A 72,089-nucleotide genomic window follows, 5' to 3' on the forward strand; every position below is an offset into this window, starting at 1 on the left:
ACCCCCAATTACCTCAAAACCTATATCCCCACCTCCCTCACACAAATCTGACACTGTTCTTGGAAGAGCAGAATTGGAATGTGATTCTGTCTATTTTAGCCCATATCGAGTACAAAGCGATGATGATGGTGATGACGCTCCTGTCACGAAGAAGCATTTAAAGGATCTGAATGACAAGCTTGACCAATTGCTTTCTTCTTCCTCTTCTACTCCAAGTAATGCATACTCTGAAGCAGCAATCAAGGCTCTGTTGGCAACTTTTGTTAAGGATCATGACACTTCCATTTCCAATGTTGTCAAAGCTATAGATGCTTCCACTTCCTCATGCCTGAAAGCTTCTATTGCAGTTAAAGAATCCACCAAAGATTGCAAGCAAGCGACCGCAAACGTCGAAAAACTAATTTCTGATGCTCAAGTTTTTCTTGATTCTCTTCAGGCTGCAGCTCAGAAGAATGCTCAAATGGTGAATGATTATGTTGATAATCTTACCACCTCTCTTCAAGCTGAAAAGAGGAGACACGCCAAGCTATCAAGTCTGCCAACACCAAGCTTCACACATCAGTTGATGCCCGTCTTACTCAACTCGAAGCCGAACTAGCTGTGGAAAACAAGATAATGGATGAGCTGGATCGTCGAACTGCTCAGCTTAAAACTCAGAACTTGAAGCTCAAGATGGAGACCAAGGAAGTTGAAGAACTTAAGTCTGAGCGAGCAGTCATCAAAAGCTCTATTGGTGATGTGCATTCCATTCTTTTACATCTTTTGGACGCACATGACTCGGTTCTTACTATCTCAGTTCGACGCCACTTGGCTGAGAAATTGAGACTTGCTCTAGATATTATAAGCAGAATTGAAGGTGTTCTAGAGCCCGTTGTCCCTCCGAAACAAGGGGGAGAAAATGTTACCCAGAGTCAATCACAACAACCTCCAAAAAGCAAACCCATCACCCAACCAAAAGTCACTGCTGAACCGAAGGGTAATGAAGCTTCGGGCAGTATGAAGGACAAACGAAAGAAGAACATTGGTGATGATGATGAGGTTGAAATCGAAGATGTGGCTAAAACAAGAGAAAAAGATTCCAAATTCAAAGACCTCAAAATCAAGCGAACCGATCGAGAGCTTGAGGAAAAGCTTCGTAAAGAAAATGAAGAAGCTGAAAGGGAGAGGAAACAAAAAGAAGCGAATGATGCATTAGAACGAAGGAAATCTATGTTCCCTCTATGGACAATGGAAAAGCTTCTGAAGGAGGTAATTGAATCTCCAAGCACACATTGGCTTGAACCGGTCCTTTCATTCGATCTTGAGAATTCCAAGGATTCTCAATTTGATATGCCAATCACCCGAAAGGCATTCATCTTTCATTGTTTTGAGTCAACAGTTGCCATCCCCTCTCCTGACCCGAAGGTTGATCGAGACCTAATCGAATACTATCTTACGTTGTCTCAACCGCAATACCTGACTTGGAGTAAACAGAAGATCACAACAGCCAAGGTGTTGAAACCCACTTCGGCATGGAAGTTTATCAATATCAAAATCAAAGTGATCCGAGGCTCAGACAGTTCGGTTCATATGATCTCCCTAGCTGATCTGCCAAATTTGAATCCTCATGACTGGATTCTCCTGAACAATATTTTGTTGACTAATCAACAAGAGTATGAGCCTATCATTGATCACATCAAGCGAATGCTGGTGTGTTATATTCTTGAAGTCGCAAAGATGGTTCAGGAAATCGCCTCTGCCTTAAGAAGGAAGCCCACTATCAAGCCAATAGGGAAGGCAAGCGACATCGATGTGATCATGAAGGGAATAATCGACCCACAGTTTCATACAGTCATGTTCATCAGGGGCGAAGGTCAAAAATGCATGTTCGCTCTTGTTGACAAACACCTGTTCTCCACTTCCTGCTTGGATCATATTCTCGATATCATACATAGGTGCAATCAGAACAGTGAAGCTGATAAGAAGATGTTTTCAGATATGCTTCGGTGGTATATTAACTTTCGTCAAACTCTTCTTGCCATCATACCAAAGTTGTTCAAGACTGTGAATAAAATCATTGTTACTCAACCAAAGTGATCTCTCGCCTCAATTGGCACAAAGGGGGAGATTGTTGAGCCTATGGGTTGCGCCATTCGGCTTCATTAGTTTAGTCTAATGTATTCACGGTTTGGGCCTGTGCAACCGTTTTTTGTTTTTAGAGTTTAGTATTTATGGTGCATGCATGCATCACATTAGATACGCTTCTTGAATATTTTCTTTAACAAGTACTGTAACCCTAGCACGCCTCTAAAGTAGAAGTTCTTCATCGAGCTCTTCTAAGGTGTTGCTGTTTTAATCATTCGACATCTGTTTGATTTATTGTGTGTTTGTCCTTTACAGTTGTTTTATTTGTAAGTTCTAAAATAGTTTAGACACACATGTGAGCTATCTGAGGAAAGGTGTATGAGTTTAAGAAGCCTAGATAAAGTCTTATCGAAGCATCTCATATCAGAAATCTGAACTTTGGTAAGAAAGTCAACAAGTATTGATTTCTAGAAGTCCAGTTTATTTCTGGAGACATGTCAAAGCTAGTGGGAGCATAAGTGTAATGCTAAGAATGTAATTATTATGCTAGTGGGAGCACAATTATTATGTTAGGTGTTGCAAGTTAGCAATGTTAATTATAGAAAACAAAAGTTTCAATTCACAAAGTTGCAGGGTTTGAAAAGTTGTTTTGCTATAATTAAGGGAGAGGAAATTATACTTCATTTCAAATCTAAAAGCTTAGATTGAGATTTTAATTAAATTTAGTCAAGGATATATATATATATATATATATATATATATATATATATATATATATATATATATATATATATATGTATATATATATGAAGGCCATGTTGAAATGCTTCAACATTGGAAATTCTATATATGGAATATCTATAGCAAGAGACTGATCAAGCATCATGTCTTTATGTAAGACATTATGAATCGTGTCCCATATGCTTCGGATATAGGATCGATTGCATATGCTATAATATTCATATGTTCTAATTTTCCAAATGCCTAGGGCATTAAGAGGGAAAAAGGACTAGAACCGGGTATGACTAAAGTAGTTACACAACTGTAAAGGACGATCTAAAGTTCACTGAGGATTGGTTGCTTTAGAATAGTTGGAAGTATAGTAACGGATGGACCATATAGACATTATTGTGAATAGACAGGATTCTATTAATAATGAGTTGTCATATGGAAAATATGGAAATGTTTCCATAATGGGGGTTAGATATTAAGAATCTTTGTGTAGGTTAGAAACTTTTATGCAAGAAGGATGTTCAAAGGAATGTACTTTGAATTTGAGACTTCGCTTCCTTGGAATTGTTTTGTTATCAATCTCCAGTGGAATACTTTCTAATTTCATTGTCCAAGTCTTTCTGACTTTCGTGCATTGACATTACAAAAGGATCATTGCATAAAGGTTAATAATCTGACACATTCTAATAGTGACAAGAATTTGGTATTCTTACAGTGGGGATAAAGATTTGGAATTGTAAAATGAGTTTCATTGAAGATGTGTTTAATTGATCTATTTCAAAAAGAAAGGACCATAGGTAAACATAGTGTGCATGCTTAGAGCATGGGATAACTATTGTTTTAATTCGAGTATAAAGTTGATAAATCGAAACATTATACAATGAATAATGTGTAATCAATATGGTGACTTAATAAAAGGTGTCTTTATTTATATTCAGAAGTTTTGAGACCATATTGGATTCGATTATTTTTGTGTTTCACTTTGCTTGTTTTGACTTCTAGAATAATAAGATTATTCAAACTATCCACAGTCGATCATACTTTGGAAGTAGGTTATGAAAGTAGACTGTCATGAATGGGTCTGTAGGATTGTCTAAGGTGTTAGACATAGCACAAGTTTGCTGCAGTATTCATGAGTACTCTTGTAATAAGATTTGAGTATTGGATCAAACCCACACTCATTTGAATCACTTCATGGATTTTATCATGAGTGATCATGAGACTATAATATCTTATATTCTTGAAACCAAGACATGTGAGTTGTATTTTACAAGTCGGTAGCACATTGATGATGCGTAAACGCAATAGTAACTCGGTGTTATAAAACGTATTGTCGTGTGTGATTGGGTGAGTGAGTAAAGCAAGCATATGAGTTGAAGTTTATCCGTTCCTTTTATCCAATGTGGGATAAAAGCGATATATGTGGGCCCCTCGATGATTTAGTGATGACAATGTTGGATTAGTGTCTAAGTCCATAACTATAATTGGTATGTACTTGACCCGACTCGGCATGGTCCATTTGGGTTGCATTGCATCGGAACATTTGGATAAACCTTTTGTGAGGAGAAGACATTTTGTGACATATTAATATATTATAAGTTCTAATATATTAATATGAAATCATGTTATTTAATTAGTATTGATCAAGAATTAATTTGGACTTAATTTAGTGATCAAAAAGAGACTAATTAAATATATGGGGATTAATTGTGTAAATCATTCATTCTTATATATGTAGGCTTATGATCCAAGATTCCTTATGTTGGGTTTAACCCATGTGGTGATCCATGGATACTCTATGGAGGTTAAAACCCATGGAGCATAAGGAATGGGTAAAGTCATGGGTTACATGGTGTAACCCTAATGTGCACACCATATAAGGACCCCTTTAGCTCAAGAAATTGGGACAAGTGATACATATGTGAGGGCTAGTCAATTTGAGCTTGGAGTGTCTTCTTCTCATGGTTATTCCATGTGTTCATGATGTTGTCTGAACCATTTGAGGTGTCACACTTGGGGCACTAGGCTCTCAAGCTTCATAGAGTCAAGCAACAACAACAAGGTATGTATTCTATCTATTTGATTACCCTAGTATCAATGTTTTGGTATGCTAGTTAGGATAATACCTTGGATATTCATATTTGTATGTATAATAGAGAAAACATAGATCCAAGGTATTTAGGGTTGCATGTACACTTAGGAGTGTTAGAATGCTCAAAACCCAATAGTGGTATCAGAGTCAAGGCTTGTTTTCAATTATACTTGATGCAAAGTGCTGAAAAATGCTGAAAAAATCATTTTTCTGCTGTTCTGGGCACTGGAATCGCTGAGTCCATGAAGAAAATCATCCTACTCGTCGAGTAGGTTTATACACTTGACGAGTAGGAGCCCCTGACAGCATATCTTCGAGTTTTTTGGCTAGAAATGGACTAAGAACATTACCATAAGCTGTTTTTGAACCTATAAACCTGTTTTTGATGTGGTGATGTTCATGCTAATCCAATTTCAAAGATAATTATCAATAGATTCATGTTTTGTATTAGTTTAATGATTAGGCTAATTACATGAAAGAAGTTTGAATGAATTATCTTGTTCTTATGAGTTGCTTAGATTAATAGGAATGTTATGTGAAATTGTGGTTTTCAATCCAAATTAATCTAAGAGTTGATTCTAAAATGTGTTTTTGTAACTCGTCCTCAAGTTAGATGAAAAGTCACATTTAAGATTCATAAAACTCATAAAGTTTTTCAAAAGTTATGAATGAGGAAGAGTCACATTCTTTAATGGTTTAAAGTCTTCCATAACTTGTCCTCAAGTTATGGAACTTGAAGAGTTTGTTTAATTAAAACTACTTTAAACACATAAGTTATGGAATTGAAAAGTTTTTGAATAGTTCAAAACTTGCCCTCAAGTTTTGGAATTTGAAAAGTTTTCTTTCATGAATACTTTAATTCCAAATTAAGCCCTTAGGATTTTAAAAGTTAAAATTCAACCCTTATACTTTATAGTATTATAAGTTAATAATAATATATATATATATATATATATATATATATATATATATATATATATATATATATATATATATATATATATATATATATATATAAGAGAAAGTCAATCTTACCGTTAGTAGGCCTCATTCACGAAGCCAGTCTATAAGGGGAGTATAAGGTTACTGCCTATAAAATGGCAGTTTAATGAGTGTCCACTCTCACCCACCGCTTCCTTGACTGGTGGAGGATCGTTAGCCGAACGGGTAGGGCAAGGACTATAATTCTCCCTTTATTAAAAGTATTAATGATAAATACTAAGTAACTAAACACTTATAAATTCCCAATCTTAGTTACTTAGGAAAAAGTGAATAAGGTGCTAACCCATGAAATTACACTTTGCACTTTGCTTAAGTCGGTTAGTTGAGCGCGTGTGGTTAACCGGCACACTAGCTTGATTTAACAAGGTAGTCAAAGGGTTTCTTAAAGTCTATCATAGGCCGGTGGAGCGTGTGTGGTTAACCGGCACATCGGTTGAGTGATAAACATTTAAAAGTACCAAGTAATTTGCATGGTTACTTCACACCTTGTTTTGTGATCCTCGGCATCCCAGTCACAAAACCTGAAATGCACACTCGAGATTGAAACATGCCATTGAAAAGTTCAATGAATCTCAAAAGAATCTAGGAGTTTCAAAAACCAATTAAAACCTAATAATTTATTTCGTTTTTCATGGTGGAAATTGGTGAATCGTCATTCACCTACCTTCAAATATTCTATAGCTTGGATTACGGCATCCCTCTTCCGAGTTATAAAAGTATTGTGTTGGGTCCTAGCCTTAATATTTCATATTGGGTGTTATATTAAGGACTTTAGATCAACTATCTTGAATATCTCCCAAAAGATGTCTAGTTCAGACATTTATGATCTTCCCAAATCTCTTGGAACTTCACTTCCTCCACCTCCTCCAATTATTCTCCCTAACCTACAAGTTCTTGAAAAGTTTAAGGTCACTCAAGCCCTATTGGCAAGCAAAGTCTATGTGTGCTCACGTCTTGGAGATGAAGTCACATATTGACAAGCCGGTAGAGTTGGGTGTCAATGTCTTAAAAAAGTTGGATGCTCCATCACTTTCTAAGTCACATAGTGATTTCCTTTGGGACTACTATGAAATAGACTATGACATGACGCTTAATGATATTATCTATTTGTTAGGTGCTGCTGAATCAGAAATGATTTAAGGACTAGTAAAGCAAATTTGATTAGAAGATCAACTTCCCAAACCTTCAATGGACATTCACAATGGTAACATTGGATACCATGTAAAAGCTTTCTCCTCCCAATGGAAAGGGATCGGCCATAGTCAACTCGGTTGACCAAATGGAAAAGAGAATGGCTAAGTCTGAGATAGTCTTACCAAAGGGTCCATATGTGTCTATTGCCAAAGGAAGGGGCATTGATAGCGAAGCTGCCTATTTACCTGAAAGATCATAAGGTTGATCAAGTCAAGAAGTTTGACTCTATTTTAGGTAAAGTCCACTATCTAACTCTATTAAGTTTCTATTCTGAGATTCTTATTACATGATGTGACTAGGTTACATGTTGATGTTTTAAGGATCAAAGAAAAGTGAAGAAACTTAAAGGAAGCATATGCCGATTCTGATCGCGAAGATGGATCACGATCGCATGGTTCAGTGATCAGAATTTTGAGCTGTTGTATCACAACCAGGAATTCTGATGCCTTGTAAAACACTTAACAAAGAATGACATTGTGGCTAAAACTAGAAAACATGTATGGTGTTTATTCAATGACAACAAAAATCCCATCAAATACCCTATACAAACTTTCAAATAGTCAACAAAAGTTGGAAACCCTAAAAATGCCGGTTCAAGTCCATTTTGGACTAGGATTTTCTTATTGGGCCTAATGGACCAATAAGCTTCCAATTTGACTATTTTGGGCTTAGAACTCTTAAATGGGCTCTAATTGGACCCACTTTCATTGATTTTAACATTTTGGGCCATAATGGGCCTAGAATGAAATAAAATACTCTTATTGGGCCATAACAAATTTAATTAGCCCTTTTGGGCCATAAAACTCGTACTTAGATTTTTTTGGGCCGTGAACCATCTCCAAAGGCCTATTGGGCCGAAAAATCATCAAAATGGGCCATAATATGGATTTAAGCACAAAAAGGCCCCAAATTCTTTCTTTCTTCTTCCTCTCTCGGCCGAACTACAAAAATGGGGGGGGGGGAAAGAGTTGACTTTTATATGCCACCTCATATTTGTCCATTGGAAACCCATGCACAAATCTCATACTTCCATGCATGTCAACTTAATTCACACTCTCTTCTCTCCCCTCCTGTTAATTCGGCCGAAACACACACACACCCCATCACCACTTCAAAGTTTCTTCAAAACTCACTCTAGAACTCCTTCACTTTTCCTCCAAAATTTCGACATTCACAAGGGGCTACAAGAAGATCTTTTCCTAATATCACTAATCCTTGGTAAGTTGTTGTTTGATCCATACTTTAACTTCTTCATTACCTCAAAAATCTCCCTTAACTCATACAAAATTCGTGATCTTGCTTCTTAGAACACATCTAAGCCAAAGATCTTCCAAGAAGCTTAGTAGGCCGAAAAATCTCACCAATTTCTTTCATTTCTTCTTCAAAACCGAGATCCACAAGAAAAAGGTGAGTTCATACCCCTCTCTTTTTTGTTTTCACAAGTTTTATGGGGGAGAATACAAGTAAAATGTGTAGATCTATGTGTATGTGTATGTTATGTATGATTTCATGTATGTATGTGTGGTTTTATGTGTTTATGTGGTAAATATGTAACAAAAAGGGAAGAAATCTCGAGATCTATGACAAAAAAGAGGAAACAAACATGATCTAATATACTTTTATTGAACAAATCAAGAAAAGTTCCTAGCTTAAGTCATAATAAACAAAATGCAACATAAAACTCATTTTTGGGCTAAATTTGTCAAACAATTAAAAGTTGAGTTGAGAGTTGCCATCCACGGTTTTCTTAAGGACTAAAAGAGTCAAAACAGTAAAAATAAATGTTTTTATGAATATCATACTCTTTAAAGGGCTAGAAATGTAATTTGTAGCTTGATGGGCCAAATTTTTGGGTTTTTCGGCCCATTGAGCCCAAAATTGCGAAAAACATAATTTTCAAGGGATTGAAATGATAAACTTCTCAAAATAGGGGGTAAAAAGGGTAAACAAAACTAATTCAGGGGTTAAAATGATTTATTTTCCAAACAAGGATAAAAAATGTAAACTTTTTGGATTTTGGGCCAAAATTGTAAAAGTTGCGAAAGGTTTGGGTTTTAACTGAAAAATTCCTTACTAGAAGGGCTGAAACTGCGAAAGAGTAAATTCTGAACTAAAATCATCATTTAAACAAGTCTATGGGTCAAAAATGTCAAGAAAATGGTTTAAAGGCCTAAAATGTTTCTTTTTCAAAATAAGGGACTAAAATTGTTATTTTTATTAAAGAAGGGCTGAAAAGGTCAAACGAACATTTTGAACCAATTATTTTGTTTTTAAGATATTTGAGTCAAAAATACCAAACTACAACTCATGAAAATAGAAAGATGAATATACGTATAATTTCAAATATCGTTATAAACAACCGACCGGCCTCATGCCGATACGAAGATAACAATCGTTCAATCAAACTTTCCAACAATTATACTATACCTAAAACAAGTAAATATCCAAATAGTTGGGCTTGAAAGATCCTAATCATGCTTATTGGGCCTTCGTGGCCCATTGACATGACTTTTGGGCCTAACACTAATAATAAATGTTTATTGGGTCTCCGGTGACCCAATTACATGTTTAAGGGACCCTCAATGGCATATATAAGCTATTGGGCCTTGGTGGCCCATTAGCATTGCTAGTAAGGTCCAAATTAAATCAAATATGAAATGGGCCAATGCGTTCTTCGTATAACCAATAGCCGTAAATAACACACGTAATGAGCAAGACCTTGTAATCCTCTTCTCCTCGTTTGTTAGGCTTACCTTCAATTCAAGTAAACAAATACAGGTCGTTAATCAATAGTAATCAACTCCATTTGGATTAAGTGAGTAATAACGGGCGACACCTCTAAGGGTCGTTCGTAGTCTGTAGTTATAATCAAAGACTCCTGGAGGGAGAGCGAGAGTTTGTGTATAGATCTATACGGGGGTGACTCCCCCACACCTCAGCTGTTCGCTACAGTTAGACTCGGCCAGTCTAGGGTGACAAAATCTTAAGATCAATTCTGGCGTTCATTAGGATGCCAAGACAGACGAACTAGTCATTATTATGCATGGTTATAATGACTCACGAAATTAAATAAATCCAGTACTATCCGAGTAATGAAGGAAAAGTAATCAAAATCATTCGTGTAGCGGTATAACAATTTGAAAACAATTATATTTTATGTTATCAGAAAACATCGGATTTTTCGAGGAAATCAGCACCACTCGCTTGTATTTTTCTATAACTACAATACAAAACTTCCCATTTATACACATTTTGAAATCATTCATGCACCAACTTATGGATCTTCACCCTTTGGTAAACAATTGTCTTTTCAGAAAATATCGGATTTTCTGGGTTTTATAAACTACGCAAATCATTTTTTTATCACAACCCTGCTTATGAACTCACCAACATTTCATATGTTGACGTTTTTCAAAATAACTTGTAATCTCAGGTAACAGGTAAGCTGAAGGGTAATATCAAGTATGTTAGGATGTTATGTTTTGAAAACAATCGAACAATTGATGCTATGGACATGTAATATTTAAACAATGTACTGGATGTGAACAATGCCAATCGTTATGTATTAATGCATGGTGAAGTTTATGTTGTGTTTCATATATAACCATTGTGATGATATTCAATTTAAGTCACGCGAGCCCTCGGACGTTTCCGCCGTCTAGTTCGGGGGTGTGACAGGTTGGTATCAGAGCTCTGTTTATAGTGAACTGTCATATCTAACCACACATTGATATGCAACTATAAACCAAAGAGGGACAAAAACAACTCTGAACAAAACAAATAAAACACAACGATAAAACACCTCCACTTGTACGATATAGGAAAAAGAACATAATACCAAATCAAATAAGATAATACTGACATCTCGGTTAAGTCGGGACTGTTCTTAGTTGTATTAAGGGGTGAATGTAGCCTGATCAACTACATTTTCTCCGAAGTACAACTATTACATGCCCCGGGAAAACCTCGATGGTCGGTAAACCTAAAAACATACCCCTTTGTTACCAAGAAGAGAACATCAACTCAATTTACATAATAATTAAAACATCTTAGGAATAATATTAGTACATTTATACACTCTCACAGACAGTATGGCCGGCTTCCATCACCCCGGAGATCCGTATTTCCCTAATCAGAGGAATAACGGATGGTTGGAGAATGAACCTGAAGAAGACCCTGAGGAGGGATCTGAAGAGGAACCTGAGGTGGAAGTCGAGGGCGGACCTGCTGAGCCAGTGGAGGGCCTGGAAGAAGAAGAAGCCGAAGAGGACTTTGAGGAGGAACCTAGCGATGATGGTGATTCGGACGCGGAGTCCGAAGTCATCAACCCCCTTTACCCGACTAGGGTGCCCGCTCATCGGATGGGCCCGACTGGCCCTACACCCCCTTGGGGTATCGATCTTTGGAGATGGAGCAGACAGCAGGGACATCGACCTCCGTTTGGCATGGCACGCGAGTTCTACGACTTGAGGGAGGGAGGACCAGCTGATCGTGCGCTTCTGGTCATGGTGAGACGATTGCGGAACACTAGCGACCTAGCTCAGAGCACCGCCGATCAGATGCACCAGATGCGGACTAGAGTCGAGCGTGCAGAACAGGAGATGCGAGAGGTTATCCGAGAGTTCCACATGAGGCAGGTGAGATGGGAGACTCTCCTCCGAGATGCGGAACGACAGGTGGCTCGCCTTCAGGGAGCGTCCACTTCCTCAGCACCACCCCCTGGCGCATCCCACCATGACTAGGGCTAGTCATATCTATATTTAGTATTATGCTTATATGATCTATGCTATGTACCATTGACTCGATGTTTAAGTGATTACACTACTCATAGAGTCGTTACACTGCCGAACTTGCACCACTTATGTATGCTCCTTCGAGCAAATTTTCATGTATCAAAGTACGGATATTATAAATGGAAAATTTTATGTGCTCTATTGTGATGTTGTGATCTTCTATGTGTTATGTATCCATGATTGTATGCTAATTTGTGAAACCACTTAAGTCCATGCAATACACCTAGTTTATAGGACCACAATATCACAAAAATCATAGGCACTCAACATCTTTCTGTTCCATGACAGAAAGATGCCTCAACGACCAACCCGTGGAAACCCTGGACCAACCCCACCCGAAGTCAACTCAGCTGCATTCCAAGCAGCTGTATCTGCTGCGGTCACCGCAGCCATGGCGCAAATCCACCAAGGGAACAATGGTGGAGGCAATGGACAAGGGGCTGGAAGTTCGAACAACGGAATAAATCAAGGACCTACCAAGACATGCTCTTACAAAGATTTCACCAATGCCAAGCCACGAACCTTTAATGGCACGGGCGGAATGATAACCACAAAAAGATGGATCGAAAAAGTGGAATCGGTATTTGAGATATGCGAATGCCCCGAGGAGGTGAAAGTGAAGTTTGCCGCATGCACATTTGTTGACCAGGCTCTCACCTGGTGGAATGGACATGTAGAGGCCATGACTCTCCCCGTAGCCAATGCCATGCCATGGGCGGAGTTGAAAGAAATGCTGATGGCTGAGTACTGCCCGCGAGGCGAAATCCAGAAAATAGAGCAAGAGTTATGGAATCTCACCGTCCGAAACTCCGACATAGATGCATACATATCAAGGTTTAGCGAACTGTCGTTGTTGTGCCCTGGCATGATTACTTCAGAGGGAAAGAAAATCGAACGATTCATCTGGGGATTAACCTCCCTAATTCAAGGAAATGTGATAGCTGCAAATCCTGAAACCTTCGAAAGTGCCAAGAGGTTGGCTAAGAAACTGTACGACCACAACAACGAGAAGGGCGAGAAGCTAGTGGAAACTGAGGGCAAGAAGGAGAGTGACAACAAGAAAGGAAAGAACAACAAGAGAAAGGGGCGACAAGGCTCAGAGTCGTCAAAGAAGCAACAAACAGTGACAGTCAATGCTGCAACCACCCAAGTACCCTCCACACCACATGCTCCAGTCTCACCTAATCCAAGTGCCCCTAGGCAGTATTCCGAGAATCTCCCAAAGTGCAACAAGTGCAGTCTCCATCATAATGGCGAATGCAGGGAGATGCATTGTACCAGTTGCAATCAGAAGGGTCACACGGCAAAATATTGCAGGACCCATCCTCCCCAGAACCATCAACAAGGAAACAACAACCACAACAACAACCGCAACAACAACAACAACACCAACAACAGCGGCAATAATGCAGGATCAAGCCCCACCTGCTATGGATGTTGAAAGACTGGGCATATCCGTCGAAACTGCCCCAAACATCAACAACCCTGGGAAAGGAGGAGCAGGAAGAGTGCTGACCATGGGACAGGGAGAAGCGGTTTAGGATCCCGTTGTTGTCACCGGTACGTTTCTCCTAAACCACACTTATGCATGCATCCTATTTGATACCGGGGCAGAACCAAGCTTTGTGAGTAATAAATTCAAACTCTTGTTAAAACAACAACCCCAGAAGCTTGATGAAACCTTTACGGTGGAAATGGCTAATGGGAAAACAGAATCCACTGGGGAAATCTACATCGGATGTACCCTGACCTTAAATCATCACGTCTTTCAAATAAACTTAATGCCTGTTTCCATTAGGAGTTTTGATGTGATTATCGGCATGGACTGGCTAAGCCCCCACCATGCTGAAATTATGTGTCACGCGAAGGCCGTTCGCCTTCACCTCCCAAATCATGAAACCCTAACTATATACGGAGACAAACCCAGCACGAACCTTCGTCTTATCTCATGCATTAAGGCACGGAAGTATCTATGAAAGAAGGACTTGACGTTTCTGGATCATATTGTGGATAAGTCCAAGGAAGAGGTCAAAATTCGAGACATCCCAGTGGCTTGCGATTTCCCGGATGTCTTTCCTGAAGATCTTCCGGGGATACCCCCAGAAAGACAGGTCGAGTTCCGAATTGACCTCGTGCAAGGAGCTGCACCCATCGCCAAATCGCCCTACAGATTGGCTCCTGTGGAAATGCAAGAGTTGTCCAGTCAACTCAGCGAACTTTTAGACAAAGGATTCATCCGACCCAGTTTCTCACCTTGGGGAGCTCCGGTTCTCTTTGTTAAGAAGAAAGACGGTTCCTTTAGGATGTGTATTGACTACAGGGAACTTAATAAGCTCACTATCAAAAATCGCTATCCACTTCCGAGAATCGACGATTTATTTGACCAACTCCAAGGAGCAAGTTACTTCTCTAAGATAGATCTGCGATCCGGATACCACCAACTCAAAGTCCGAGAGGAGGATATCCCCAAAACCGCCTTCCGAACTCGTTATGGACATTATGAATTTGTCGTAATGCCCTTCGGTCTAACGAATGCCCCTGCCGCATTCATGGACCTAAGGAATTGAATCTGCCGACCATTCCTTGACAACTCTGTCATCGTTTTCATCAACGATATCCTAGTCTATTCTCGAAGCGAGGAGGAACACGGCCGACACCTCCGACAAATCCTAGAAACCCTACGAACCGAAAAGTTATACACAAAACTCTCTAAGTGTGAGTTTTGGCTCCGTAGTGTGAACTTTTTAGGTCATGTTGTTAGTCAAGAAGGGATACATGTGGATCCTTCTAAAGTCAAAGCCATCGAAGGATGGGCGATCCCAACGACACCCACAGAAATTTGCCAATTTTTAGGCCTCGCAGGCTACTACAAGAGATTCATTCAGAACTTTTCCAAAACAGCCAAGCCACTTACCTCGCTTACGCAAAAGGGCGTACCCTTTGAATGGACGGATAAGCAAGAAGCTGCATTCCGAACTCTGAAGCAAGCACTCTGCAGTGCACCGGTACTATCACTACCAGAGGGAACATAGGACTTTGTAGTTTACTGTGATGCTTCGAATCAAGGTTTAGGTTGTGTACTCATGCAGCGTGGGAAGGTGATAGCTTATGTGTCCCGACAATTAAAGACACATGAGGTGAATTATACCACCCATGATCTCGAATTGGGAGTTGTGGTCTTCGCCGTGAAGATTTGGAGGCACTACCTTTATGGTACCAAGTGCACCATTTTCACCAACCACAAGAGTCTCCAGCACATTTTAAATCAAAAGGAGTTAAACATGAGGAAACGAAGATGGGTTGAGCTGCTAAACGATTATGAGTGCGAAATCAAGTACCACCCAGGTAAGGCTAACGTATTAACTGATGCCTTGAGTTGAAAGGATTACTCTCTCCATAACCATCCAATCCCACCTGACCTCGCAAATCAGAGCAGCCCAGTTGAATGCCATTAAGACAGAAAACAAAACAAGCGAAGCGTTACGTGGAATGGAAAAGAATTTCGAAGTGAAGGAGGACGGAACATATTACCTCATGAACCGCATTTGGGTCCCTAAACTTGGGGGATTCAGAGAAGTAGTCATGAATGAAGCCCACAAGAAGTGATACTCCATCCATCTGGGTTCAGATAAAATGTACTTGGATGTCAAGCAACATTATTGGTGGCCTAACATGAAGGCAGAAATTGCCACTTACGTTAGCAAGTGCCTCACATGTGCTAAAGTAAAGGTGGAATATCAGAAGCCTTCGGGATTCCTACAACAACCAATGATTCCCGAATGGAAGTGGGAAAGTATTACTATGGACTTTGTGACCAAACTACCCAAGACGAACGATGGTTTGGATACCATATGGGTAATAGTTGACAGGTTGAAAAAATCCGCCCATTTCCTGCCGATAAAAGAATCATACAAGATGGAACGACTGACAAGGATCTATATCAAGGAAATCGTGAGACTCCACGGAGTTCCCTTATCTATCATCTCGGATAGAGATAGTAGGTTTACTTCACGCTTTTGGCAATCGCTTCAGAAAGTTATGGGAACACAACTTGACATGAGCACTTCCTACCACCCACAAACAGATGGTCAAAGCGAGCGAACCATTCAAACGCTAGATGATATGCTTCGCGCATGTGTGATAGACTTTGGAAGGTCGTGGGATACCCACTTTCCTTTGATCGAATTCTTGTACAACAACAGTTATCACTCAAGCATCAAAGTTGCTCCTTTCGAGGCATTGTATGGGCGTAAATGTAGATCACCGTTGTGTTGGGCTGAGGTAGGTGACACTCAGCTAGCAAGAGGACAGACACCAGGCAATGCATTCACAGGACCAGAAATCATACGCAAAACGACCGAGAAGATAATTCAGATCAGAGCCCGACTGCAATCATCACGAGACAGATAGAAGAGCTACGCTGATAAACGGCGAAAGCCCTTGGAATTCAGAGTCGGGGATCGGGTGTTGTTAAAGGTCTCTCCTTGGAAAGGGGTGATTCGTTTTGGGAAACGGGGAAAACTAAACCCTCGATACATTGGACCCTTCGAGATTCTTGCCCAAATAGGTCCAGTGGCTTATAGACTACAGCTACCCGTTGAGCTCAGCAGTGTACACCCCGTGTTCCATGTTTCCAATTTAAACAAGTGCTTATCCGACGAGACTCTCGTCATTCCATTAGAAGAAATCGAAATCAATGAGAATCTCCTGTTCATCGAAAAACCAGTCGAAATCATGGACAGGGAAGTGAAGCGTACTAAGCAAAGTCGCATTCCGATTGTGAAAGTTCGGTGGAACGCGAAACGTGGACCAGAATTCATATGGGAACGTGAAGAAAAAATGAAGCAGAAGTACCCTCATCTATTCTCACATTCTCGAATCTAGCTTTAAAAAGAATTTCGGGACGAAATTCCCTCTAACGGGGGGATGATGTCACAACCAGGAATTCTGATACCTTGTAAAACACTTAACAAATAATGACATTGTGGCTAAAACTAGAAAACATGTATGGTGTTTATTCAATGACAACAAAAATCCCATCAAATACCCTATACAAACTTTCAAATAGTCAACAAAAGTTGGAAACCCTAAAAATCCCGGTTCAAGTCCATTTTGGACTAGGATTTTCTTATTGGGCCTAATGGACCAATAAGCTTCCAATTTGACTATTTTGGGCTTAGAACTCTTAAATGGGCTCTAATTGGACCCACTTTCATTGATTTTAACATTTTGGGCCATAATGGGCCTAGAATGAAATAAAATACTCTTATTGGGCCATAACAAATTTAATTAGCCCTTTTGGGCCATAAAACTCGTACTTTGATTGTTTTGGGCCGTGAACCATCTCCAAAGACCTATTGGGCCGAAAAATCATCAAAATGGGCCATAATATGGATTTAAGCACAAAACGGCCCCAAATTCTTTCTTTCTTTTTCCTCTCTCGGTCCAACTTCAAAAATGGGGGGAATGAGTTGACTTTTATATGCCACCTCATATTTGTCCATTGGAAACCCATGCACAAATCTCATACTTCCATGCATGTCAACTTAATTCACACTCTCTTCTCTCCCCTCCTCTTAATTCGGCCGAAACACACACACACCCCATCACCACTTCGAAGTTTTTTCAAAACTCACTCTAGAACTCCTTCACTTTTCCTCCAAAATTTCAAGATTCACAAGGGGCTACAAGAAGATATTTTCCTAATATCACTAATCATTGGTAAGTTGTTGTTTGATCCATACTTTAACTTCTTGATTACCTCAAAAATCTCCCTTAACTCATACAAAATTCGTGATCTTGCTTCTTAGAACACATCTAAGCCAAAGATCTTCCAAGAAGCTTACTAGGCCGAAAAATCTCACCAATTTCTTTCATTTCTTCTTCAAAACTGAGATCCACAAGAAAAAGGTGAGTTCATACCCCTCTCTTTTCGGTTTTAACACGTTTTATGGGGGAGAATACAAGTAAAATGTGTATATCTATATGTATTTGTATGTTATGTATGATTTCATGTATGTATGTGTGGTTTTATGTGTTTATGTGGTAAATATGTAACAAAAAGGGAAGAAATCTCGACATCTATGACACAAAAGAGGAAACAAAGATGGTCTAATATACTTTTATTGAACAAATCAAGAAAAGTTCCTAGCATAAGTCAAAATAAACAAAATGCAACATAAAACTCATTTTTGGGCTAAATTTGTCAAACAATTAAAAGTTGAGTTGAGAGTTGCCATCCACGGTTTTCTTAAGGACTAAAAGAGTCAAAACAGTAAAAATAAATGTTTTTATGAATATCATAATCTTTAAAGGACTAGAAATGTAATTTGTAGCTTAATGGGCCAAATTTTTGAGTTTTTCGGCCCATTGAGCCCAAAATTGCGAAAAACATAATTTTGAAGGGATTGAAATGATAAACTTCTCAAAACAGGGGGTAAAAAGGGTAAACAAAACCAATTCAGGGCTTAAAATGATTTATTTTCCAAACAAGGATAAAAAATGTAAACTTTTTGGATTTTGGGCCAAAATTGTAAAAGTTGCGAAAGGTTTGGGTTTTAACTGAAAAATTCCTTACTGGAAGGGCTGAAACTGTCAAAGAGTAAATTTTGAACTAAAATCATCATTTAAACAAGTCTATGGGTCAAAAATGTCAAGAAAATGGTTTAACGGCCTAAAATGTTTCTTTTTCAAAATAAGGGACTAAAATTGTTATTTTTATTAAAGAAGGGCTGAAAAGGTCAAACCAACATTTTGAACCAATTATTTTGTTTTTAAGATATTTGAGTCAAAAATACCAAACTACAACTCATGAAAATAGAAAGATGAATATACGTATAATTCCAAATATCGTTATAAACAACCGACCGGCCTCGTGCCGATACGAAGATAACAATCGTTCAATCAAACTTTCCAACAATTATACTATACCTAAAAAAAGTAAATATCCAAATAGTTGGGCTTGAAAGATCCTAATCATGCTTATTGGGCCTTCGTGGCCCATTGACATGACTTTTGGGCCTAACACTAATAAAAAAATGTTTATTGGGTCTCCGGTGACCCAATTACATGTTTAAGGGACCCTCAATGACATATATAAGCTATTGGGCCTTGGTGGCCCATTAGCATTGCTAGTAAGCTCCAAATTAAATCAAATATGAAATGGGCCAATGCGTCCTTCGTATAACCAAGAACCTTAAATAACACACGTAATGAGCAGGACCTTGTAATCGTCTTCTCCTCGTTTGTTTGGATTACCTTCAATTCAAGTAAACAAATACAGCTCGTTAATCAATAGTAATCAACTCTGTTTGGATTAAGTGAGTAATAACGGGCGACACCTCTAAGGGTCGTTCGTAGTCTGTAGTTATAATCAAAGTCTCCTGGAGGGAGAGCGAGAGTTTGTGTATAGATCTATACGGGAGTGACTCCCCCACACCTCATCTGTTCGCTACAGTTAGACTCGGCCAGTCTAGGGTGACAAAATCTTAAGATCAATTCCGGCGTTCATTAGGATGCCAAGACAGACGAACTAGTCATTATTATGCATGGTTATAACGACTCACGAAATTAAATAAATCCAATACTATCCGAGTAATCAAGGAAAAGTAATCAAAATCATTCGTGTAGAGGTATAACAATTTGAAAACAATTATATTTTATGTTATCGGAAAACATCTGGTTTTTCGAGGAAATCAGCACCACTCGCTTGTATTTTTCTATAACTATAATACAAAACTTCCCATTTATACACATTTTGAAATCATTCATGCACCAACTTATGGATCTTCACCTTTGGTAAACAATTGTCTTTTCAGAAAATATCGGATTTTCTGGGTTTTATAAACTACGCAAATCATTTTTTTATCACAACCCTGCTTACGAACTCACCAACATTTCATATGTTGATGTTTTTCAAAATAACTTGGATTCTCAGGTAACAGGTAAGCTAAAGGGTAATATCAAGTATGTTAGGATGTTATGTTTTGAAAACACTCGATCAATTGATGCTATGGACATGTAATATTTAAACAATGTACTGGATGTGAATAATGTCAATCGTTATGTATTAATGCATGGTGAAGTTTATGTTGTGTTTCATATATAACCATTGTGATGATATTCAATTTAATTCACGCGAGCCCTCGGACGTTTCCGCCGTCTGGTTCGGGGGTGTGACATGTTGCTTAGGAGTTATGATATATTGCTTAGGAATAGATAACAACAAGTTTTTCATATGCTTTTGCAATTTAAGGATAAGTTTTTTCCGCAAAGTTTTTAAAAATAAAAGGAAATTTTTGATTTCATTTATTCTAAGTATCCTTACAATGGCAATTGTGCAAAATTGTTGTTTATATGATTCTATTAATAGCAATATTGGAAAATGACTTTGATTCTGTCGTTTGTGGTAGTGTCATAATTTACCAAATAAGGAAAGATTCTCATCAACCAAGTTTCAGTTTGATAGAAACTTGGAATCATGCAAATCGTATAGTATGCTGAATGAGTATTTTCATGTTTGGAAAATTAAGACTAATACATTGTTCACATGTATATGTGGGTCAAGTGAAGGACTAAGGGATCGAGTACACATTCTGGTGTACTGATTAAGTCCACCACAAAAGATCGATAAGACTATTCGTCATGATTTACTAAAGTTTAGTAAATATGATTATACTTACAAGTTTAAGTATAATTCTGAAACATTGGAAAAGTTTCGATATATGGCAGAACGAATGAGAAGAATCAAATTACGCAGAAGGATAAAAGTTTCTCAAATCTAAAAATATGGGAGAGTACTTTAGTATCATGTTCTGTGATCATCTTAATGATTAAGATACCATATCACAATTAGTCCTCTAAGGAAATCTTAGTGCATTCCTATGGCTAAGAGGAGGAATCAATAATTTCTGAAATGGTTAAATCAAGAAGATGAGTCATACTTTGTTCCAAAACAAGTCTTAGAGTCATACTCCAAGATTGTAACTTGAGTGACACATCTTAAAGAAAGGTTTATATGCCAAGAGGACAGTGGGAGTCTAAAAGATTCTGAAAGTATTTCAAGATCTAATCAAGAATAAAAACCTGTAGTTTGACACTAGCACATGACGTGAGGTTTATAACCTATCGTGTTGACATATTTCTATTTTTGTGCCCATTCCAGTTAAAGTTTGCTTTGCATATGCGTTATGAGAGTTCTTAATTGGTTGCATAACAACTTGGAAGCAATGGCAGGCCCTTGTGCTGACAGGTGGCAAGAAGTTAAGATTGAGTTCAGTCTATATGAGTTTGGATTTGTCACTAACCTAGTCTTGTGATTATGGTTTTGACAAATTCACGTGGATAAGAACACATACACCATAAAATCTAAGGGTCATAAGGTTTCTCTCCGATTCATGAAAATGATGGTGAGGAAACACTTCCACCAAGTAGATTTTAAGTAAGATAGCAATTGTGATCTTTGCATTCTCAAAGTCGTTAGTGGAGCGTGCATGGTTAACCGGCACACTAACATGGACTTGTGAGAAATGGAAAAGGTCTAAACAATTGAGACTATGATTACGACATCCCTTTTCATAGTTCTGAAATTGTTTAGACATATATGTGAGCTATCTAAGATAAGGTGTATGATTTTGATAAAGTCTTATCAAAGCAATCTCGTATCAGAAATCTGAATTTTGGTAAGAAAGTCAATAAATTATTGATTTCTAGAAGTCCAGCTAATTTCTGGATACATGTCAAAGATAGTGGGAGCATAAGTATTATGCTAATAATCATCATGTTAGTGGGAGCATGATAATTATGACAAGTATTGCAAGTTAGCAATGTTAATTATAGAAAAAAAAAAGTTTCAACTCATGAAGTTGCAGGGGTTGAAAAGTTGTTTTGCTATAATTAAGGGATAGGAAATTGTACTTCATTTCATTTCTAAAAGCTTAGATTGAGGTTTTAATCATTTTTAGTCAAGAATATATATATGAATTTTATGTTGGAGTGGCTCAACATAAGGAAATTCTATATATGGGTTCATTATTTGCGTTCAAAAATTCGATTATGATTACGGCATCCCTATTCATAATCTAAATTATGAGAACTTGGCAAATAGACATAGAAATATTGTAGCAAAAGGACTGGTCTAGTATCATGTCTTTATGTGAGACATCATGAATCGTGTCCCATATGCTTCGGATATAGGATCGATTGCATGTGCTATAATATTCATCCTTTCTAAATTTTCCAAATGCTTTGGGCATTAAGGGGGAAAAATCTAGAATTGATATGACTAAAATGATTAAGCAATTGTCGAGAACAATCTAAGGTTTATCAAAGATTGATTGCTCAAGGACAGTTAGAAGTATAGTGGAGAGGACCTTATTGACATATTCTGAAAATAGGCAACTCTTGTTCAGAAGTGATAGCCAAAATGGGAATATGGAAATGTTTCCGTAGGTGGAAGTTATTCAATTTGTGAAAAACTTAATGCAAGAAGGATGTTTCCATGAAGTTGATCTCCACTGGAATACTCTGTAATGTCTGTTGACAAGTCTTTGTGACTTTGTGCATAATCATTACAAGAGGATCAATGCATATAAGTTTAAAATCTAACAGATTTCGATAAATGATAGGAATTTGGAATTCTTACATTTTCGATAAGAATTTGGGAGTGTAAAATTAGAATCATTGAAATTATGTTCAATTGGTTTATTTCACAAAGTAAGGATCATAGACAACCATAGTGTGCATACTTGGTGTATGGCATGACTAGTGTTTAGAAAACATAGTGTACATGCTCGGAGCATGGGACAACTATTGTTTTAATTCAAGTATAAAGTTGATAGTTTGAAACAGTATGCAATGAATGATGGGTAATCAATATGGTGATAAATAAAAGGTGTGTTTATATATATTCATAAGTTCTGAGACCATATTGGATTCGATTATTCTTGTGTTTCACTTTGCATGTTTTGACTTCCATAATAACTAGGTCGTTCTTCCCGAATGACTAAGTTATTCAAACCATCCACAGTCGGTCATATGTTGGAAGTAGATATGAATCAAGACTGTCATGCGTTGGCTTGTAGAGGTCTAAGATATTGGACAAAGCGGTGCTACAATACTCATGAGTGCTCATAAGTTCTAAGTATTGGATTCAACCCGCGCTCATTTGAATCACTTCATGGATTTTATCACGAGTGATCATGAGATGATAATATCTTATATTCTTCAAACCTAGAGATATGAGGTGTTAGTATGAGTTGGTTGTACATTGATTGCGCGAAAACGTATTGGTAACTCGATGTTATAAAACGTGCCTTTGTGTATGATTCAACAAGTAGTAGAACAAGCCATATGAGTCGAAGTTTATCCATTCCTTTTACCTTCCGGATAAAAGCGATATATGTGGGCCCCTCGATGATTTAGTGATGACAAATGTAAGTGCTCATCCGGGCCTGGACTGATTTGATTTGTTCAATTAGTCAGTTGTCATAAATCAGAAATCAGAAAACAACAAATGGACAGAGAGAATGATTGATAATCCATGTCTCAGTCCATATGATATCTAGAATGGAGGAATATATGATCCCTTATCTAATGGATAAGTCATTGACAAAAGTTCAGATTTCATCGACAAGGTCAGAGTTCGACATCGGCTTTTGAGAGCTACGATTGCCAGTTGGTTCTTGAAGTCATACGCAATAATAGTTTTAGACTTATCCAAGTGGGAGACTGTTGGATTAGTGTCTAAGTCGATAACTATAGTTGGTATGTACTTAACCCGACTCGGCATGGTCCATTTGGGTTGCATGGCATTGGAACATTTGGATAGACCGTTGTGAGGAGAAGACATTTTGTGACATATTAATATATTATAAGTTCTAATATATTAATATGAAATCATGTTATTTAATTAGTATTGATCAAGAATTAATTTGGACTTAATTTAGTGATCAAAAAGAGACTAATTAAATATATGGGGATTGATTGTGTAAATCATTGATTCTTATATATGTGGGCTTATGATCCAAGATTCCTTATGTTGGGTTTAACCCATGTGGTGATCCATGGATACTCCATGGAGGTTAAAACCCATGGAGCATAAGGAATGGGTAAAGTCATGGGTTACATGGTGTAACCCTAATGTGCACACTATATAAGGACCCCTTTAGCTCAAGAAATTGGGACAAGTGATACATATGTGAGGGCTAGTCAATTTGAGCTTGGAGTGTCTTCTTCTCATGGTTATTCCATGTGTTCATGATGTTGTGTGAACCATTTGAGGTGTCACACTTGGGGCACTAGACTCTCAAGCTTCATAGAGTCAAGAAACAACAACAAGGTATGTATTCTATCTATTTGATTACCCTAGTATCAATGTTTTGGTATGCTAGTTAGGATAATACCTTGGATATTCATATTTGTATGTATAATAGAGAAAACATAGATCCAAGGTATTTAGGGTTGCATGTACACTTAGGAGTGTTAGAATGCTCAAAACCCAACAGACAACCCTAAGCGCTTGGCCAAGCATGGACTGATTTGATTTGTTCAATTATTCGGTCATTATAAATCGTAAATCGGAAAACAACACATGAATAGAGAGAATGATTATAATCCATGTCTCAGTTCATACGATATCTTATAGAATGGAGGAATATATGATCCCTTATCTTATCCAAGTGGGAGACTATTGAATTATGTGTCTAAGCCCATAACTATAATTGGTATGTACTTGACCCGTGTCACATCCCCAAACCAGACGGCAGAAACGTCCGGGGGTGGAGCACTTCATTTGTAGTATCACAACACATGCATTATAGTAATCAGAGTACAAACAACCACTGTATTTAAAAAGTATAAGTATTTACATGTGTTTCAACATTGTATACTGAAACTAAATAGTTGTACAAAAGAAGAAGACAAGACATAAATAGCTCCATCTTCTAAAAAGCTCGGGGAGTACCTGTCTACTGGTCCCTGAGAATACAAGTAATTTGAAAAAAGTGTATCAACAAAAAGTTGAGTGAGTGCATAAGTATTTATGTTTTGAAAGAATGTTTTCTATTTCTTGAATATGTAAACTGTTCCAGAAAATCCTATATTTTCTACTGTATATGAATAGTAGTTTTATTTTCATAAAACTGTTCTATTTGTAAACCAATGTTCTGTATTTGTAATCCTTTTTTAAACCAATGTTCTCTATTTGTAATCCTTTTGTAAACCAATGTTCTGTATTTGTAATCCTTTTGTAAAACTTGTATCTGAGCGAAATGTCTGGTTTCATCAACTATTATTGTAAATTGTAATGTAACACTGTAAACTGTATCTTGTAAACTAGTACATTGAAAATGTACATAAGTTTAGTTAATTATACACTAACGTATTGTTAATATCTTTAATGAGCTATTATAACCATACTGACTAGACGGCCTGACCCAACGCTATGAATGCGCTGAAAGCTGTTGATAACAATTTGTCACTCACAGGCGTGTATGCCTGACTGTAGTTAGCAGTCAGAGTGCGGGGTTGTCAATCCCAATATATATCTATACACACATTGTTTCGATCCCCCGCTGGAGATTCTGGTTATAATGTTAAGACTTTACTATGTTGTTTAAAATGAATTAAACAACCTGAACTACTTGTCTCATAAAAGCATATAAACGTTACATGTATAGTAGTTATGAAAACCCAATCATTCTGAAATAAATTATTGATAGTATGTTCTTGATTTAGTATTCATAACATGTATCTGAAAGAATGTATACCCTTGAATAGTTTTGTATCAAACATTTGTTCTTGTAAAACAGTGTACTCTAGTATACTTGAATCGTGAATTAATGTTCTATGAATCATAAATTATACCTATTATAATTTATATATATACTTTCTTATTTGATAACGAGTATTCATGAATGTAACCCCTTGCTCAACATGTTACAAAGGGTAATTGAACTTAATGAACTAACTTTTATACTTGTATACATATACAAATATATATAAGTAAAATTTAAGTGACACTCGGACAAATAACTGATACTTGTAATCCCACATCCAAACAAGGAAAAGGAACCAAAGTGGGTTATCAGTCCTAAGCCTTTTAAATCTTACATATATATATATATATATATATATATATATATACATATATATATATATACATATATATATATATATATATATATATATATATATATATATACATATATACTAGTATGATTTTTTGGGATAAATATAAGTTTATAAAAACATTTAAAAGAAGTTTGATATTTTGAAATCCATTTTGTTGACTTGATGTCGTTTTGAAACAATCATTGAAAACCATTTGATTTGATGATAACTAAAATCCAGTTTGATAAGATATTTGAAATCACTTGTTTATAACACAAAAACTTTGTGTTAGACTTGTATTCCTCCCCCCCCCCCCCCCCTTAAAACAATAAAAACTATGAAAATACGGGGGTATGAACTCACCTGTTGTAAGTTATTCGAATGTAAGATTGATGTAGGATGCTAAGTGTCAAGTGAAGTCCTTAACACAATGGATCCTATTAAGCATATAACGACACATATATATGAATATAATTAGTGTTTATAACAACTAATTATGATAGGAAACCGCTTTAGGGACTAGGAAACACTTAATATTAAGTGTTACAATCACATATGATTGCTCTAAAGGGGTTTACGGCCACACAAAGGTGTTTACGGCCATAGAATGTACGGCCAATGAGTGTACGACCAAGGAGTGTACGGTCATGGAGTGTACGGCCAAGGAGTGTACGGTCATGGAGTTTACGGCCAATGGTGTTCTTCATAGGAGTTTACGGCCAAGGAAGATGCTCATGGCCGTGAACTCTTATTGTTCCTGGAAATGGTTGTTTTCAAGGTTGTAAGTTAAGAGCTTCTATAGGATAACTAGCATATGGAAGAATACTTACGTTTTGAAACTTGAATGGGGTGTTTACGGTCTAAAGAACTAGTGTGTGTTCTTGGTGTTCTTGAAGATCTAACCACAAGAGATGATTTCATGGATGAAATCATAGGGTTTCACTAGTTTAAGCAAGGTATCAACTAATAAATAGAAGAAACACTTACTTATTTGAAGATCAAGGTGTAAATCTTGATGATAGTTGAGAGAAAATCGAGTTTCTAGGGTTGAATGTGTGAGAAATGGTGAAAAATGAAGGAAATCTATACATATGTGCAAGGGTTTACGGCCGTCAACCTCGTTTACGGTCCAAAGTCGGTTAGAGTTTACGACCGTAAACAAGTTCCAATGCGATAAGGTTCGACTTCCGAGAAGATAAGATCCGAAGAGTATACGGCCGAAGCCGTTTACGGCTGCGAGAGTTTATTGTCCGAGGAGTGTATGCCCGTAAACTCTTTTCGACCAGAAGTGTTTGCGGTTTGAAACAAAGGAATAAGTTGCGAATTTTCTCGGTTTTCAAGCCTTTTCCTTCCAATTTCAATTGTAGATATTTTAAGGATTTTAACAAATAAACGTTATTATCATAACCTAAATAAAAACCCAAACAATAAAAAGGACTTTAGTTGACCTTTGTTTGACTTTGGTTGACTAGAGTTAACTTTACAAACAGAAAATAACGGGATGTTACATTATCCCCCCGTTAGAGAGAATTTCGTCCAAAAATTAAAGTTTTAAGCAATTACAAATAACTAAGAGAAAAGATGATGATATTTCAGTTTCATTTGATCTTCGCGTTCCCAAGTGAATTCAGGTCCCCGCTTGGCATTCCAGCGAACCTTCACTATAAGAATACGGCTTTGCTTTGTTTGCTTGACCTCTCGGTCCATGATCTCTGCTGGTTCTTCCACGAAGTTGAGGCTCTCGTCGATCTCGATTTCGTCGAGTGGTATAGAAAGAGTCTCGTCGGACAGACACTTTTTCAAGTTCGAGACGTGGAAAACAGGATGTATGTTACTTAGTTCTTGAGGTAGTCAGAGTTTGTAAGCTACTGGACCGATTCTAGGAAGAATCTCGAATGGTCCTATGTACCTTGGATTCAGCTTGTCACGCTTTCCAAAGCGTATCATGCCCTTCCAAGGTGAGACCTTCAACATGACGCGATCACCAACCTGGAATTCCAAAGGTTTTCTTCTTTTGTCAGCGTAGCTTTTCTATCTATCTCTGGAAGCTTTAAGTTGCTCCCGGATTTGTACGATTTTCTCCGTAGTTTCACGAATGATTTCCAGACCAGTGAGAGTACTGTCAGGAACTTGACTTCTAGCCAGCTGCGTGTCACCCACTTCAGCCCAGCACAGAGGTGATCTGCACTTGCGGCCATAGAGAGCTTTGAAAGGAGGAGCCTTTATGCTGGTGTGATAACTATTGTTTTAAGAGAATTCGACAAGGGGTAAATGAGTATCCCATGCCTTACCAAAGTCTATCACGCAAGCTCGCAATATATCTTCTATAGTTTGAATCGTCCTCTCACTTTGTCCGTCAGTTTGTGGATGGTAGGCTGTACTCATGTCCAGCCTAGTTCCCAAAGATTTTTGTAAAGACTGCCAGAAACAAGAAGTGAATCTACTATCTTGGTCAGAAATAATAGATATTGGCACACCATGTAGTCTAACGATTTATTTGAGGTAAGTTCTTGTTAGCTTCTCCATCTTGTCTGTCTCTTTGATTGGTATGAAGTGTGCGGATTTGGTTAATCTATCGACAATTACCAAAATAGTATCATAACCACCCCATGTCTTGGGTAACTTGGTTATGAAATCTATTGTAATCCACTCCCACTTCCATTCAGGGATTTCAGGTTGTTGCAATAAACCTGAAGGCTTCTGGTATTCTACCTTGACTTTGGCACAAGTAAGGCACTTGCCCACAAAGGTAGCTGTAAGGTCCTAAAACGGATCTTTACCAATGATCAAGCAATCACACAATCACAGATAACAAGAATATGAGTAGAAGAAGAATTGAAACAAGCTTACACACGTTTATTACTTGAAAACGTCGGGTACAACTAGTTTACACTTGGCCGTGAACTCTGTGGCATCAACAACCAATAATGACCTACAACACCTCTATATATAGGGAACTTGGGCCGGAAACTGGATTTACGGCTATAAAGGGGTTTATGGCCGTAAACTCACTACAGGATCGTAAACACACTAACAACCTACTAAACCACAATAAAGACTCAAAAGAACTATTACAATGAAAGCCTAGACCAAACCACTAACTGGACCCTTCAATCTCCCCCTTGGTTTGGTGCTAACTTGGACTTAGTCTTTATCAACCACCAGCACGTCTGACTTCCCGATAGCTCCATTCTACATCCTCTTAGCAATAATCTCGGCAACCATAGCTGTGTACTCCTTTGCAGCATGCTCAAAGATATCTTCAGCAACCTTGATCTGATGTAGACTCAGCTGATGAATATCCCATTTCCCAAACTGAAGTAAATCCCTTTTGTCATATAAACGAATGCATCCGTTTTCATCTTTTATGATAGCAGAGGCTGTAGTTTCAATAAACACCCAGTAAAGCATGGACTTTAAAGATCCATCTGGATGATTCTGAAGTACAGGAATTTGTTTTACTTGTTTGGTAGCTAGCCACATCACAGATCGAAGAGGTTGATTGGTTTTAGGATCAATTACACTTGGGTATACTTTGATAATCGACTATGCAGTCTTCATTGAAGGAAAACCCTTGAGTACTTGATCTTCCAAGAACTGCTTGAATTGTGTAGCCTTGGGATTTTGAGAGGGATTCGCAAAAGGAGCCTTTGATAACTCTGAAAGATCAACCCTGGTCCAGGAGTGGAAGTCATGAGCATTTTTATACAGTTCTGTGTTGCCACTCTTCCGTCTCACGATCCACATATTTAAAGTGTCGTGAAATCCCCATGAGATGATCCTTGACCTATCACCATATATATCCCTAAAGCGATTCTCTCCAAGATCTGTGACGGTGATTTCGGTTTGATCCCCAGGAGCATTCTGATCAGAGCTCTTTTTAAACAAAAGCTGACCCTTCTCAGCTGCCTTGGCCAGTTTGGCACGTTTCAAAGCCACAACATTTGGAGCATGTGTTGGTTCTTTATCAAAACGATCTACAACTCGGGTTGTCCTTACAGGTGGTGGAACTATGGGAGCAGCTTGATTAGGAATATATGTAGTGACAAAGAACATGGTTTGGCATGCGGAATTAAAGTTTGCACAATGAACATGGTGATTTGGGTGTTCAAGAGATGTATTGAATATGTATGGTGTTACAAAAAGGGACATAGATCTACATCTAAATAAATAACACACACTTACACACTCACTTTTTACATTTCTCAAGCACACCTCTACAAGTGGTATGAACCCACCTTATATAGAGGTGTTTACATTTCTCTCTCTCACTCTCACTAACACATGGGTCTAAAGGCTAATGCACCACATGCAAGTGGGTCTACAAGAGTCAAACCATTACAAAGTCATACATGAAGAATTTTGCACCCCAACATTCTCCCCCTCAAAGTTAGGAATAGATGACCCACTTCAAATCTTCTAAAATCAAGCAACTACGCGGTTCGAGCCTCAAAGGTGACACATGTCGAAACGAACTTCAATCTTCAATTCTTCCATGATTCTTCAATTTGGGCTCTAGGATGTGAAACCATACAAACCGAGCAGCATCGAATCATTAACTCCAAATAATCACCCAAAAGTTGCGCATAAAAACACATCCCAAAAATCTTCAATAAAACCAAACCCATTTCGAAAATAAATCATTTTCGAACTTCCAATTGCATCATTTCGTAAGCTTCAAAAATTCAAGTCACTTCGGTCGTCAAATCCACGTAATATGAAAAATTCAAGTTCAAATTTCCATATAAATTTCTCCCCCTTTTTATAATCGAAACTTGATTATAAAACCTCAAGGAAAGAGAACGTGCTCTATTTGGAATTTTTTCGTGTCAAAACTCCCCCTTAACATGTGGCATAAACATTGTGCTTTAATCCGGAAAACCCAAAAAATATTCAATTTTTAGCTTCGTTCACGGATCGCCTTTGACAAAATTTCTCAAAAATGGGTAGAAATTGTCAATTTCAAAATTCTGCAGTGACCCGGTGCGCCCAAAACAGCAAAATATGCAAAACTCTCCCTCTTTTCCAAAGCTGGGTAGAAAGCGTCAATTTGCACAAACTGCAGGGGCTTGAAATGCATTTTCTTCAATTTTCAGCAAAAACAGTCCTTTTTCGAATTTGGGTATGAACCGCCAAACATTCGAAGCCTCAGGGACTATTTTCGAAAATTCTGCCATTATGCACCAAACATACAAAGAGTTGTCCCAAAAATTCGAATTTTCAGAAAATTTTCGAATTTGGGTGAAAAGTGTCAAATATTCGAAACTTCAATTAATTGTTGAGTTTGCCAAACATTCGAAATTTCAGGGGCTGAATTCGAAAATTCTGATTTTTTAGCAAAACATACGAAATTTCAATCAATTCATACGAAGCGTTGCTTTTTCCCTTTTCACACGAAATTATCAGGCGACAAACATGCGAATCTTCAAGGACCATTTTCGAAAATATGTCTTTCTTTTTCCTCAATTCACACGAAATCATAATCCAAACACACAAAAATTTTCTTGTTTCGTTCGCTTCGTGCAAAACTGCCTCCAAACACACGAAATTTTTTTTCAACCAAACATACGAAAATTTTCCTTCTCTTTCCTCTTCGTATGAAAATCATCTTCCCAAACACACGAATTTGAAGCATTCGAAGCCACTTAATGCACAGTAACCTCTTAATACCTCTGAATCGATTTTTTTTTGTTCGTTCGTTGCCCAGTTCACCAAACCATCGATTCCCAAATCTTCGAATTTTAATCACCAAATCAACACAGTCGATCATTTGTTCACAAACATAATTTCGTTTGTTCAACATCAACTCAAAAGTAACATCAAATCCCAAATCTTCGAAGAAATCGATAGTTAACCCTTCGTTAGTCGTGAATCGTAACCAACAATCAAAATCGATTTCTATTCTCAGATCAACCATTCGCTTTTGACATCCATCCAAACCATGCGAATCTTCATTCCCAATCGATACCAACGAACAAATGAAAATCGACTTTTCAAAACTTAAAAGAAAACGAATTCATCGATTTTACAGTTCGTCCCAACCATCGTTTCCAATCGATTCCAAAACCAGTCATTAAGAAGGCTTTCGTTAACAAGCAATCGACTCTAAATCATCGTCCATTCGAATCTTGACCCAAAAATCACCGACTCTAAAAAGTTATCCCAAATCGATATTATCGATCTATCACACCAAAGACTCCAATCGATCGACTCCAACATTAACTTTGCTTTTCATTCAAGAATCGTCATCACGTCGTACAACTATCAGTATCCAAAATATCGATTCTTTTCAGTTCTTCCAAAATCATCAACATTAACAAACGTGTTCAAAGCCTTCTTTCAAAACAACAAAACCTTAGTTAACAGATCTTCAATCTAACTAAAAATCGACTCCAAAATCTTCACATATCATCAACCCATAACTACCGATGAGACTGAAGAAATCGACTCAAAATCAAATCAAAGATATTTTGACTCCAACTCGAATTGATTAAATGATTTCATTCACAAACAAACACAAACTCTATCAATCTGTTTGTACATTACCCCAAAATTTTGTTTACAGATGAAATCAATTTCGATATAAACGATCGAACTCAACCTAATTCAATTTCAATTTCTAGCAATCAAATTCGAAATTGACCCCAAGAGCATTCGATGTGAATGGATAAAGTCGACTATCATCAGTTCAACGTGAATACACTTAAAATTCAATCTCGATTCCAAGCTTAACTTGAATCGAATTGCAATTTGTTATATTTTGACTGTATCGGATGCAAACATCATTTGATAAGAAAATAAAGAAAGATCGATACTCTTTTACACATCAGTTTTGGATCTATTTAATCAATGAACAGTAAAGGACTTGGGTAGATGAACAGTAACCAATAGAGATTGGGCTTAGATCAACGAATATTATTTGAATTTGTCAATATGGGCTTCATGAACAGTAAATTTTGAGATTTTGATTTTGGTTAGCTTGATCTAATCAAAAAATTATTAGATCACACAACGGGGTTTTTCAAGAAAAATTTGATCCAACGAGTCAAACGATCAAAAATCAAGAACGCAACGCATGATTTCAATGAGATTAAGAGAGATGATAGAGAGAGACTCACCAAAATTGCTCAAATTGCGACAAATGTTGCCAAACCGAGAATCGTTCTTCAAAAATCACCTCGATCTTGAAGACCCGCTCTGATACCAATTATAGTGACAAAGAACATGGTTTGGCATGCGGAATTAAAGTTTGCACAATGAACATGGTGATTTGGGTGTTCAAGAGATGTATTGAATATGTATGGTGTTACAAAAAGGGACATAGATCTACATCTAAATAAATAACACACACTTACACACTCACTTTTTACATCTCTCAAGCACACCTCTACAAGTGGTATGAACCCACCTTATATAGAGGTGTTTACATGTCTCTCTCTCACTCTCACTAACACATGGGTCTAAAGGCTAATGCACCACATGCAAGTGGGTCTACAAGAGTCAAACCATTACAAAGTCATACGTGAAGAACTTTGCACCCCAACAATATAGATCCTTGGCTCATCGACAGACGTCTTAAATTTGTCACCAAGTTCTTCTTCCAGGCTTCTTCTTTAGATCATAGTAACTGGCAGTCAACAGACCAAAATGAGTTTGAAGATCAGTGATCTGCTGAGTCTTCAGGGCTTTGTCTTCTAGAAGATCAGCAACTTGAATGGTAAGTTTGGTGTTTTCAGTCTGAAGGTCAGTAACCCGGATATCAAGCTCTATATTCTTCTGATTTAGTACGTTGATCTCCTTCTGCAGTCCAAGAATAGTAGGATTCTCTTCTCCAGAGTTGCCTTCCCCAAAAGATATTCCTTTACCATGGGAGGGAGGCTTTGAGAATTGTTCTTCAGCCAAATGTATGGCCATCCTCACTGAAGCAGCATCATGATCGGGCCTGGGAGGAGAAAATCCTGCGGGAGTTGAAGAACCACTAGCTTCATAGGTGGTGCTAGGACCTTCACTAAAAGGTTCTGATGAGACAATGGCAGGAGTGGTTATCGGTGGTATTGAAAAGCCTTGAAGTACACCAGAATCAAGAATCCTCTGTCTAGGGTCACGTCTTCTTCTTTTCAGAGGAGGTTGAGAGGTCTGTGTTGTTGTGCGATCACTCTCAAGCGGCTCAGATTTAGGAGAAACAATATCAAGGGGAGGAATCCCTGACACTGTCACCATAGGAGTTGTTGTTTCAGCCACTTGTTTGGTAGTGGGAGGCGTAGATTCAAGAACGTCTTCAGATTCTCGTATCTCCGTTGCTGGATAACCAACATCATTGATATTTTCAAGTAGCGAGTTGAGATTTTCACCTGACAAGAAATCTTCATTACTTCCAAAATTCAATGGAACTTCATCCTTATCGAAGCCAGAAAGATCAAGGTCTTCATATAAATTAGTCTCAGTCCCACTCTTTGAAGACCCTTCATGGTAATCACTTTGAACTGGATCTGATGTCAAATCATGTTCCTCTGCCACAAAAGCATCTGGAACTACTGTGTCTTCTCTTTCTTCATGATCTGACACAGTGATAACATCATCTTCTGAAATCAACCTTTCTGAAGAAGTAGGCTCAGTGGATATTTTATCTGAAGATCTATGAGACTCGGATGCTTCGTTTAGCTCAGCAAATCTTCCAAATTTCACAAGAGGATACAGTCCTTGGAAAATGACCTTTCCCTTGCGATTCTACTTTATAAGCCCAACAGTATGGGGACCTAATGACTTCATATCTAGGGTATCTCCCTCCTTGACCATCTCCAGAAATTGAATATCAATGAACAGTTGGATGAACCTAGGATACATCAAGAAAGTATCCCGGGTTATAGCGTTGATGTTCACCACAAACTCGTCCAAGATGAACTTCGAGAAATTGAAGTCAATTCCGGCAGCAAGAGAAGCAATGGCTCCAGTGTTCCTTAGCGAGATTTCATCAGCACTAGACCTTCTGCCCGAAATGCAGCTCACAAATACATGAGCCAAGAATCTCCAGTATGGTGGCAGAAGCTTCTTCACAGTAGGAGGAAAGTTGCCTTCGTAACCCATTTTCTTAAGAACCTTCTGGGCATCTTCAATCCCGATATCAATAGGAAAACCAGGTTGATCGTCAATCATCAACGCTTCTCTGATGAAGTGTTCAGTAATAACAATCTTGCAACCCTTCACAATAGCCTCAACAGTGACTGCTCCATCATTATCTGTCTTCAGTTTGGCAGTCCTCCAGAATTCCCTGATGATATTCTGATAAACCACGGGATTCACAGTAATAGCACACGCCAAGCAGCAATCCCTCAGCCTATGGATCATCGACCTGAATTCTCCATGTGTAGCAGGTGGATCTACTAGCACGATGGCCAAGATGTGCATATCAGCGAACTTCAAATTTGCCATTTGATCTGCACTAAAACAAGTCAAGTGAGAAAACAAAAATATCTGAGCAATTAATGTTTTAAGTTTTCTTAATTAATCGATTTAATTTTGGCCTTAAAAAAAATTATTTTGATCAAACTGAAGTTTACGGTCAACTTTGGGTTTACGGCCGTAAACTCATGGCAGTAAGCTCAGGGCCGTAAACGGAGATTACGGCCGTAAACTCCTTGGCCGTAAGCTTCAGCCGTAAACGCCAACAGAATGTGTTTCTTCGATTACAACCCCAAAAACCGTCGATTTGATGAGATAATCACATATTCATGGTCGGTTTTGCTATACCTTTGAGATGAACCGAACGATTTCACAAAAAACGAGAAAACATTTTCGAGAGGAGAGAGAGTGGGAGAGAGTTTATGGCCGGAAATAGAGAAAATGAGGAGTGAAAAGGTTTCCGGCTGTAAACCCACCTTTTATACCCTGTGCGATTTTACCTGTCCTCCACACAGTATAAGGCACAGTCCAAATCCCAAATATTTTTCAAAAATAAAACTTTTTGAGGATTTTAAAAATTAAAATTAAAATTAAAATAAACTAAAAATAAAATAAAAATAATTTCTATAATTTAAGAATTAAAAATTTAATTTTTGACAATTATAAAAATAAAATAAAATAAAATTAAAATTAAAATTAAAATTAAAAATAAAAGAAGACTAGATTTATCTCAACAAACACTGAATATAATTTTGTGACACTGGAATCAAAGTTGTTAGACAACCTTAATCCACTTGTCGGTACCCCAAATATTTTTCAAAAATAAAACTTTTTGAGGATTTTAAAATTTAAAATTAAAATTAAAATAAACTAAAAATAAAATAAAAATAATTTCTATAATTTAAGAATTAAAAATTTAAATTTTGAACATTATAAAAATAAAATAAAATTAAATTAAAATTAAAAATAAAAGAAGACTAGATTTATCTCAACAAACACTGAATATAATTTTGTGACACTGGGATCAAAGTTGTTAGACAACCTTAATCCAATTGTCGGTACCTCTACCTTCATGTCTTCGTCTGGTCGATCGTCGGTATTGTGATCCACTTAAACACGGAAAATTTGTGATAAATTTGGACAAGCTAAGAAAGACAAGACATTTTTTTTATCCTTTATTCTTAGATAAAATTTCCTAGGGACCATTTAGCTGACGACGACCAGGGATATTGTTGTCCACCTAAATTGAGCAGCGAGATCTACAGACAATCTGTAAATGTTCAATTTTAATTGTACTAGAACATGTTTCCCGCTTCCTGATATGCTCCAGTAATCAAGGACTTCCAGAATACTCCTTACATCGGGTGAGCAGACAATTATTAAGAGAGAAGATAGATTTAGAATGCATATGCTATACACCCAGGTCGGATCTCTTCCAATCACGCAGAGGGTGAAACATATGACTAACTGAAGTTTTAGAGGGGTTGAGAAGAAGAATGATGCATATATTGTGTACCAGGTCGGATTGTAAGTCACGCAAAGGAGACAATATATGGCTAACATATAGAAAGAATTGAATAGATAGAAGATGCATAGAGATAGAGTTACATATGTTACAGTCCAGGTCGGATCTTCCGATCACGCAAAGGAGGAAACATATGACTAACAGATAGAGAGAAAGAAAATAATCTTCTACAGACCTAATTTATCGGAATTCCCCAGTCACCCCATTAATACCGGAATTAAGGACAGACTCCGCACATCGAGGAAAAGTTAATTCACAGTTCTAGATACGAGTTCTTTTAATGTGACCAGTAGATTCCCATGTATATCTCCCTGCTCAACCTATCCGAGCGCCGTATTATCAGGCTAAACGGATTTAACTAGGTCAAGATTTGTCAAGTCTCTGAATTCCTTAAGTTCAACTCTGCCTAGTCAAGTCCATTTAGAATCTTTCGTGCCTACCAGTGCATCGAATACAGAGCGTAGACAATTTAATTTTGGTACGTTACGCAGATTCAGATTGCCTGTTATCACTTGATAATATCACTTCCCAACACAGCACCTACAAGCAAAGCTATTAGCAACATATTTTTGATTTTTTGATTTTTTAATGTTTTTGGGTTTTTCATATTTTAAAAAATAAAACAGAAACAAAATATTTTTGAATTTTTTAGTTTTTCAATTTTTGTTTGGTTTTTGTTTATTTCTCCCCTAAATTTGTGCATGGGTGAGAATGAAATCACTAAAATGCGCAAATTTAAACTAACATATCCTAAAATAAAAAATAAAAAGTTAATCCTCAAAACGAATCATTTTCAAAAATCCCACAAGCACATCGAATCGAGCTTTGTTAAAAGGCTTGGTGAACAGATCCGCCACATTATTAGCAGTGGGAACCTGTTCCAGCCGGATGAGCGAACGCTCATAACAGTCTCGGATAAAATGAATTTTGATATCTATGTGCTTGGTTTTGGAATGTTGGACAGGATTTTTAGCAATTTGAATCGCAGCCTCATTATCACAACAGACGGGGGTTTCTAGATAATTCAAACTGTAATCCAACAGCTGATGTTGGATCCAGATAACTTGAGAGCAACAAGCAGATACACCAACGTATTCCGCTTCTGCTATTGAGGTTGAGATGGTGTGCTGTTTCTTGCATTGCCATGACACCAGCCTATCTCCAAGGAACTGACACCCTCCTGGTGTAGATTTCGTGTCAAGCTCACAGCCTCCATATTTACTGTCAGCAAAAGCATATAAATCAAATTCGGAATTTTTCTGATACCAAAGACCCAATTTTGGGCTGCCTTTGATATACCGAAAGATTCTCTTGACAGCAATAAGATGTGAAAGTTTAGGATTAGCCTGATAGCGTGTGCATTGACAAACTGCAAACATGATGTCTGGACGGCTTGCAGTAAGATACATCAACGATCCGATCATCAATCTGTAGTGTGTCTGATCTACGGATTCGCCATCAATATCTGGATTCAGCAGGGGTCTTTCGGCCATCGGCGTCGAAGCAGGTTTTGCGTCTTGAAACCCGAACTTCTCAAGAATATCCTCTACATACTTAGCTTGATGGAGCAAGATTCCGGTTGAATTTTGTTTGACCTGAAGCCCCAGAAACATGGTCATTTCCCTTAACAAACTCATCTCAAACCTCTTTTTCATCACGCCTTCAAACTCTTTGCATAGCTGTGGACTTGTGGACCCGAATATAATGTCGTCAACATAGATCTGGACTAGAATCTGATCATTATCCACATGCTTGATGAATAAAGTTTGATCAATAGTGCCACGAGAGTATCCATGCTCGAGAAAGTGCTTTGTGAGAGTCGCATACCACGCTCGAGGAGCTTGATGTAACCCATACAACGCCTTGTCCAACTTGTAGACATGATTAGGAAACTTTGATTTAACGAACCCAGGGGGCTGATCAACGTAGATTTCTTCCTTCACCTTGCCATACAAGAAGGCTGTCTTGACATCCATTTGGTAGACCGTGAAGTTCATGTAGGAAGCATATGTAAGGAAGATACGAATAGCCTCCAAGCGAGCCACTGGAGCATAAACCTCTGTATAATCAAGACCCTCGACTTGTCTAAACCCGCGAACCACCAATCTTGCTTTATTGTGCACTATACACCAGAATCATCCTGCTTGTTTCGATAGACCCAGCGTGTGTCAAGAGACTTTTTGCCCTTTGGTAACTCAACCAATTTCCAAACCCCGAGCTTTTCAAATTGATTTAGCTCGTCATGCATAGTATCTACCCAGCTGGGCTCATTCAAAGCCATTTCAACATTCTTGGGCTCTATTTGAGAGATAAAGCAAGAATAGAGACATGTATTGACATCTCCACTCTGACTTCTGGTTCTAACTCCATCACCCAGCTGACCAATGATGTTTTCGATTGGATGATCGCGTTGAATTCTTGAAGGTATCTCTTGGCTGATATCATTGAGTCAAACGGGAAGAGTGTGAATGTTGACACGTCCATCATTTGCTGATTGTTCCACATCAGATGAATCTGCTACAAACTCATTAACAAATTCTTCAGGAAAGAGTAGTTCCATAAAAGTTGGAGTGACAGCGGAAGCATCTCTAGACATGAACTCTCTTTCAACAGGGGTAAGAGGTGTAGCATCAGCATCAGGAGTAGCATCTTGAACTGGAGATTTTGGACTACCAAGTGGAACAGAGGACTCCCCCTTAGGTGGAGCAGATGACTCCCCCTCAGATGGTGAAGAGGTTACCGTTGGAGGTCTGTAGACAACTTCTTCGTCTTCATCTTCAGAAACATTCTTCAAACCAGAGGAAGACCTAAATGAATCATCTGAAGACGCATTAATGGACTTGAAGAGCGATGTGTAATCAAATAACCAATCAGGGCCCACTCGAGCATCCGTCTCATTCTCCTCCAACCAGCGCACGTCATAGGATTCGACAATCTGTTTCGTCTTCTTATTGTAAACCCTATACGCGGTACGTGCAGCATACCCTATGAAATAACAATCATCGGCTTTGGCATTAAACTTTGGGTTGGACTCCAAGTTAAGAAGAGTGCAAGGGCAGCCAAATACACGGAAATGACTGACTGAAGGCTTGTGACCATATAGAATCTCGTACGGTGTCTTCATCTGAGCTTTGTTGATTAAAACACGATTCTGAACGTAGCAAGTAGTGTTAATCGCCTCAGCCTAAAAGAAAACAAGTAATTTGGAGTCACACAACATTGTCCTTGCAGCATCTTTTAATGTTCTATTTCTCCTTTCAGCGACACCATTTTGTTGAGGTGTGTGAGCAGAGCTGTATTGACGCAAGATCCCCTTTTCTGTGCAAAAATGATCAAGAATTTCATTCTTGAATTATGTTCCATTGTCGGTACGTAGCGCCTTCACCCGGTTGTTGCTTTGGTTCTCAATCATCACAATGAACTTCTGTATCAGATCAGCAACCCCAGCTTTGTTGGATAAGAAGAAGACCCACGTAAAACGAGAGAAATCATCGATCACAACTAGACAGTACGACCTTCTGTTGATGCTCAGGACGTTGACCAGACCAAATAAGTCCATATGCAATAATTGGAGCACCGTACTGATTGAGTTAACTTGTTTTGGCAGGTGTGGTTTTCTATGATGTTTTCCCTGGGCACATGACACACACTTCTCAAAAGTAATAAAGTCTCTGACAGGTAAGCCTCGGACCATCTCATTCTTCGCAAGACGATTTAGATTTTTAGCGTTCGCATGATCGAGTCTTCGGTGCCACAACATTGCGTTCTGTTCGGAGACCTTTGAAAAGAGGCAAGTGATTTGTTCAGGAATGTTGCTGTTCATATCAATAATGTAAGCATTCCCATCCCGCTTAGATTTGACAAGAATCCACTCTTCCGGGATGACAATGCCTGGCTTGAGAATCATGCACTCCTTATTGGTGAAATGTGTAGAATATCCTTTGTCACAAATTTGGGAAACACTCAACAAGCTATGTTTTAACTCGGGAGCAAAGTTGACATTCTCAAAACTTAGCACTCCATTTGTAACGGTTCCTCTCTGAGCTATCTTGCCACCTTCTCCGCCCGCAAAGGAAACGTACCCCCCATTAAAGGGTTGAATGTTGCTCAATTGGGAGATGTCTCCTGTCATATGCCGGGAGCAGCCGCTGTCGACGTACCAAGGTCTGACGACATTCCTCCGCAACTGTCCCTGCAAAATGAGCGGGATCATTTAGATTTGGGAACCCAGGTCATCACAGTCCTGGGTTTTCCCTTTTCTTTCTTAGATTGATCAATATTTCAAATCTTTTCAAAGGATGCTGATGATTGATCGGAAGTTAATTTAGGCATCCATTGATAGTTGGGTTTTCGAACAGTCACTGGTGGTTTTGAAATATGTTTCTTATTAGTTCGCATTGAGCATCTGGAAGTTCTACCAGAAGTGGTTGAAGATCCAGAATTTCTCTTTGACGAAACTGATCTTTGCGGAGCCTTGTTCGGTTTTGGCAAACTGTTTGAGACTTTGTTATGAAAAACCTTTTTATTCTTTTGAAAAACTGCCCTTTTTCTACTTCGATCATCCTTCCAATCATCATCCCGAGAACGAGTTCTTGAGGACTTTCTAGTTAAAGACCTTCCTCTAGATTCGTTCTCCCCTCTTGGTGACATATAATACACAAAAATCCTATTTTTGACAGTTCCTAGCTATATGACCACCAGTACCACAATTAAAACAAATCCGCTTGTTATTATTTAAACTGGTACTCCCTTTCTCAGATTTATTTTCTTTACTGACATCCTCACTTTTCCCACAAGAACATGTGCATGAGGCAGGTTGTGCGATAAGTGAGGGTACATCAGATGGTGTGATTTTTTGGAAGTGGTGTGTTTTCATTAGAAGCATCACAAACATCAGGATTATTAAATAATTCATCAAACACTTCAAAAAAGTTTAATTCAGCAGAAGCAGATGCGGAAGTATCACAAAAAACATTGTCACTCTTAACATCAGAAACAAAAGATTTTTCATTGGAAACAAAAACATCAGGTTCAGACTCAGTTTTGTTATCAGAAACAGATCCTTCAACTGTGTGCTTTGACTGATATAAAGATTGATCTGCAGGGGAAGTAGAAAGGTTAGTACTTTCAACATTAATAAATCCTCCTGAAACAAAACCAGATGGCTTGCCATAAACCATGAATGGTTCATTGGCAATTTCCTCTTTAGACAAAGGGTTATACTGGTATGCATGATTAAAAGGAGGAGGTACATTATCATATCCTAAACCCTTTTGTTGGTTTCGTTTGAACTGCAGGCAATGGTCAATCATATTGGAAACTACTTCGCTTGATACATCAAACTTTTTAAAATCAAAATTGGCAGTTTCAAATTTCCCTTTTAATGTATCAAGCTCAGTAAGTAACTTAGCATTATGTCTCTTGATATAGTCATAGTTTTCACATTTATTACTCTAGTCCTCCTGAAGTTTCCTAAAGTCCTTTATCTTTGTCTCTAATTGGGCCTTTAGGGGTTTTTGTCCTTTTCTAAGTTGGTAACCTTCATATCTAAGGTCCTCTACTTCTCTACGTAAGGATTCTATCTCGTCACGAAGAATTTTAACGTAATCAGTACAAGCTTGAGAACAAGAAGGTAAACTTACCTCAATATTCTTGGGTTCGGGAGTAGAAGATACCATCAGCGCAAACTGCAGCTCCATCATCTTTTCTTCAGGATCAGCTGCAACACTCTCCATGGGAGCATCATCATTGATTTGGGCCAGGTGAGCATTCTCAGGTCTTGAAATATTCAAAGCCTGAATCTGGTCCTCCCAGTCAAATGACTGAGCAACCATGGCCTTCTCACCGTTGACTTGAGCACCTCCCCGATTGTTTCCCACTGCAATCATTGTCCTGTCATTGTTCAATATTCTATCCGGCTTCGGGCACTCACGAGCAAAATGACCCGGCTCGTGACAGTTGAAACACCGCAGCTTCCCTTTGTTGAACCCCACCTTTTTATCAACATTCATACCCCAGTTGTTCTTCCCAGTCTTCTTGGCAAACTGCTTAGCCCTGAATACTGCCATAGCTATCTGTCATGTGATGTCCATCTCTTCCACATCTTCTGGATGAATCTTATCCAGATCAGCAAATGACAACTAAGGTGGAAGCTCTCCAACAACAAAAGAATTATAGCAGTTCACAAGTCCTGTGGCGAGAGCAAGATTGTCATCACCTTCCTTTGTGTTTGAGGAAGAGGCCACAACTGGTACATTGGAGGAGGAAGCAACTTGAGGAGTGACAGACATTGACTTTGCGAGTAGGGCATGGATGACACAGCATTAATGGTTTGGATCTGAGGTTGTTGAACAGCAAATGCTTGACTTGAGGGAGGAATGAGTGATGAAAGAGCATTGTTAGACGAAATCCCTAGGTTTGCAGTCGAATACGAGTTCACATGGTTAACCTCTCGCTTTTTATCATCTATATCACACGCTTTGATGATCGCCATTGTTTCAGCAGGAGTGAGCTGATTCAAATCCTTGTTCTTCTTAGTGACAGCTACATTCATGTCCCATGACTTTGGAAGAGCATTAAGTAGCTTCTTGTTTATCTCTGACTTGGTTAAGAAGATTCCAGAAATCTTCATCTCAGTGGTGAGAGTGGTAAATCGCTACAGTTGTGCCTCCAGGGTTTCTCCAGGAATGTAGTTGAACATATTAAACTTTTGACGCAACATATCCTGGCGGCTTTCCTTCATATCTTCATTCCCTTCATATACCTCAATCAAAGCTTCCCACAAATCTTTAGCTGAAGTATACTCTCTGAAACCTTGAGCTATATCAGGAGATAAAGCCATGGTCAGAGTGGCCAATTCCCTTTCCTGTTCCTCAACTTTCTCAAAATCCTCATCTGTATAGTTTTCAACTGCTTTGTCAATTATTTGTCCTGTAACAGTGGTGGTAATTCGGACAGGACCCTTGATGATGCTTCTCCAAACTTTGAGGTCTTTCATTTTAATATACTTTTCAATCCGGTATTTCCATTCAGGAAAACCATCTGCAGACAGCAGCCTTGGAATACGTGTAGTTGTACCCATGACAGAATCCAATTCATGATGATGTGTTTGACTTTGAGAATCCATTTATTATTGTTTTAGAGTTTAAAGAAAAATCAGAAAGAAGTCAAACTTGAGTTTCCGGTCAGCCTATTTACAGATGTAAACTGAGTTTATGGTCGGATGTTTACAGTCTGAGTGTTTACGGTCTTGAAGCTTAGTGGTTAATGAAGATGCTTTGTTTACGGTCCAAGAACACAGTTTACGGTTCTTGAATGTTCTTGAGTTTACGGCCGTAAACAGTGTTTACGGTCATAATCTCTTGGCAGTAAACTCCCAGAAGTTCTCGAAAACACAATTTTGGAGTAGATTCGATCCCCTTTAGCAGTGAAAATACCAAACCCAATCTCGAACAGTGAAGAATATAAGTTTAAACGGCCGAAAACTCGATTGAATGAAGCTTTGACACCGGTTTTGCTCTGATACCAATTGTAAGGTCCTAAAATGGATCTTTACCAATGATCAAGCAATCACACAATCACAAATAACAAGAATATGAGTAGAAGAAGAATTGAAACAAGCTTGCACACGTTTATTACTTGAAAACGTCGGGTACAACTCGTTTACACTTGGATGTGAACTCTGTGGCATCAATAACCAATAATGACCTACAACACCTCTATATATAGGGAACTTGGGCCGGAAACTGGATTTACGGCCGTAAAGGGGTTTACGGCCGTAAACTCACTACAGGGCCGTAAACACACTAACAACCTACTAAACCACAATAAAGACTCAAAAGAACTATTACAATGAAAGCCTAGACCAACCACTAACTGGACCCTTCAGTAGCAATTTCGGCCTTCATGTTTGGCCCCCGGTATACTTTCTTGAGGTCCAGGTGCATCTTGTCTGAACCTGGATGAATGGAGTATCGGGTTTTGTGTGCTTCATTCATGACTACGTCTCTGTAACCATCGAATTTTGGTGTCCAAATCCGGTTCATGAAACAATAGACTCCATTATCCTTGACTCTGAAGTTTTTATCCATTCCTCTCAAGGTTTCACCTATCACATGTTCAGGTTTTAAGGCCTCGAGTTGAGCCTCTCTGATATGTGTGGATAGATGTGAATGGATTGTCATGGTCAATGACTTTACTCGGCGTCCCGAGTATTCTTTTATGCTAAGGGCATCATTTACTACGTTAGCTTTACCATGGTGATAAAGAATCTCACAATCGTAGTCGTTCAATAGCTCTACCCACCGTCGTTGTCTCATGTTCAGCTCTTTCTGATCGAAGATGTGCTGGAGAATTTTATGGTCCGTGAATACTATGCATTTCGTGCCATATAAGTAATGTGTCCAGATCTTCAGAGCAAATACCACTGCTCCTAGCTCAAGGTCATGTGTTGTATTGTTGACTTCATGTGTCTTTAGCTGTCTTGAGGCATAGGATATAACCTTTCCTCTTTGCATAAGAACACATCCAAGCCCTTGATTAGAAGCATCACAGTACACTATGAAATCCTCTGTCCCTTCAGGAAGAGACAGGATCGGTGCACTACACAAAGCTCGCTTCAGTGTTTGGAACGTTGTTTCTTGTTTTTCTCCCCAGCTAAAAGTTACACCCTTTTGTGTCAGGGTGGTATGAGGCTTAGCTATTCGAGAGAAATTCTGGATGAATCTGCGATAATATCCATCAAGACCTAAGAATTGTCGGATTTCTGTAGGTTTTTTGGGTGCTGACCAGTTTTCAATTGCTTTTATTTTGGAAGGGTCGACGTGTATTCCTTCAGATTTGACCACGTGACCTAGGAATTCAACCTTCCTGATCCAAAATTCACACTTTGAAAACTTCGCATAGATTTTCTCTGATTTAAGAGTTTGCAGTACTTGACGAAGATTTTGGCCATGTTCCTCTTCACTTCTTGAATAGATAAGGATGTCGTCAATGAAGACTATGACGAATTTGTCCAGGAATGGAAGACACACTCTGTTCATTAGATCCATGAACACAACAGGTGCATTCGTCAATCCGAATGGCATCACTACGAATTCATAATGACCATAACGAGTTCTGAACGCATTTTTGGGAATGTCATTCTCCAAAATTCGTAACTGGTGATACCCAGATCTTAAGTCTATTTTTGAGAAGTAGCTCGCACCTTGAAGTTGGTCGAACAGATCGTCAATGCGAGGCAGAGGGTATCGATTCTTAATGGGAAGTTTATTTAGTTCGCGGTAGTTTATACACATACGAAATGATCCATCCTTCTTCTTCACGAACAAAATCGGTGCTCCCCAGGGTAAGAAGCTTGGTCTTATGAAACCTTTGCTAAGGAGTTCGTTAAGTTGGCTGGATAATTCCTGCATTTCAGAAGGTGCAAGACGATAGGGAGATTTGGCTACAGGGTTAGCCCCTGGAATTAAGTCGATTCGGAATTCGACTTGTCGTTCAGGAGGCACTCCTGGAAGATCATCAGGAAAAACATCGGGAAAGTTGCATACTTCAGGAATTTTCGCGATATCTTTCACTTCTTGCTTCTTGTCTACCACATGAGCTACGAAAGCACAGTACTCTTTGTGAAGGTACTTCTGTGCCTTGATGCAAGAAATGATCTGGAGGTTTGGTCCGGGTTTGTCGCCGTAAATAACAAGAGTTTCGTTAGTTGGCAAGTTTAGACGAATGGCTCTTTCATAGCATAGGATGTCATCATGGTTAGGACACAACCAATCCATACCTATTATGACGTCGAAAATTTTGATAGAGACCGACATAAGGTCTATTGGGAACGAAAAGTTATTCAAGGTAAGAGTACATCCTATGTATATATCGTTGGTGGATTCGGACTTCCCGTTAGCCATTTCGACTATGAATGTTTCTTTTAATGGTTGAGAGTTTTGATTTAGCAAGTGTTTGAAATTATGGGTCACAAAGCTCTTCTCAGCACCACAATCAAATAGAATGCATGCATAAGTGTTGTTGAGAAGGAACGTACCCGTGACCATTGCGGGATTTGCCACCGCTTATTCATGACCCATAGGTACAATTCTCCCAACTCCACCAGCATTTCCAGCTTTAAGACAGTGTTTCTTGAAATGCCCCACTTCACCACATTGGTAGCATGCTTGACCTACTCCAGCAGCAGGTACTTGGTTAAGTGGTTGAGGTGGTGTTCTACAGAATCGGGCAGTGTGCCCTTTTCTGTTGCAGTTACGACACTGCATTTCCCGGCAATTACCATTATGATGATAATTACACTTGTTGCACTTGGGGAGATTACCAGTATAAGGCTTGGCTGGTGTTGGGTTAACAGGAACAGCAGCAGGTACAGTAGCAGCATTGACTGTAACTAGCTGTTGCTTCTTTGAGGAATCCTGTGAGAACTTGCCCTTCCTCTTGTTCCTGCCCTTCTTCTTGATGTTTCTGTTGTCATTGTTGTTGTTATTGTTTCCCTTTTGTTGTTCTGGTGCAGCAACCACTGAGTTTTGACGGGCTCCATGGTCGAAAAGAGATTGTGCCAGTTCTATGGCACTGTCAAAAGTAACAGGCTTCGAAGCTAAGACACTTGACTGAATTTGGGGCGACATACCCCAATTATATCTCTCAATCTTCTTGCTCTCCAGAGCAACCATATCCGGGCAAATAATTGCCAGATCACAGAATCTACTGGTATAGGTTGATATGTCAGAACCAACCATTGTAAGACCCCAGAGTTCCTGCTCGAGTTTCTGAACTTCGCCTCACAGACAGTATTCCCGCATAAGCATCTCTTTGAAGTTCTCCCAGCTTATCGAGTTAGCCACTACCAGAGTAAGTGACTTAACATGGCCATTCCACCATGTTAATGCTCTATTCGAAAAAGTACAAGCAGCGAATTTAACTTTGCTGCTCTCTGGACAGGAGCAGATTTCAAAAATTGCTTCTGTCTTTTCTATCCATTGCCTTAGTGCCATAACTCCTCCAGTTCCATTAAAGGTCCTGGGCTTGTCATTCGTAAAATCTTTATAAGTGCACTCTCGTGAGTGCCCATGACTCTCGCCAATGTTAGAAGGATGTGCACCAGTTCCCGACCCACTAGCACCTGGAGTATTCATATGAGACATGGCAGCCCCTACAGCCGGCGTGAACGATGCTTGGAATGTAGCAGCATCGAACTGAGTATGTGGTGGCGGAGGTGACACCGGCGCTTCATTAACATTGTTACATCTTGGATTTCTACGAGGAGGCATCTTTTTCTATAGAAGTTAAAAGATACAAATATGGTAAGATATCAAGAGTGAATATGAATTTTGATATCTCTAAACTAAAACATATAGTTCAACATGAATCTTGTAATGAATTGGATATAGAAGTCTACGACAAGTACAATTTGTAACAGAATGATAAGAAATTGAATGGTTATTTTTCAAAGACTATGAAATGCATGTCGATTGAATTGGCATATTGATTACATAAAGTCTGGAAAACTTGACCCCAAACAGGTCTACAATATACCAAGTTCTGAGAAAACATCGACATCATACTGACCTACCGAAAATAAAATTTTCGTTGTCGTACTGAAAAACATGAAAAATAACGCTAGAACCTATCCGTAGACTTAGACTATCACCAAATGAGTGAATAGGAAACGAGTAAAGCATCTCCTACTGGCGACGGATATCATTTGAACGAAACCTCAGCTCAGCCAATTGACGTTCCACAGCAAGTATATGTCTTTCATACACTGTCAGGGGTGCTCGGAGTTCTATGACTTCAGCTCGAGTTACAGGTAACTCTTGCGGCAGAGACTCATTGTCTCTCATAGCTCTCTCGCGAGCATTTTCAAGACAACGAATGCGGACTGTATTAACTCCCGCATTGGCATCAACTTCCATGATTCGGTTGATGGCTGTCCTACCCTGTATTTCATTTGGAGCAATCCTGTGGACTAGAATTGGCAGGACTCTGTCTGCTGAGCCTCCTTCGCTCAGGTTGTAGAAGCTTCTGTCTCCGTTGTATGGCATAGGTTGACCCTGCTTTTGACTCCAAGTTTCCAAGATTTCTACCCACAGAGGCGTCGGACCTTGAAAAGCCGGACGAGGGTTAGGATTTTGGGCTACTGGTGGTGGATTATAGGATTCTGATTCGGAATCATTGTCTTCAGTAAAATTTTCTGCAAAATCATCATCTAAGGGAATTTCATGATTTTCTTCTGGTTCTGCGTCTTGTTCTTGACCAGGGAAGTAAGGGTCTCCGGGTGAGTGAAATCCAGCCATTGTTATCTAATCGAGAATATGGATAAGAGATATAGAATATAGTTAGTAACAATTGATTAAGGATACAAGTTTCTACAAGAGAGACCTACAGTTATCAAGTAATGTATTATGTATGACTTGTTCTAGGTATTACTATAACTATAAAGTGTATAATAATTTTATATAACTTGGGTATAATCGACCTTTGATTAAATGACTTGGCCCTACATCCACAACCAAACAAGGAACATGAAATGAAGCTAGATCACATATTCTAAGTCTATATAACTTTAATTATATATAATTGTAATATACCCTTAATATTTATAGTTGTACCCTTAATTGTTCTATTGTTTTCACATGTTTTTTTTAGTATATAGTGCCTAAAATACTCCTATAATATTTTAATATTTATGTTCTATTCTAGAATTCTTCTGAATATGTATGGTAAGTTTTAGACATGCCACAATACCACTATCACTCCCAAACACATGTTGGTCATATATCAAATCAATATAGTTGATCAGGCTATATTAATCCCAGATATGATTACATAACTGCCCAGGTTTGACTGTAATGTTCAACATCTAAATACTTTAAGTTCTTATGATTGTGATACTATACTTATAGGTATGAGTGTTAGTATACTTCTTGTAAAAATACTTAAATTTTTAAAAAGTATACTTGTAGTTAGAGCTCTTAGCCCCAAATTTATTTATAGTTTGTATATATTTTATGGATTGATATATTTAGTTCACTATAAACAGTGCTCTGATACCAATCAGTCACACCCCCAAACCAGACAGCGGAAACGTCCGGGGGTGGAGGACTTCATTTGTAGTATCACAACACATGCATTATAGTAATCAGAGTACAAAAAACCATTGTATTTAAAAAGTATAAGTATTTACATGTGTTTCAACATTGTATACTAAAACTAAATAGTTGTACAAAAGAAGAAGACAAGACACGAATACCTCCATCTTCTCAAAAGCTCGGGAGTACCTGTCTACTGGTTCCCTGAGAATACAAGTAATTTGAAAAGAGAGTATCAACAAAAAGTTGAGTGAGTGCATAAGTATTTATGTTTTAAAAGAATGTTTTCTGTTTCTTGAATATGTAAACTGTTCCAGAAAATCCTATATTTTCTGTTGTATATGAATAGTAGTTTTATTTTCATAAAACTGTTCTATTTGTAAACCAATGTTCTATATTTGTAATCCTTTTGTAAACCAATGTTCTGTATTTGTAATCCTTTTGTAAACCAATGTTCTGTATTTGTAATCCTTTTGTAAACTTGTATCTGAGAGTATGTCTGGTTTCATCAACTGTTATTGTAAACTGTAATGTAATACTGTAAACTGTATCTTGTAAACTAGTACATTGAAAATGTACATAAGTTTAGTTAATTATACGCTAACGTATTGTTAATATCTTTAATGAGCTATTGTAACCATACTGAGTAGATGGCTTGACCCAACGCTATGAATGCGCTGAAAGCTGTTGATAACAATTTGTCACTCACAGGCATGTATGCCTGACTATAGTTAGCATTCCGAGTGCGGGGTTGTCAATCCCAATATAGATCTATACACACATTGTTTCGATCCCCGACTGGAGATTCTGGTTATAATGTCAAGAATTTACTATGTTGTTTAAAATGAATTAAACAACCTGAACTACTTGTCTCATAAAAGCATATAAACGTTACATGTATAGTAGTTATGAAAACCCAATCATTCTGAAATAAATGATTGATAGTATGTTCTTAATTTAGTATTCATAACATGTATCTGAAAGAATGTTGTGACAACCCGAAATTTCTATTATGTACAACCATTCAATTCTATAGAAGTCAGAACAGTTTCTGCTAAGTTTCAAGCTTTTTGGAATAAGTTTGAGTGTTTTAAAGTTAGTGCTTCAGGAGATAACAGGAGAGAGGATGCCTTAGGGTTTATTGTGCATCAATAAAGTTCCAAAAACTCCAAGAGTTTGGAGTTTACGGCCCAAATGGTATTAGGGCCGTAAACCCTAATGACTATATAAGTGACACTTAGTTTATTTTTAATTTTTTTCACACTTCCAAGTCTAGAACCAATTATCTCTCAAGTATCATCCAAAGTTCTTTAAAAATCTTCAAGAAAGTAAGTGTTTTCTTCCTTGTTTAGTTGATATCTACCCTAATCTAGTGATCTTACATGATTTCATCCATGAAATCATTCCATTTGGGTAGATCTTCAAGTGTTCTTAGTTTCACCAAGAACACCAAGAACACACACTAGTGTTCTTGGACTTTTAGCACCTTTTCAAGCTTCTACCTAGTAAGTACTTCTATCCTAGTGTATTATAAGACTTGTTACACTTCTAATCATCAAGAAAACACCCAAGAATCAAAGGATCAAAGGTTTTTACGGTCCAAGAACACCTTGGACCGTAAACCCTAATAAAGGGGCCAAAGTGTGCCCTGGTCCCTACCAAGCCTTGTAAACTAGTTTAGATCTCATCCTTGATGTGCTTAGGACTTAAAACATCAAAAAGACCATAAACCATAGGGTTTTACGGCCGTAAACACATGGAGAAGTGGTCCATGGGCCGTAAACTCCATTTAGGAGTGAAATGATGCCACAAACACTTCCTAAGGCTTATACATGAAGTAGGATGCTTCCTTATGACTTGAAAAGCTTCAAATCGCAAAATGGTGTAAGTACCATGAGTTTACGGCCATAAACTCATGGGTTTACGACCGTAAACTCAAGGGGTGATGGTCACAAAACCGTAAACTCCAATAAAGGGTCCCCTTGAACCCTAAACTCAATAGCCAAGTCCTACCACCCTTAGATGCAATCCTTAGGACTTATAGCACTTAAATCAAGTGTTTTACATGTCTTAGGATGTCTTAACTTGGTTAATTAGTTGTTTTATAACTAATTGGATACATATATGTGTCATTATATGTTAACTAGGATCCTTGTGTGTGCTCAAGTCTTCACTTGACACTTAGCATCCTATATCAATCCGTTCATCCAAACCACTCACTACAGGTGAGTTCATACCCCCTTAATTAACCTTTTAAATGCTTTTCAATGTTTTTAAATGCTTTTATGGGGGGGATACAAGTTGATCTATTATAGTTATTATATCAATCACATGTGATTAATAACTACCAGACTAGTGGATTTCTTACTTTTCAAACTGTGTTTTCAACAAACTACTTTTCAAACGGTTTTACAAGCTCTTTTACATATCAAATGGTTTTATCAAACTCTTTTACATATCAAATACTTTACTTAAACTCTTTTACATGTCAAATACTTTTACCTCAAATCTTTTACACTTATATTCAGTTAAATGTATATCTTTATAGATATAGTTATATAAGTAGGATTGAAAGGACTTAGAACTGATAACTCACCCTACCTCCTGTTCCTCGTTTGGTTGTGGACTTAGGGTATCGGTTATTTGTCCGAAGGTCGTTTGAATCCTAGTTATATATTATGTATATGTATATAGATATAAAAGTTCCTTCTTTCTATTCAAAACCTTTGGGTAGCAAAGGCATACATACATGTTTATACATTCAAATCATACTACTAGTAAGCTACTATAGGTGTAGTTTAGGGAGTTACTAATACTGTTACTAGAACAATGAATCATACAATGAGTCAGTTCATACATGAGTCAATACATGCTAGATATAGAGAGAACACACAATGCAGCTAGTACACACAATACATTACAATACATGCTAGATAGAGAGAGAACACACAATACAGCTAGTACACACAATACATTACAATACATGCTAGATAGAGAGAGAACACACGATACAGCTAGTACACACAATACATTACAATACATGCTAGATAGAGAGAGAACACAATTCAGCTAGTACACACAGTACATTACAATACAGGCTAGACAGAGGGAGAACATACAATACAGCTAGCACATACATTACATATACATTTCTTCAGTTATGTGAGCCACGTAACGGAGCATGGCATCACCTGCCATGGCCGTTTTGTATCCAGAATCTCCTTAATTGGGGAGCGTATGAGTTTGTGTATAGATCTATACTGGATTGACTATCCTACAACTTGTTGCTCGCTACAGTGGGACTTGCAAGTCTATGGGTGCCAAACGTCATTTCTTACAACGTCTTGCATCGTCGTTTTTCTATAGAGTCGGTAGCAGGATACAGGCCGATCACATGGTACTTTAAATAATAATTGGTTTAAGGTAGTTAGTACAGCATTAGTTACTTAATACAACACTACAATACTATTTCATTTTCCCATTACATTCACTTTGTGAACATTCACACAATGCACTGTAATGTAAAAACTATATTTTTGGTTAATGATAGTCAGATTTGGGAAAATACATACTCTTACAAGAGACACACACAGAGACACTAGATGCCTTCGTAGAAGGCTACTTTTAGTAGGAAACATAGGGTTTTCTAGGAGAGTTCAAAACGTCTTACAAAACATCTTACAAATACTTTCGTACAAATACAGACACTAATATACTTATGATCTCACCAGCTTTAAAGCTGATACTCGCTTTCAAAATAACTTGTATTCTCAGGTCACTAGTAGACAGGTACCGGAGCCAGGTTTTCAGAAGATGGAGCTCGTTCAAGACTCATCTTTCATTTTGAATTATATTTTGGTGTCTATTAAATTTGGCAAGACATACTTGTATTAAAATTATATTATTAATGCAATGGATAATGTTGTTGCTTGTTTACTACTATTCATTGTTGTGATACTGTACATGACGTCCTCCGCCCCAGAACGTTTCCGCCGTTCTTGGTTTTGGGGTGTGACAAATGTATACCCTTGAATAGTTTTGTATCAAACCTTTGTTCTTGTAAAACAATGTACTCTAGATACTTGAATGGTGAATTAATGTTCTGTGAATAATAAATTATACCTATTATAATTTATATGTACTTTTAGATTTGGTAACGAGTATTCATGAATGTAACCCCTTGCTCAACATGTTACAAAGGGTAATTGAACTTAATGAACTAACTTTTATACTTGTATACATATACAAATATATATAAGTAAAATTTAAATGACACTCGGACAAATAACTGATACTTATAATCCTACATCCAAACAAGGAAAAGGAACCAAAGTGGGTTATCAGTCCTAAGCCTTTTAAATCTTATTTATACAAATCTATATATACTAGTATGATTTTTTGGAATAAATATAAGTTTATAAAAACATTTAAAAGAAGTTTGATATTTTGAAATCCATTTTGGTGACTTGATGTCGTTTTGAAACAATCATTGAAAACCATTTGATTTGATGATAAGTGAAATCCATTTTGATAAGATATTTGAAATCACTTGTTTATAACACAAAAACTTTATGTTAGACTTGTATTCCTCCCCCCCCCCCTCCCTTAAAACAGTAAAAACTATGAAAATACGGGGGTATGAACTCACATGTTGTAAGTTATTCAAATGTAAGATTGATGTAGGATGCTAAGTGTCAAGTGAAGTCTTGAACACAACGGATGCTATTAAGCATATAATGATACATATATGAATATAATTAGTGTTTATAACAACTAATTATGATAGGAACCCACTTTAGGGACTAGGAAACACTTAAATTTAAGTGTTACAATCACATGTGATTGCTCTAAAGGGGTTTACGACCACACAAAGGTGTTTACGGCCATAGATTTTACAATCACATGTGATTGCTCCATAACCTCTCCATATTCATCCTAATTTCTCTTGGTGTTTTTTGATTCCATTTGAGGCAAAACACTTGGGGTGGTAAGTTCTTAAAGGCCAAACTCAACAAGGTACAACTAGAGGTATATCTATAACTCATTTTTATGTCGTTTATGTCAATTGTATGCTAGTTGTAGGCTTCATGCTTTGGAAACAATATTGCATGTATAATTAGAGAAAACATAGATCCAAAGCATTTATGTGACAACCGTCAAAATTCGAGTCGGTTCTAGATTTGACTATACTTAGTTGCATGTATAGGCACGACACATACTAAACTTAGTAACTAGAAGCTAAGTTATAATCTACTAGAAACTTGGAAACAATTAGAAACAATGGATAATGTGTTTGGATTTCACATTTGTATGTGAATTCTACAACTACTTAACTGTAGTGACTATCCACACTCGGGTAATTCCTTGACTTGAACACCATTTCATGAATCATATACACCCATCAGGCACTTGACCTAGTAGTAGATATTAGGTCAAAGTCTCATAGAAACTTAAGTCAAAGTTGAAGACTAGGACTAGTATACTTGATTCCTCAATTTCGCTTGAATTTCGGAATCACTACATAGAATGCCAGTAAACCGGTAAAAATAAATTACAAACATTATTTCTGATTTGAATAAGAGTTATGAAACTCAAAAATAATTTAAAAAGTCTCAAAATTTAATTAATTTTGATATCCAAATATTTATTAAATCTCAAGACCCTAAAAGCCATAAAAACTCATATTTATAAACTTTAACCTTAAAAATTCTATAAAAATAATTATGAAACTTATAATATGATCTTATAATAATTAAAATTATGAAAATGTATTTAAGGAAAATAAAATTTAAGTCATTAACAATTACCCTAAATTTATAAGTCAAAAATCAAGGTTTCATGAGCAAAAACTTGGTTAGGGTGTATATTTTATAAAAAGTTTGATATTTTTATAAAAGAATTGAATTTTTTTATAAAAATAAAAGAGATGGAGGGCATTTTACACTCAAAACCGTCCACCCTCTTCCCAAGACACTTCCCCTCTTCCCAAAACACATAATCACTCCTTCTCTCTCACACTCCATCTCGTTCACTTCTCTCTCTCTCTCTACACTCTCTCTCACACTCCACCAATTACCACAGTCAAACTCTCTCTTTCTCTCTCTAATACCACGAAATTCTCCATCCAAGAACATCTCTTAACCTTCAAATCTTCATCTTCTAGGGTTGTTCTTCATGGTAATCACGAAAATCCTTCAATATCCTTCACTTTTCTTTCTAGTTTTAAAGGTTTTTCTTGCACTTGTCCTTCTTCTACACCATTCTTTGTGAACATTCATGATAATAGCCATGAATTTCGAGTTTGATGATGATGGTGGTAGGGTTTCACCCAAGAACAACATGCATGTTGTTTGATGGTGAAATCCAAGGACCAAAACCTATGTCAAACCCTAAAATACGGATTTTTATAAGTTTTATAGGTCCATCTACCTTATGCATTCAAGTTTTTCCTTGAAAAACATCACTATGAACAAAATATATCCATGCATGGTCTTCAAACCATGATGCATGTAATGAACATCAAGTTAAAGAGCTTGATGATCAAAGTACATTGTTAATAGTACATGTAAATGATTTTATTCATAAAAAAATCTAAAAATCCTTTTCTGTTCAAAACAAAATTTTCCCAGAATCCCAGTAAGATAATAAGAGGATCTGGAAAATACCAAGAGTTTTTATCATTTCCTTGATTTACTAAAATTGTTACAAGAAAACAAGGCCATAAATCATAAAAAAATACTTCCTGGGGTCTATAAATCCTAGGTAAATTCGTGGATGATCCCTATGCTAAATAATGACTTCTCATTAAGTTTCATCGATTTTTGTTACTGTTTAGTGTGGTTTTGAATTTTCTTTTTGTTTTGTCCCAATAAATCATAAAACCACTTTAGAAAATGTGAAAATGATATATAACAATTTTTGCAGTTGCTACCAGAGGTATAAGACTCAGAAAAATATTTTCAGAAATTTTCATAATGCATTCCTATTTTTCCCCGATTTTTGTATTTATAATGGCCTAAAAGAAGAAAAAAATAGTTATGCTCATCCAAAATTCATGAAAATTTACCAGAACACCTTGTAGTACATTTGGATGCTACATAAAAATTGTGATGATTTTTCTCTTCTGTATACTATTTTTCTTCTATTTTCTAAGATTAAATACACTTAAATACACAAAATCGGATTCCAGTAGATAAAAACCACCTTTGGGATTTTTCCCAGATTATTTACACTGTAAATGAACATTACAAAAATTTTGGTAATTTACTTTAACTGTTTAATAATTATTCTCCAATTAATGATTATTTAAGAGGATAAAACAAAGAAAAATAGAAAGACTAATTGAAAAATATCTTTTTTATTTTTCACAGCTTCTACATATATAATAACAGTGTTACAAAAATTTTGGGCAATTTTGGAAACTGTTTTCTATTTATTTAAATTTTTATTCGAATAAATGCTCAAAAATCATAAATTTGGGTTAAATAGTTTGGAAATCCATTTTTATATTTTTCCCAGCTTAAGTATGTTTAATAACAGCATTACAAAAAGTTTGGGGTATTTTCTTATCTGATTGCTATTTTTCATGAATTGTTATCTATTTAGAAAATTAAATATAAGAAAACTGGTTATACATATCTATAATCCATGAAAATTTATCTGGAAGTCTTTTAATACTGTTGGAACCAAAATCCGAAGTTTTGTAATTTTTACTAACCGTTTAGTATTTATCCATGATTTTATGGTTATTCAAGAAACTAAAATGGTGAAAAATAGTTAGACAAATCAAAAATTCAAGAAAATTTAACTTAAGGTCTTTGACTTCAATTAAAACTGAAATGCAAAGTTTTGGAAATTTTAGAACTAAATTGATTTAGTTTTTGAATATTTAACCATTGGAACGCCTCTTAAAATGTTAAATATTAGCATTTCAATAATGAGAATTTTCCACTTAAATTGTTATATAACAACTGATTCATTGAAATTTAATTTTCATAGAAAAATGTTTGTAACTTATCAATATTAAATTTTGACACATTATTGGCATAATTCTATTGTAGTAGTAAGTATACTAGTATTAGATTTCAATTAGAGACTCATTAGTGTGTAACATCGTTGTAGGAAAACGATAGTGGTACGAGTGGAGCGTAGATCAAGGCACCATTTGCATCATCTCAATGCATTGTGAGTATTCACACACTCCCCTTTTTTCTATTTTTATGTTTTGGGGTGGAAAAGCATGTCCGAAAAACCATTTATTGTTCGTTGTATTTAAATTGATTCGTATCAAACTCGATTGCTATATTTTGCTATAATTTGCTATATTCTGCTATGTATGTCTATGCAACACGGAACATGAGAACTTATCGTCTTAAGTCCCTTCCCTTATACTTTACTCCAACCATTAACTCTTTGAGCCAGTGGTCATTGTGGATAGCGCTATTAGGAATTGACAACTCCTCACTCGCCCGATTGCTTGAGTACATGATACCATATAATCTATGGAACGATAAGCATAGATCTTGATAGGGCATCAGTCATAGGCTTGGTTGGGAACTCATTGTTTGCTCACACATGTAACGCCCGTAGATCCGGGCTAGTCAATTTAGAGGCAATGAGTGTCGAAAATGAATTTTCGGCAAAAGATTATTTATAATAAATAATCTTAAGCAAGTTGTAGAATATTTCTCAGGGTTTCCGTACATATAAAGAACTCCGAAATCCGAGTTATAACGAAGAAGTTATGGCCCGTCGAAGTTTTACGGCAAAACCGGCGCGGCACCGGGAAGCGTAAATAGTGAATTTACGATGGAGCGACTTTTAGCCTTAGTGATCTAAACAAAAGTCGTAGAAAACGTTAAACCGAGAGCGTCCATAAAAAGAACGCCAAAATCTGACTTCGTATGAGGAAGTTATGATTTTTCGAAGTTTCGGCTTAGTAGTGTACAGCCCGAAACTCGAATTTTAGTTCGAGCGGTTTTTGGCTTACGAGGTCTAAATGAGAGTTGAAGATCTCATTAATAGGAACTTAACAGTAAAAAGACAGACAAAAACGGAGCTCGTATGCGAAAGTTATGGACGAAGCTTAGTCTCTACTTTTCAAGCGCGTCGAATTCGATACAGTTTTGTAAATCCGAGATAGAATGAGAATTAGCCAACGAGGTCTAAATGAGAGTTGAAGATCTCATAATAGGAACGCAACGGTAAAAAGACAAACAAAACTGGAGCTCGTATGCGAAAGTTATGGACGAAGCTTAGTCTCTACTTTTCGAGCGCGGCGAATTCGATACAGTTTTGTAAATCTGAGATAGAATGAGAATTAGCCAACAAGGTCTAAATGAGAGTTGAAGATCTCATTAATAGGATCTCAACGGTAAAAAGACAGACAAAAACGGAGCTCGTATGCGAAAGTTACGGACGAAGCTTGGAGACTACTTTACTATACAATTCCTATAAATAAGAGATGAACTCTTCATTATTTCCTCACACCTTCAAACCTTTCTTTCTCTCTCTAACTTCTCTCTAACCTTCCTAAACCCCTCCCAAGTCTAGGGAACCTCCCTAGCACGAGAAGAAAGCCCCGGAGCGCCCGACGGCTCCGAGAAGAAAAGCTTTCGGCTCGGAAACGCTGCTCCAGCGAAACCCGGTTTTTAATAAAAACTCGCTGTAAGTGAGCTACACCTACGCTATTTTTAATATAACTTCTAATTAATTATAGTAACATTATCAGGACCTTAAAACAATTATTTGGGATATTATTATGAGTTATATAAGAGTGTTGTTTAACGCTTATATAATAATAATAATAATAATAATAATAGCTACACTATTAATTAGTCGCGGTTAACGTTATACTAAACCCTAGTGGTATTGATACTAGGTTTTGTCGAAGGAAATTGTTTTAAGAGTAACGAAGCGCTGTCTGAGTTTGGAATCATCACTTTAACAGGTGAGTGCATGGTTCCTTTCATCTTACACATAGATATGAAGTATTTTATATAAATTACGTGCTATGTGTGCATATTATCTGAATACTTGCTGTCTATGATGGATGAATGATTTTATACATGTTTTAAATGATTTAAATATATATTTATTTTATATCTACAAATACGTTGGGATAAAACATGGGTAGACGAAATAGTTGGTGCGTGATGAAATAAAATGATGAGAGATAGGTGATGATAGGAAGGTGATGATAATTAGGTGATGGATAGGTGATGATGAATCGGTGATGTAGGATGAAAGATACTATAACCTTGTCCGACAATTTGGAGATGTAGTCATCTACTAGAGTATAGATGGCGACCACGGAATATTCTAGACAACCCGTGGAAACACCAGCATACTTATAACCTGTAGGTGATGAATTACGAGTCCAGGTGATGTGGTGACTGTATATTCATGCGATGATACTCTAACTATTAAAACTAAGTTCTCTTAGGATCGTATGATTCTATGCAAGCAAACAATTATGAATGTAACTATGAACACGAGTATGGCACTGAATATGTCGTATGATTAATACTTCAACACCTCAGAAGAGCTCGATAAAGAACTTCGACTGTAGAGGTGTTTAGGGTTACAATAATGAACGTAATAATCAGCAGCGTATTATGCATACATGCATGCATATTTATAGTAAAACCCTACTAGCTAATCTATATAATCACGGATGGACAGGCCCAATCTGGATGCAAAACCTAAGGCCCAAGACGCAACACAAATGGACTTAACAATCTCCCCATTTGCGTCTTTGGAGCCGAAACCTCAATTTTGTTGAACAACAGAAGTCTTCTTCACAGTCTTAAACACCTTCGGTATGATGGCCAAAAGATGATAGCAAAATGTAATGTACCACCGAAGCATGTCTGTAAAAATTTTCTTGTCAGCCTTTGAATTCTGCTTGCACCTATGTATTATGTTGATGATGTGCTCCAATCAATCTGTAGAAAATAAGTGCTTATCTACCAGAGCAAACAAAAACCTGTGAGCTTCACCTTTAGTAAACATCACAGTGAGATGTGTTGAATCTATTTGGCCCATCTTCATCTTATTCACATCCCCTGGTTTCGGTGTAGTCTTGACTGTTGGCTTCTTGTTCATAACCTTTGCTATCTCCTGATCCATAGTAGCAACTTCATGGATGTAGGAGGCCAACATTCTCTTCAGGTGTTCTAGAATGGGCTCATATTCCTTCGGATTAGTGAGCAGAATGTTGAACAGCAAAATCCAATCATAGGGATTGAGATTAGGAAGGTCTGCTAGAGAGATAGTCGACACTGTGTTTGCTGAACCACGAGTGATCTTGAAATTGACATTGATAAATCTCCCTGCAGGTGAAGGTTTCAGTACCTTGACTGTAATGATTTTCTGCGCACTCCAAGTCAGGTACTGCGGTTGCCCATACTTCAAATAGAAGTCAATCAGCTCTCTGTCAACCTTCAGATGAGGAAAAGGAACCTCAGCAGTTGATTCAAAACAGTGGAATGTGAACGCCTTCTTGGTAATTGGCATGTCAAACTGCGAGTCCTTTGAATTATCACAGTCAAATGAAGCAACAGGTTCCAACCAATAAACTGATGGAAACTCTATAGCCTGATTGACAAGTGTCTCTTTCGTCCATAAGGGAAACAAGGCCTTTTTTACAGTTCAAGGCTTCTTCTACTTCCTTGTTTCTTCTTTCCCTCTCCTCTGCTTCCTTTGCAATTTTCAAATTCTCATCCAGCTCTCGGTCTCTCTTCTTTCTTTGGAGAGCCTCAGCAATTGTTTCTTCCACATCACTTTCACTGTCTTCATTGATCTCCTTTCGCTTAGCTTGTGAACCAGAACCTGAAGCTACATTATCCTTCAGTTCGGTTGTGACTTTTGGTTGAGCACCTTCTGTCTTTACAATCACTCTCGGCTGAACAACACGAGCACCTTCTCCCCCTTGTTTTGGAGGTATGAACCCCTCCGAAACACCCTTCATTTCATGCAGCATTGCAAGGGCAGGAAGAAGTTTGGATGTGAGATGATTTCTGATAGTGAGAGTTAGAATGGGATCATGAGCACCAAGGAGATTGGTCAACAGGTCCTTTACCTCTCCTGCACAGCTCTGAAACACAACCCGTTGAGTCTTTAATAAAGAAATCTCTTTTTCTGCTTGGGCTAGCTTCACCTTCTGGACTTCAATGGTGGAAGCTTGTTTGGCAAGATCTGCCTTCAAAGCACTTTCAGTTGCCAGGTCTGCGTGAAGAGAGGCAAAACGAGAATTCACTGAACTCAAGAGAGAAGCGTTCTCGTTTTGGATAGATGAACGCACAGCCTCAAACTTGGTGGTTTCTTCTTGAAGAGACTTAGAAAAGGCATCCACAGAGGATTGTACTTTCGCTGCACTTGTATCAGCATGAGCTTTCAATGATTCAAGAAAAATCTGAGTTGTATGGACAATCTTAGTAACATCATTGGTTGCCTTTTTACAGGAAGAAGTAGACTCATCAATAGCCTTAGTAGATTTTTCAATGGATGTTGTGTATTGCTCTATGGCAGTCTCCAGGAAAGCTTTTAGAACAACACCACCATAAGCTTTGTTGTCTTCTAGCAAACGATCCAGCTTTTCATAAATTCCCTGCAAGTGTTGGCTGTTGATAGGAGCATCATCATCTTCATCAGTTGGAAGGCGGTATGGACTGAAGTATGTAGAGTCATACTCATCATTCTCTCCACCGAGAGTGGCACCGGAATCAGTTGAGTGGGTAGGTGAAAGAGGTTTAGTGATGATTGGAGTTTCTGTTGCAGTAGTTGCCCCCGTATCAGATACGTTGACTCCCACTGTTGGGTCAGGAATTATAGTTGTGGTGGAATATGAAAGTATGGGGGTTGGTAATGGAGTTGTAGAAATAGGAATGGAAGTAATAGGAGGTGGTGGTGGTGGTAAAGTTGTTTCTTGAGAAGTGATAGGTGGAGGAATAATAGAAACAGAGACAGGAACTGTCTGTTTTGGTGATTGAGGTGGGGTTGGAACATTGTGATGAGGAGATTCGGTTGGAGTAGGAGAATGGGGAGGAGTGTTTCCTCTCGGTGAGTCTTGACGAATTTCCTCTTCCTCATTTTCCTCGTCATGACCAGAACTGGGAGGAATGGGACTCTTGGACTTTCTTGCAACAGACTTTCGCTTTGTTGACTTAGAGAATTTAGACTTTCCCTCTTCAGTTAGCTCTTTCTTGGAAATCCTTTTCCCTCGGTTGGTAGGCTTATCCAACGTATCCAGGGCAGCTCGCTGTTCTAGAGAAAGAACTCTCGGTCCTGTAGGAGTGAGTTTACGATAGTCAGCCATGAAGTTACTCTCGGCTGTGACACACCGATACATCGACTCAGGAATTGATCCATTGTGAGGGAACTTGATTGGATCCGAAAGAATGATCTTCTTTGTGTGAAAGGTAGCGATAGAAGCAAGCAGAGCATCTTTCATAACTGGAATGTCCAAGGAATTGATCGCCCTTCGCATAATGAGAGTCCAAAATCTGCCACATGATACTTCAGAATGTCGTGTAGAAGTATTGAGGCTCTGCACCACCTGAGACCAAATAATCGTCCAATAATCAAGATTAATGCCGTTGTAAAGACCATAAAGAAGGGTCAGGAAACCCTTGCTGGTGCCATCTGATCCACCACTTCGTTCTGCCAAACCCTTAATGAGTAGAGTTAGCAAACCATTCCACTGAGACGGCAAACAGGACTTCTTTACTTTGGTAATGGTGGTGAGCACATCCGTATACCCCATCTCGTAGAGCATCGAGAATAATTGAGTCGTCGTGATAAAATCCGGCGAGATGACAGAGGAATCTACGGCAAGATGCAAAATCGAACAAAATTTCACCTTGGAAATAGAAGCGTTTTTATCGTGAATCTGAAAGTAGATGCGTTCTTTGTTCTTGTCATACGTCGCAGTAGAATAAACTTGTGATAAGAGCGACATTGGGACAGCTTCAACCTGCGTTAGGGCTAAAACTAGCAGTGAGTACTTCAAACATTCCACAACGTGCAACATATATGCATCATACAAAAACGGGTTAAGTTCGATGATCATATTTTGATTGGGTTTGATCGAAAGCAATGTAGACGACGCAGTCTGATCGTGAACTGAAGAAGAAGTCGCCATTGTTGATCGAAGAAGGAAGATGAACAGTTGATACTTGCCTTGTAAGTTTGAGAGAATTTGTTGCTGGTAAAAGACAAATGAAACGAGAAACCCTTTATATACCATTGCCAGGAGAGAGAAATATCATGATGATAATGAGGCGATCACTGAAACGTCACTTGAAAAAGCACGATGTGACAGTGTGGTTACTCCTAGGTATACGTCAGCACGCATGGGTATAGAAACCGTTCAAATTCACACGCCCAAATCTTATCCTTAATCGTCGTTTGAAATTCTGAATAACTCCTCTTTTCTCCAATAGACAAACAAAGATTGAACCAATGAGTGACCAGAATGTGGGAAAATTAAAATTTTCGTGTATTGGTGTGACAAAAGATAAATAAATAAAGCAAATGTGTATGGGATGTGAGTGATGTCTCATTATAAGACAGAAAGCAGGGGATTCCGGGCAAGAATCGCTTCCTTCAAAGTCAAGAAAGACTTGAAGTGCTTGTTTGGTTTCCCAAAAAATATGATCAAGTGTTTGCTAATAAACATTAAAAGGCTTCTTTTAATTATTAGGCTTAGGGAAGCTTATCTCCAACCGAATGTCGAGTCTTAACATAAGACCAAACATTGGAAGAAGTACTTGTGAGACCTATGTGGTCTGTTGAACAAGTAGGTGGGATATAAGTTGGAGTGACAAATGAAGTAATAGAAATCTCAAAAACAAAATTAAACTGGATCTTTTTGGGAAGAAAAGCCTTGGTGTTAGACAATTTCATAAAAGACCATGCAAAAATAAAAAGAGATTTCATTAGGTAACCAGTAAGTTCTTGAATAATGATTCACCATCAATTCATTATTGGTGTTGGATTTCGGGTTTCACTCAGTACGTGGTATACGCATCTAAGATCATAAACACAGATGTTGTGCAACCATAAACCTCAGTGGTAAGGACCGAGAGTCTCAAGGGTTACAGTGGTGAACCGAAAGTAGATGGAGAATAGAAGGAAGGAGGCTAAAGAACCGAAAGTACCTTCTGCTATAAAGACATGACTAAGCAGACAAACTCTTAACTCATATGAGAAGAGTAAGGTAGTTGTAGACCGAGTTGATGTAATCAGCCTAATTGGGAAGAAACGATAGGTATAGATCGAATCATTAAGGCCGACTCTAAGTCATAGAGGCTTTGGTCAACATGCAGCAGCATGCTTCTAGGGACCTGTAACTAGTTCTTATGGAAATATTTGTATCTGCCCTAGCTCCAAATTTTGTTGTACTGGTACTCTTGTGACCTAATAAAAAAAACAAACAAACACACCACACAAGCAAAACAAACAAAAAATATTTTTGAAGATTTAAGTTTTTCTGAAAAATAATAAAAACAGAAATAGAAAATATTTTTGGGGTTTTTTTTTTTTTTTTTTGAATTTTCTGAAAAAGAATAAAAACAGAAAGATAAACTATTTTTGGATTTTTGAAGTTTTCTGAAAAAGAATAAAAACAGAAAGATAAACTATTTTTGGATTTTTGAAGTTTTCTGAAAAAAGAATAAAAACAGAAAGATAAACTATTTTTGGATTTTTGAAGTTTTCTGAAAAAGAATAAAAACAGAAATATAAACTATTTTTGGATTTTTGAAGTTTTCTGAAAAAGAATAAAGACAGAAAGTAGATAAAAGAATAGATATTATAGAAAGTACAAAATATACAATCGAAACCTTATCTTAATTGAGTGAAGCGAAATAGACCGAGCGTTCGGTTCATTTCGGTTCCTTAAAATTCTAGAGCCGAAATAGACCGAGCGTACGGTTCATTTCGGTTCCCGAAAATTATGGAGCCGAAATAGACCGAGCGTTCGGTTCATTTCGGTTCCTTAAAATTCTAGAGTCGAAATAAACCGATCGTTCGGTTCATTTCGGTTCCCGAAAATTATGGAGCCGAAATAGACCGAGCGGTCGCTCCATTTTGCTTGTCTAATTTTTAGTGCAAGATTTGTGGATTCGGTACCGACTCTGCTTCCATCATTCCCAGGCCTTGTAAAATTTTATTGAAACTTGCTTCAGGTAAGGCCTTAGTGAATATGTCAGGCAGTTGATCAGAGGATCGAACAAAATGTACTTCCACGTTCCCGTCTTCTACATGATCCTTGATGAAATGATATCTAAGTGCAATGTGCTTAGTTTTTTAGTGTTACACTGGATTGTGACAAATCCTTATTGCACTTTCTGATTCACAATAGAGAGGAATCTTCTTCATACTCAGTCCGTAATCTCTCAGTTGACTTTGAATCCATACCACTTGAGAAGTGCAAGATGCTGCAGCTATATACTCAGCTTCGGCTGTGGATAGTGACACGCAGGTTTGCTTCTTGGACTGCCAGCTAACAAGTTTTCCGTCAAGAAATTGGCATCCACCAGCAGTGCTCTTTCTGTCCAGTCCACATCCTCCTAGATCAGCATCAGAAAAGGCTTGAATGAAGAATCCAGATCTTGCAGGATACCAGAGATCGAGAGATGAGGTTCGCCTTAGATAACGAAAAATGTTCTTCACAACAACCATGTGAGGTTCTCTTGGATTAGCTTGAAACCTGGCACAACAACAAACAGAAAACATAATGTCCGGTCTACTAGCTGTTAGATACATAAGGGACCCTATCATTTGACGATATAGTGTTATGTCAACAGCAGGTTTTTCCAGAGATGGTGTTAACTTAGTGCCAAATGCCATTGGAATCTTCACTTTTGAGTCGCCCGTCATACCGAATTTCATCAGTAATGTCTTTGTATAGGCCTCCTGGTTGATAAATATACCTTCTGGTCCCTGTCTAATATTTAAACCAAGGAAAAAATTAATTGGACCCATTGCGCTCATTTCAAATTTAGTCTCCATCAACTTCCTGAATTCAGTTGTTAAGCTAGGATTCGTAGAGCCGAAGATGATATCATCAACATAAATCTGAACAATCATTAGATGTTCGCCTTCTTTCTTTCGGAAGAAGGTTGGGTCAACCGAACCTTGCTTAAATTTTGACATTTTCAAAAAGCGAGTTGGAGTTTCATACCAGGCCCTCGGTGCTTGCTTTAATCCATAGACAGCTTTATCCAACACATAGCAATGATCAGGGTATCTCTCGTTCACAAACCCAGGCGGTTGCTCAACATAGACTGTTTCTTCTAGTTCTCCATTCAAGAAGGCACATTTGACATCCATTTGGAAGACTTCGAAGTTTTTATGAGCAGCATATGCCAAGAAGATTCTGAGTGATTCCAACCTAGCTACTGGAGCGAAGGTTTCTTCATAATCTATCCCTTCTTCTTGGCAATATCCTTTCACCACCAACCGAGCCTTGTTGCGAATGACGTTTCCTTCTTTGTCTAATTTATTTCTAAATACCCATTTCAAGCCGACCACAGACGCATCTTTTGGTGTAGGAATCAACCTCCAAACCCGATTGCGTTCAAACTCATGTAGCTCATCCTGCATTGCTTGAACCCAATCGGAATGATCAAGAGCAGTATTTACTGTTTTCGGTTCTATCTTGGAGATAAACGAGTTAAACATACAAAATTCAACTTTAGAGAATAATGCGGTTTGTTTCGCTTTCACTTGAGAACGAGTAAGAACTTTTTCAGAAGATTCACCAATAATCTATGTTTTAGGATGGTCTTTGGTCCATTTTGTTAACGGAGGATAGTTTGGATCATATGTTGGATCCAATTCAGCATTCACTTCTACTTCAATTTCTGATTGATCATCACCTTCGTCAGTTGTATCTTCTTTCTCCCCCTCGACTGGCGAAGTGTATCCTGAGGCAACATCAGAGTTTGTATCCTCTGTGGGAGTTCGATTCTCCCCCTCGATCGAACTACTACTGTGTGGTTTTGGATCAGTACTTTCCCCTTCGTCTGGACCTTTATGGGTTGGGGAAGGATTTGAATTCCCCCCCTCGAAAGATACTTCGGTTGTCTTTGGTGCTGTAGAACTCTCCCCCTTGAATTGTGAGTCGTTGCTTGGAGAGTCAGTTGAGGATTGAGCACTTGCAGCTTTAGGAGGTTCGGTTTCCATATTACTGGCAACTTCATCTATAATCTTTTTGAGATTATCAATTTGGTTATCTGCTGCTTTCGCCTCTGAGTGTGTCGCTTTCTCTGGTTCGTCAAATAGCCGAATGTACTCTTCAAACAAGTTGGATATGGGAACCGATACTTGTCCAGATTCTGGAAATATGTCACCTAAGTCACTTTCACTTCTTTGAACTTTCTTCATGTAATTATCGTCAAAGCTGACATAATAGGTTTCTTCAATTCGTTTTGAGCGTTTATTCAATACTCAGTATGCTTTTGATGATAGAGAATAACCTAGAAAGATTCCCTCATCGGCTTTGACGTCAAACTTATTACGGTTCTCTTTAAAATTGAAAATAAAGCACCTTGAACCGAATATGTGGAAAAATTTGACATTAGGCTTCCGATTATTCAAGATCTCATATGGAGTAATTGAGAATCTCCTGTTGAGCAAGGACCGATTCTGAGTGTAGCATGCAGTTGCAATTGCATCAGCCCAGAAGTATAATGGAAGTGAAGCGAAACTGAGCATGGTTCTGGCTGCTTCACATAGAGAACAGTTTCGTCTTTCAACAATCCCATTCTGTTGTGGTGTATAAGGGGCCGAAAAATTGTGAGTGATCCCCTTGTCAGCCAGAAAGTCCTCAAAGTCGTTATTTTTGAATTCCAGCCCGTTGTCACTTCTGATGTTTCTCACTTTCTTCCTCAGCTGAACCTCCACTTGCTTGATAAATGTCTTCAACTTGGGAGTTGCATCTGATTTCTGCTTAAGAAAGAAAACCCAGGTGAAGCGTGAAAAATCATCTACAATTACAAGGATGTACTTACTACCACCGAAGATTTCGATAGCTGAAGGTTCACATAAGTCGATGTGCAAGAGTTCAAGAGCTTCAATTATCTTTGTGTTGATTCTTGTGGGGTGGCTCTTTCTGCTCTGTTTGCCCATCTCACACGCTGCACACAGATGTTCCTTGTCGAACTTGAGAAGAGGGAGTCCTCGAACGTGATCACCAAGCACCAATTTATTTATATCTTTGAAGTTCAGGTGCGATAAACGTCTATGCCATAACCAGCTTTCATCTGTGTTTGCCTTTGACAGCAAGCAGATTGCTGGTTTTCCTCGTATGGGATTGAGATTTAGAGGATACATCTCTCCCTTGCGGTCAGATTTCAGCAGAACTTTCTTCGATTGCTTTTCGATTATTTCTGAGCCCTCATCATCGAATGATACCTTCAGACCGGTTCCCACGACTAATTGAGACACACTTATTAGATTATGCTGTAATCCTTCCACATATGCCACCTTTCTGATCGAGAAGTCTCCATTGGTTATCATACCGTATCCCTTGATTGTTCCATAGGAGTTATTTCCATACTTTACACACCCACCATCTTTCAGGGAACGAAACTCCCTCAGCTCTTCCTTCCTTCCTGTCATGTGACGCGAGCAGCCACTATCTATGTACCATTCATCATCAAACTGCTCGTCACTGATTACCTGCAAATTCAAGCAGATTTAGGAACCCAAAGTTTCTTGGGTCCTGGTGAGTCTTTTACAGAAAAAGGAATTACAGCAGAAATATCAACCAAATATGTTCTTTTTACTAAAGTGGTTTGATCTTTTCTTTTAATGGTATACACCTTGATTTTAGTTTTATCTTGTTTAAATTTTGGTGCATTAGTTGGTGTGTTGTTGGATGGTTTTGAATTTTTCTTTTGACTCCTAGGGTTAGCTGATGATTTCTTATTATCCAACTCAGAGTCTGGTGATAGCTTTCCCTTTCCTTTGATGTCCTTAAGAGAATTTGTTTTGCATTGGGACTTGGAGGGACCGAAACTAGGTTTAGGACCGAAACTAGGTTTAGGACCGAAACTGGGTTTAGGACCGAAACTAGGCTTAGAACCGAAACTGGGTTTAGGACCGAAACTAGGCTTAGAATCGAAACTGGGTTTAGAACTGAAACTTGACTTTGGACCGTAACCAGACTGGGGACCGAAACTAGACTTTCGGTTCTTGGATTTGGAATAATAGGAATTTGGACTGAAATTTTCCTTTAATTTTTCTTTTCCTTTGTCCGTTGATTCTTTCTTAGGAGGGACATAGTTGGGATTTTGAGATTGCCAGTGACTTTTTCGCTCATTCAGATTCTTTGCATATCTTTGATTTCTTAAGCGTTTCTGTTCAGCTAGCTCCTTCTGCGATTTGTGGATATTGAAACTGGCCTTTGGCTTCTCCTTTTGAGTTTCAGTTTTCCTTTTTGGAACTTTCGGTTCTTCCATTGGTTCTTCAGGGATTTCCTTGGTTCCACTTGTGCTTGGTTTGTCGAAACTCGAGGGTTTGTTGATGGGTTCAGCAACGTATCTTCCTTTAACCCGCCATGAAGTCTGCTCAGATAGGCCCACGGTTTCGTCTGCGTTGTCGATAGGGGCTGACCAGAAGTAGTCGTCGCACCCTTCAGCATTATCTTTATCGACCAAGATTCTCAATTCTGCCGTTTTCTTTGGGGTGACCCCTGTAACTGTATAAACCTAATTTGGCACAGTTTGAACCTTTTGATAAACCATGGCCTTTTCTTTGAGTTTCTGTTTCTTGTCTTTAGACAGGCGAGCGAATTCAACCGAATTTTTACAAGTAAGGGGTTTCTCATGCTCGGTTTCACTCTTCAAAAACTCAGAGCAATCAACAACGTCTTCTACTGAGATTTCACTCATCTCACTTTCCTCATCAAATTCAGACGTGTTTTCTAAGTTCATTTTATTTTCTGAAGTTAATTTGACATTGGACAGGTCAAATGATTGAATAGTGTCTGACTTAATTTTTAACCTATCATTTTCATCTAAAATATCTTTGAGCATACATTTGTGTTCCTTAGAATCAATGAAGGTTTCTATCTTGTCCAGTCCTATTTTGTAAGACATGGATGTCTCTTCTGATGACACTACTGATTCGCATTCGGCTATGACCTCATCTTCCTTAAATTCAAGAAAAGGCAGAATCATCTTATGAATTTTCTTTCCTATCTCACAACTTAAATGTAATTGAGCAATATTAGTATATAAACGCTTAGCAATTAAACAAAATACATTCCTTTGTTTTAAAAACTTTAAATTGTCTCTTTGCAAATAAATACTTTCATCCTTAGCCCTAACTAATTCCGCCTCCTTCAGCTCAATCCACATCCTTCTCTCCTCACTTTTTGAAGACACCCTGCTGAGTTGGTCAGTTAGGTTAGAATTCGCTAAGCGAGTTTGCATGAGACTACCACTTAAGTTAGAAAATTTAAATTTTAATTCATTTAGTTCTTCTTCATAGTCTGTTATTGGAACTTTAAGTGATTCAAGGATGGAATGTACCTTTTTGATCAGCCGATCGCAGTCGTTGATCTTCTCACTAACAGACTTTGTTGCAAACCACTTGTCTTCAGTCAGGTTCGGTTCCCCACTTGCACTCTCGGTTGATGAACCAGCTGTGACAATTAAACACTTTCCAGCCGAACCTACTTCCTTTGCCACATAAGCCTTTCCATGAGTGGGCTTTCTCACCTCTTCATCTTCAGAGTCGGTTGACCAAACTTCAACGCCACCGAACTCATCTTCGCCAGCATTCTCCTGTACAATTAAGGCGTTCATAGAGTTGTTAGTTGCCTTCTTTTTCTTGATCTCTTCCAACTTGCGCATATAGTATGCCTCATCATCTTCTCCATCTCTTTTCTCAGCCATTTTTATTAGCATGCAATCTTTGGCAAAGTGGTTCTTGCCGTGACAGTAATTGCAATCGTACCCAGAGTCGCCTGCAAGCTTGCTCTCCTTCTTATCTTCATCCTTTTGAGAGGAGACTTTCGCTTCATCCTTTACCTTCTCAGAGCTGTAACTTCCCTGCCAGTTTCGGTTCTT

The sequence above is a fragment of the Lactuca virosa genome, chromosome 3 (genome assembly GCF_052849685.1).
Source record: "Lactuca virosa cultivar CGN04683 chromosome 3, Lactuca_virosa_CGN04683_v6, whole genome shotgun sequence".
Lineage (NCBI taxonomy): Eukaryota > Viridiplantae > Streptophyta > Magnoliopsida > Asterales > Asteraceae > Lactuca > Lactuca virosa.